The sequence below is a fragment of the Micromys minutus genome, assembly GCF_963924665.1.
Source record: "Micromys minutus genome assembly, chromosome: 7".
Lineage (NCBI taxonomy): Eukaryota > Metazoa > Chordata > Mammalia > Rodentia > Muridae > Micromys > Micromys minutus.
The window spans coordinates 5,171,115-5,242,160 of record NC_137976.1 but is presented as its reverse complement, the minus strand read 5'-3'; the positions used below and the strand labels follow the sequence as shown (position 1 = coordinate 5,242,160).

General features: G+C 48.0%; 2 protein-coding genes across 3 annotated transcripts; one reads left to right on the top strand and one right to left on the bottom strand.

Moving 5' to 3' along the window:
• Positions 1–14,653: 14,653 nt before the first annotated feature.
• IFNGR2 (interferon gamma receptor 2) lies at positions 14,654–31,907 on the top strand. The gene is made up of 7 exons (XM_080918949.1): positions 14,654–14,809; positions 21,805–21,937; positions 25,289–25,482; positions 26,603–26,745; positions 28,311–28,470; positions 29,246–29,403; positions 30,896–31,907. The coding sequence occupies exons 1-7, from the start codon at positions 14,740–14,742 to the stop codon at positions 31,028–31,030; spliced, it is 993 nt and encodes a 330-aa protein (XP_080775075.1). The 5' UTR covers positions 14,654–14,739; the 3' UTR covers positions 31,031–31,907.
• Positions 31,908–33,969: 2,062 nt separating this feature from the next.
• On the bottom strand, positions 33,970–67,673 carry TMEM50B (transmembrane protein 50B). Of its 2 annotated transcripts, none has more exons than XM_080919136.1 (7): positions 67,537–67,673; positions 55,744–55,883; positions 52,841–52,953; positions 51,659–51,726; positions 50,176–50,268; positions 47,974–48,031; positions 33,970–34,114 (listed from the first exon to the last, which is right to left on the bottom strand). In XM_080919136.1, the coding sequence occupies exons 2-7, from the start codon at positions 55,840–55,842 to the stop codon at positions 34,057–34,059; spliced, it is 489 nt and encodes a 162-aa protein (XP_080775262.1). In that variant the 5' UTR covers positions 55,843–55,883; positions 67,537–67,673; the 3' UTR covers positions 33,970–34,056. The 2 variants fall into 2 exon arrangements, with proteins under 2 accessions (XP_080775262.1, XP_080775263.1); XM_080919137.1 differs by lacking the exon at positions 33,970–34,114 and adding an exon at positions 44,047–45,694.
• Between the last annotated feature and the right edge of the window lie 3,373 nt (positions 67,674–71,046).

Genomic DNA, 71,046 nt, shown 5'->3' with positions numbered 1-71,046 from the left:
GGAACTGGGGTTACACATAGCTGTGAGCTGCCACAAATCCAGTGCTGAGGATTGAACCCGGGTTCCCTGGAAGAGCATCGAACTGTTGGTTTGGGGGTTTGCTATAGCCTTTCTTGTCTTTATCTATCTACAGGGGTTTCTACCAGATGCAGGCTGTACAGTTCCCAAATAAAAGACACAAAACCTCTCTTTGTATAACAAGCCTTAAAACACCAGAGCTGGGCAGAGACCAACCCTCTGCTGTTTTGTCTGCTTCCCTGTCAATATCCCTCTCTCTTGCCCAGCCCAGGCTGTAGTCCTCTTTATTAACCAATCAGGGATAACTTGGAAGACAAAGGTCCCACAACAAAAGCTGGTGTATGGGAGGGTCTTCTGGTCCCGGAGGATCTCCTTGTGTGTTGGTGAGGGTGGCACCAGATCTTGGGGGCCAGTACTTAGTATTTGAATACATAGCAGTACCAGACCAGCTCCCTCCACTTACCCACTGAGCTATCTTTCCAGTCTTAATGAGGGACTGCAGACCTGGTTAGCCTTAATTACATCAGTAATGGTGGGAGGGCTGGAAAGCTGACTCAGCAAATTAGAGCACTGGCTTCTTTTGTGGAAGGAAGATCCAGGTTCAGTTTCCAGCACCTGTATGATGACTCATGAGCATCTGGAACTCTCTGGAACCTCACACCCTCTGGGGTGGGCACATGATGCACATCTATACATACAGATAAAACACTTGTATACATAGAATAAAATAAATAAATTTAAACTTATATTTTAAATAATTGATATGGGAAGACCCACCCTAAAGTTGGGTGACACCATTCCTAGATTTGGGTTCCAATGTCTTGTAAGACCCAAATTGAGTCTTATCTATTTGAGGCTCCCATGAATGAAACAAGAGATCTGGGATCGATGCAAAAACAAAAGGTTTATTTGTCCAGTGCACTGGGGTGGTCTACATCCAGAGGAGAGGTGACCCCAAACTGTTATAAACAGTTTTTATACTTTTTAGGGGTACAGGTTACATCAACAAGGTTATAATTTAAATTCATTGGGTAAGCATATTGACCTTTAAACTTATTGGTTAGTGAGCATACATCAGGACCCTAACTGGGACTCTTCAGAGGCAGTCAGATGGCTATCAGTCAGCACATTTTATGATTCTCCTGAGAATTGTTTACTCAAGGAAGTCCCTTAAGCCAAGGCCGGGTGGGCCTAGCTGGGTCATTGATTTCACGAGTAGGGGGTAGAGAACTTCTCACTTCTTTCAGTCTTCCTACTCCTGCCTGTGTGCAGACAGCAGCTTCAAGCTCCTGTCTTGACATCAGCATCACGATGGGCCGTAACCTAGAACTATGAGTAAGTACAAGCTCTCCCTTACAGTTGTATCTCCGTGGTGTACTTTGTCACAGTGATAGAAAGGACACTGAGGTGATCACACTCTTGTGGCTGACATCTGTAGCAAGCTTAAACCCAGAGCCATGCGCACAGCATAGCTTATATCCTCCCCTCCCCCTCCCTGTGGTAAGTTTTTTTTTTTTTTTTTTTTTTTTTTTTGGAGGTTTGATCTGAGCTCCAACTTGCTCTGGGAAGCTGCAGGCATAAGTTTTTTTTCTGGCTGCTGTTTTTAACCTCACAAATATGAACCCTTGGCTTTGTTTTGGCTGCTATGATAAAATGCCCCTCCATACAAAGTACACACAGGAGCCAGGGGTCACTCTCAAGCATGAAGCAAGGAAATGCAACAGGGGAAGAAGAGAAGGGAGGGAGGGCAGAAGATTGGCAGGGAAGAAAGAGGAGAGGCAGGGAGGGGGAGGAGAGGAAGGGAGGGGGGAGGAGAGGCAGGGAGGGGGAGGAGAGACAGGGAGGGGGAGGAGAGGCAGGGAGGGGAAGGAGAGACAGGGAGGGGGAGGAGAGGCAGGGAAGGGGAAGGAGAGGCAGGGAAGGGGGAGGGGAGGAAGGGAGGAGGAGGAGAGGCAGGGAAGAGGGAGGAGAGGCAGGGAAGAGGGAGGAGAGGCAGGGAAGGGGAAGGAGAGGCAGGGAAGAGGGAGGAGAGACAGGGAAGGGGAAGGAGAGGCAGGGAAGGGGGAGGGGAGGAGGAGGAGAGGCAGGGAAGAGGGAGGAGAGGCAGGGAAGAGGGAGGAGAGGCAGGGAAGGGGGAGGGGAGGAAGGGAAGGGGGAGGAGAAGAAGGGAAGGGGGAGGAGAGGCAGGGAAGGGGAGGAGAGGCAGGGAAGGGGGAGGGGAGGAAGGGAAGGGGGAGGAGAAGAAGGGAAGAGGGAGGAGAGACAGGGAAGGGGAAGGAGAGGCAGGGAAGGGGGAGGAGAGGCAGGGAAGGGGAAGGAGAGGCAGGGAAGGGGGAGGGGAGGAGGAGGAGAGGCAGGGAAGAGGGAGGAGAGGCAGGGAAGGGGGAGGGGAGGAAGGGAAGGGGGAGGAGAAGAAGGGAAGGGGGAGGAGAGGCAGGGAGGGAGAGGAGAGGCAGGGAGGGAGAGGAGAGGCAGGGAAGGAGAAGAGAGGCAGGGAGGGAGAGGAGAGGCAGGCTCCTCCCACTTTCTTGACTGAGCCCCAGACTGGAGTAACCTTAAACATTATTTTTAAACCTGGTAAAGAAAAATCAATACTGGAAGGAAGGGTAAGAGAGGAGTGGGGTGGGGAGGAATACAGTTCCTATTGAAAGTACACCCCCAATGACCGAAAGGCCTCCCCAGACTTGTCTTTCAAAGGACACCACCTCCCAACAGTACCACCCTCAGAGCCAAGGCCGAAATATATTGGGGGCCTTTCGGGGACTTGTAAGTTAACACCTGACACCCAGAGAGAGGTTCAAAATCTGAATTCCCTCCTTCAATGGCAACTTTCTTCTGCGGCAAGGATTCTCGGGTCTCCCCAACTTTACACACACAAACACACACACACACTTTTTCCCTCTACCATTCCCTTGGCTCAGCACCACACTTTATTACTACATCTCTCTGCTCTGCACACCCACTCAGTGGATTAGCCTTACTCTGGCTCTCCTAGCAGGTGCTTCAGTAACTAACCTGAGCAGGAGCCACCTACACATTGGTCCAACCTCCTCTACCCTCCCCCTTGTTTGCCTCAGATGTGGCCCCTCCCTCTGATCTCTGCCTCTTTCCTCCTCTGCCTCAGCCTGACATCACTTTGTTTCTTACTTGGTTGGGAGACGGTGGAGGCAGGGTTTACAAGGACCCCTGCCTTACCATCCATCCATCAGTCAGTACTGGCTTCAGAGAACTGTGTGGGGTGCATTTGTTCCAAAACAAGACATCGGCTGTGTGCTGCCCAGACTCTTCACTCTCAGTAAGATACCGATATTCACTTCTTAGGTTCTGGTTTTGTAGCATCCAGAGAGCCTTTGGCACAGGAGAAAGAATACGGCTTCATTCAGCCTTAGACCTGGTGTGATTCTGACGTGGTCCAGGATGTGATCAGAAAGCTTCGAGGAAGGGTTACCAAGCTTCCTTGATGTTCATAGAAGTCACTGTTGCTTTCACGTTTAACTAAGTAACCTTTGATACTGTGTGGTTATAGCGTGCTAACCACATGTCGCTTTGTCTACAGGACTTTCACCACGGATACAAGTGTCTTCTCACATCAACCACAGAGCAGCACCCTGCTGTGATCCAGGTGAGTGCTCTCCCCGAGGGGGCGGTACACACTGTGTGCTGACCACAACCTGCCCTGGGTTGAGTGGAGTGTAGGCTAGCCCACAGAAGTGATGCTTATCCCTACTAGGAATCCATTAGTTCTAAGTAAGTGACCCTCACCAGAACCTGTCATGGCAGAGGTGGTCCGCACCGTGTTCTGGAGAGTACACCGAGGCACCCCCAACTATGACCCTTTCCTTCTTTTGCATCTGGTTTTTCCCTGGCTTAATGGGTCTGCTTCTAGAGAGCAGGCCCTGCCCAGAGGTCTGGCCACCTTCATCAATTGCTCAGGAAGCAGGCTACTTGGGGGAGTTGGGTTGTTCCAGAATCTAGTTCTCTAGAGTGTAAGGAAGTTCACCTCTCCTCTCCAAAAAGGATTCCAGATCTGCCCAGTCTTCAGAGTGTAACATCTCCAAATGACTCTGCAGTCCAGACCAAGTTCCTTCCATCTTAACACCCCTTCTGGATCTGAGGTGTTCTTCAAGACTCCTCTCTTTGACCTAAGTACACCACCAGGTCCTCAGCTACCAGTTTAACCTCCTCCTCGCTTAGGAGTCTGTTCAACTTCCTCCCTCTGCCTCCGGGCCAGGGTTCTATGTCTGTCCTTAACAGGATTCCTGGGCCATTCTTCACATGCTGAATTGTGAAGCTGAATCTTAATTACGCCCTGACAAGAAGCCCCTCCAGGGCTGTGCGTCATCCATTCTAGGGACCCCTCCCCTCCAGGAAATAGGCCTCTTCTGGGTCCTGTGACTCACTCACCACATACCTCAGCAGTGTCACTACAAGTCCCAAGTTAACTAGCTAGTGTCACCTGCTCTAGGATCTTGTCCAGAGCCTAGTTAAGCATCATCAGCTGAATTCCAACCCAGCCCTATGGTATCCATACATCCATTCGGGCATATATACGTACACATATGTAAAGCCAATACATTCTTATGACTATCTCAAAAAACAAAGTGGATGGCATTCCTGTAATTCAACACCCATACTGACCTCTGACCCCCCCAAACACATACAGTCACATGCGTGTGCCCCTACAGAAACATGCACCCACACCAGCACATATCCATGAGGTAGGACCATAATGGCCCAGGATAAATGAGGGAGGAGTTGAGGACCTCAGGAGTTGGCTCCCCACCATCAACTCAGTAAGAACTTACTACCCTCACAGTTACCGAGCTTCACTCCTTGTTTGACCTTATAAGGATTTTTTCCTGCACCCCCTAGCCCCTGAATATCCAGATGAAGAATCTTCCAACACCCCTGTTCTGGTTAATTGTACTCTGGTCACCTCCCCAGGGGCATAAATAACCCCTTCCCCACCCCTAATAAACTGAACTAGTTCTTCAAAGCTGTTTCCCGGTTTCTGGCCCTTTTACCTGAGCGTTCACTGCCAACCAAGATCCTGCATTGTACCCACCAGCCCCAGCTACTAAGCTTCCCTCCCTCCAGAACAGTCCTGTGCACAATGGGCTGGCTACTCTGAAGGGGAAAAGCAGACTTGAAACCGAACACATACACACAAATAAACGGCATTCTTCCTTGTCTATGGAGGGTCACTTCCAAGTCCAGACTGCATACCTAAAACCTTGGACGGCATCAAGCTATATAATAAACTGCCATAACCTATCCGTAAGTACTTACATTCATACAGATAAAAATGTGCATTTAACATACTTCTACGGTATTAGACACAGTGAGGGACTAAGAAGAGTAACTATGGTAAAACAGTATAATTATGACAATATACTAGACCGTTCTCTTAAAACCGTCTTCTGCTCTCAGAATATCCCATCGGATTGTGCCCCCTCTCCTGGTGATGTAACGTTACGCAGTGTATAAAAGGGAAGATGAGGTGAATGGCGCAGCGTGATGATGTCTGTTAGGTCACTGTCATAGTGAGTTTCAGTGCTGTGAATAGGCACCATGACCAAGGCAACTCTTATAAGGACAACAGTTAACTGGGGCTGGCTTACAGGTTCAGAGGTTCAGTCCATTATCACCAAAGCGGGCGCATGGCAGCGTCCAGGCTGACTTGGGGCGGGAAGAGCTGAGGGTTCCACCTCAGTTAGCAGAAGACTGACTTCCAGGAAGCTAAGACAAGGGTATTAAGGCCCACACCCACAGTGACACACCTACTCCAACAAGGCCACCCCTCCTAACAGTGGCACACCCTGGGCCAAACAAATACAAACCATCAGAGTTACTATCTCAGGCTTTCCTGACACAGCACTCTATGACCTATAATGCAACAACCAATTTGATAACCCAAATAAGTGACCAACAAGTAAGTGATCGTCATGGACCTATGCAATCAAGGGATGGAACAATGAGGAGTCCCAGGGTGTTTCTCCCGCTACTCAGAATATCACGCAGGTGGAATTGTTATTTCCAACCGAAAACACAGAAATCCAATCATGAGCAAAGACTGCGGCTCTTGTTCATGCACACAGCACAAAGGGCCCTATTCATTGGGCTAAACAGCTTTCCAATTACCTGTAAATAAGGGAATGAATTGGGTACAGCCTGTGGGGTTTTTTGTTTGTTTTGTTTTTTATCATTATTGTTGGGAAGCAGTGCTCAGCTGATTTCCAGAGGTGGTGACCAAGCTAATCCGGAGGGTCGTAGGGTCGCTCCCTTCAGCCTTCTCAGAGAGCCCCATTCTGCCGTGATCTTATGCAAGCAGAGTATGTCCCTAGATCTTATCCCTAGAGAGGTTAAAAGGATTCAATAAAAAAAGTCGCTCTTCCAGTAAGCCTTCTCCCTACCCAGATCTGAAGACTGGCCAGCTCTGCCCGGTGTCAGTCTCCCCGCTGCCTTCTTGAAGCCAGGAAGCTGCCACCTTCTTCACAGATATATAAGGGAGGATTCATCGGGAACTGCAGCAAATCCTTCTGGCCCTCCCTGTTCTAGCTCTTACCCTTCTATACCGTTTAGATTTTCTGCTGTTTTTGTTTTCATTTCTTCCTTTCAATCCTGGAGATGGAACCCAGGGCCCAGTAGGTAAATTGTCTACCACTGAACTACACTCCTGGGACTTCCCTTTCAGGTTAAGCCAGGGTTTTAGTAAATTACCAAAGACGATTCAGTGCCAGTCCCAGGATGCATATCCTTGCCAGGGCATATCCTTTAGAGCCGAGATAAGGAAGGTGGTATAGTGGCCAGCCAGGGATGCTGTTTGGATGTGAAATACCCACTCGGAAATGAAACACAGACCCAAAGAAGTGCTGAGAATGCCCCCCACCCCGGGGCCTGTCAGTCTGTGCCACCCCTGCAGGGGACGATTAAGGCTCCCACAGTCGTCTGTGATCTAACCGCCAACATGGAAATATTAGCTAGCTTCCTGTACTGCGGCAAAAACACCTGAAAGAAATCAACTTGAAGGAAAGCTCCTGTTGGGTCACAGTTTCCAAGACTGCCACCTGCAGTTTCTTTAGACCTGTGGTGACACAGAACTTAGGACTGAAGTTCCTGGCTGAGACAAAGAGAGGGGAATGGTGGAGTTCACTAGAGCCTTCCACAGTGTGTTTCCAGTGACCTAACTTCCTCCCATAAGGACCTACGTCTTAAATGAAGGTTCTACCACAGGTTGGGACCAACCTTTGGCACATGGGCCTTGGTGTCAGAGCACAAGTTTCCCTGATTGTGGAGGAGAAGGGATCAGAGAATGAGATGGTGAGAGAGAGAGAGCGAAAGCTAGATTGAGTGAGCAAGAAAGAGAGAGAACAAGCTAAATAACTGGACCTATGCTGTTGACTTAAGGAAGAAGGGAGCCAGAGAAGGCAAAGAAATGTGTCTCTCTTCCCCTGGGTCTTCCCCAAAGCCACAGCTGTGCCAACCCTTTTGAGATTCCTGCCATTTATCTCTTAAAATGCTGTTTGTGTTGGCATGTTAGAGCAACAATACGGAACCCACGTCAACCTCAGGACAAAAGTCTCACAGGAGGCACTGCTGAGGAACATGGCTCACCATCTCTGAACTGGGGCTCCCAGAATGAATCCCTGCCATGCTGGGGGCATCCCAGATGGGAGGAACGAAGTCCCCATAGGGTCACAATAGTTCCAAAAGCCCTAAGAAAAGTGCTCACTTTCCTAGGAAAACCTCGGGGCATAGTAAAACAAAAAGTCTTTTTACTTGTGGCCTGGATTACACCGTGACAACCCACTCTGCCTCGAGAAACACCAACCGGTAACTCCCGAGGGGTTGTAGCAGGAAGTGACTTAGGCTCAACTCACACAGTGCGTTTCTGTCGCAGCTACAGGAGCAGCTACTGCCTGTTCCTAGACAAGCTACATGCAATGCAACAGAGGCTGAGACCGGGGGAAAAAACTGTCCCTTCTCAGCAACTCTGCTCTGTGGCCTTTTTACAGGTCAAAGCTCAAGTCTTGTTTAACACATACTCATGTACACACAGCACAGATATACACACGTGTAAGCACAAACATATCTTCACATGCACTCACATACAAGTGCACACGAATGCACGCAGGAGAGGGACTCTCCTCCCATGAGTGAGAAAAGCACAGTAAACAAGATTCATAAGAGCTTCGGGTACATCTTTTCTAAACACAAAGAATCACAGTAATCAAATAAAATAATACATTTTGGGGGAAAAGATTCCTGTTTGTTTTGTTTTGAGACAGGGCTTTTCTGTGTAGCCTTGGCTAATCTGGAACTCAGTCTGTAGTCCAGACTGGTCTTGAACTCAGAGATCTGCCTGATTACAAGTGTACCCCACCACCGACTGGAACTTTTTACGTTTCTTAACACTTCTTGTGGAAGACTGCAAATATAATTTCCCACTACCATAAGAGTATCAGTCAAGTGTCCCTCATTTGGGGAAATCACAGAGACTGATATATCTTGAAGACAGTGCATAAGTCTTGTCCTGGAAAACCACCCCCATGGCCGCTGTCTCTGCCAGACCAGGTTAGTATCAAAGATCTAATCTTAAAACAAAGGGAGTCACCATGGTGAAGGTAAGAGAAATATGGGAAAGGGTATTTGAGTGTATGGTTGCAAAGAGAGAGAGCTGGGCTTAGCCTTGTTTTAGCCAATAGAGTAGATGATGTAAAATTCTTTTGGTTTAATGGGGTGAGAAAGAATTGTTAGAAAGGGCTGAAGAGATAGATGGCTCAGTACCCACTGACTGCAAAGCACCCTGGTTGGATTTCCTCCACCCACGGCAGCTCACAACCATGAGTCTGATGCCCTGTTCCGACTTCAGTGGACATGAGGCACGCACAAAGTTCACAGACACACAGCAGGCAAAACACTCGTAACATAAGATAATTTTTAAAATGTTGAAGAAGCCGGCATTTAGGAGATGTGCCACGTGGGGACTGGGGGTGATTTTTGGTGTGTTTTGGGGCTAGTGGAGACACGCTGTTTAAAGTCACTCCTGTGGAGGTTAAAGCTGACATAAACTGACACAGATGGATGCATGTCGCAAGCAAGGGGGCTCGGGATCTAAATCTTCTTGAGGGACAAGGTAGTCATAAGTCTGAAAAATGGCTCCACAGACAGCAAGGTTCTGGGCAGTCCAAAAGCAAGACCCATGGCCACTACCTTCCGTCACAGGTTTCTGTGAGGCTCAGTACAGAAATCACACATCATAAGACTGAGCAAAGGGGACAGCTTGTCAGTGGAAGGCGGGGACATAACTCCTGGTCTGCTAATAGCACTGCAGTGAACCACACGTGTCCCACTGGTGCCTCAAAACTCTTCCCTGTGACTTAGGGCAATCGTCACAGCACTGAGCCCTGAATCTGGAACAGCTCAGATTTGCCCAACTACCAAGCTTTTCCTGGAAACTTACAGGATCCCAGGGAGTAAATTTTATATCACACACACACACACACACACACACACACACACACACACACACTGATTTTAATCTTTCTAGAAAAAAGATTAATCAAACATTCTCAGAATTAACAAAACACAAGAGATTTCATGACACACATCCTGCCCTGAGTCCAAGCAAACAAAACCTCAGGCCTTCCCTTTCCAGTCCTCACTAGAAACTTCCAGGGGTCCCCCTTATCGAGAGAGTGAGAAGCTGGAAGGTGCTCTCTTCTCTGCAGGACGCCTTTCATGCCTGGTTTGCAGAAGTCTCTGTAGCACACCCTGCTCAGTAATGTGTTCACTGGGGAGGGTCTCTGACAGTAGAGGGTGCTGGAGGAGACATGGAGGTTGAAATGCCTTGACAGTCAACAACGTGGCATTCACAGGACTGAGGGCAGAGGGAGCTGTGACCAGGAATGAACATAGTAAGAAACAGCTTTTCCTGCAGACCTCAGGGAATGTTGCTCTTCCCCGCAGATATCACTGAGTAAACTGCCTCACCATGAACTCGTTTTGAATTTGGGTTACCAGCTAATGGTGCTAATTCAGGGGGGCTGTGGAACCTTCTGGGAGGTGGGGCCCTCGCTGGCAGAAGTAGGTCACCAGGGGCAGGCCTTTGAGGTTACACTTGCCCTGTTCTCTGCTGCTCTGCAATGTGAGCAGCACCCACACTCCTGCTGTTCCACTGTCCCTCCTGGGAAAGAGTGAGAGCCTGAGCCAAAATCAGTGTTCCTTAAGGAAGCAAAGGTCACTGCCGTCTGTGGACCTGCTTCTGAGCCTGAGCCTGAGAGAGGGTGCCCAGCAACAACCCAAAACTTCACTCAGCCAGCATCAGGTTCCTACTTAACTCAAGCAGGAAGCTCAATTATGCCCACAGAGGGCACTCAACTGCAAACACCCGGAGAGCTGGTCTATGGGGGCGCCACCCCCTATAGAGAGCAGTAATTTGAGAAGTGACCCCAAGCAAAGAAATAGAGTAGTGAGGGAGGGCCCCAGTTCTCTGGAGGCAGAAGCTCAGAGGAGAGATTGAGTTTAGAATTTGGACTATAGGCATGGGAACAAGGGATCAGGAGAAGATGGGCAATGTGTTAAGTCCACAGCAGCAAAAGAAACAGAGGCACAGGCACCGGTGGCCTCTGAGAAACACCGCTGCAGGGACTCATGGGCAGGAACGGCAAGGAGTCTGTTCGGAACAGGGCTGGTTACAGGAGAATGAACGGCAGCAGCTGAAGTTAGTTGGATATGAAGCGTTGAAATCAAGCAAGACTGAGGGAGCGCCCAGCGGCGGCCACGGATCACGTGATCTGAGGCAAGCTCCAAGGAACAGAAGCATCATGCAATGTGCATATGTGCCTATGTGTGTATGTAATAGGATATTAAAGGTATTTTATCTGATACAATTATAGGACTTGACTACAGACTGTGTGCCATCGTCTTTCCGATGGCGGAGGATGAAGAGCTTCGGGCAGGAAATTGGGAGAAGGTGAACCGGAAGTAAGGAACCAGGGACCAGCTAGCACCTAAGACTAACTAAAATCCAGACCTCCTCTGGGTCTCTCCATTACCAGTCCTCCAATTTGAATATTCATGCAGCTGTCCTGCAGGAAAAGATGGCACCCTTTGCCACAGAGCAAAACTAAACACACCTGGCCCAGGAGATGAGGCAGCTGTAGTGGAATATTCGATAGGGGCTCATTCCCGCCCTGCGGGATGTCAGCCAACAAGTAAGCCACACTCCTTACTTGAGCAGTGACAAGGTTTTACTTACAACCCAACCTCCCAAGTGTAAAAGCGCGTTCCCTTCTGGGACCTGGAGCCCTGAGGGGCCAGCACACCCTGACTCATCACTAGCTTCTCTCTGTCGTTTGCATCCACCCGCTTTGAGGGAAGGAACGGCATCTTTCCGCACGCAGGCTATTGGCACGAGGAGAAAGTTTCAGATCAACAGCCTGGAAGGCAATGACTTCTGGAAAAGGGTAGGGTGGACTCAGACTTTGTAAAGCCAAAGCTAATATAATATGTATGAGCTCACTTTATATAAAATAATACACAATAAAAATATAACTATAAAATATGTAATATATAACACAATAACATCATATATAATATAGTATATAATATATATAATATAATATATAGCATATAATATATAATAATAAGCATTAACTTAGAATGAGAAAATAAATAACAGTTTGTCATTTTAAGGCTGCCAAATTCACTAGTGTCACAAAAATGGAGAAAAGTAAGGAAAGCTTAGAAAATAAGGAAGCAAAATCTAAAGTAAGAAACATTCCGGCTGCCCACCATGTTTTGTAATTCTCTCCACTTGCTTCTTTACAATATTATCCTTGCCACTGTGGCCACCTGGTGTAGAATCATCTAGAAATGGAAAGGTGCTTCGGCCCCTTAGGCGGCATCATTTATCAAAATCTTCTCTCTAAATTATGCATTAGAAAAGTTGCTTTGGGGGCTGGAGAGATGGCTTAGTGGTTAAGAGCACTGGCTGCTCTTCCAGAGGTCCTGAGTTCAAACCCCAGCAACCACATGGTGGCTCACAACCATCTGTCACGAGACCTTGTGTCCACTTCTGGCCTTCAGACATACATGCAGGAAGAATGCTGTATACATAATAAATAAGTAAATCTTTAAAAAAAAGAAAAGTTGATTTTGACTTCACAATTAGTTGAGCTATGTATGTGTGCATGCTGTGAGATGCCAAGTGTTGATCTTTGTGTGTGAATGCATTCACATGTATGTGCATTAATAATTCAGATAAACTTAGTCTTTCCTCTAGCATGACTACTCAATATTTATTGTATGTGTGTGTGTGTTTTATTTTACAGTATGTGTGTCTGTCTGTGAGTATGTGCAGTGTAAGTACAGCTACCCAGAGCTCAAAAGGGGGTGCTGGATCCCTGGTGTTGGAGTTATAGGAGGTGCTGCCACCTGATATGGGTGCCGAGAACAGCTTGGGTCCTTAGCAAGAACAACCTGTGCTCTTACCGGTGAGCCAACTCCCCAGCCCCTAAAATTTAGTTTTTATTACCAACTGTTGGCTTAGAAAGTTCGTTTGTTTTAACTTCACCACCACTGCTGGTCTGCATATCTGTGAGCTATAAAACACGGCGTTTGTCAAGATGCTCCTAGCTACCCGACACTTTCCTACAGGAGAAGTGTGTCAGAAAGAAGCCTGAAGAGGAAACACGCAGAGGCCTTATCAAAGTAGCTAAAATCTCCTACTCTGAAGATCTCACAGAAGCATATGGCCAGGGATAACCAGCTCAGCAGTTAAGAGGACTTGATGCTCTTGCAGAGGACCAGGGTTCCCAGCACCCACACAGCAGCTCACAACCATATGTAACTTCACTTCCAGGGGATGTGATAACCTCTACCGGGCACCGCATGCAGGCGCACGAGCACACACACAGGCACACACACACATTTAAACTAAACATTTTTGAAAGCGTGCGACTGTCTGCATGCAGTGCTGGGAACAGCTTTTACTCTCGTGGTCTTGGAAGATGCAAATAAAACACCTTAAGGTTTAATCTTCTACTTCGTCCACAACAAACCTACCTCCAAAGGGAAGAAACGGTGGAGACGAAGGAGAGAAAATACAGAAATGGAGGCACATGGTACAATCAATGCTCAGAGGGAAAGACAGAGCCAAGAGTGCTTTGTGCCTTTCACAGGAAATGCCAGGGGAGCTGAGTTCCTGTTATCTTACGTTGCCAGATCTCAGCAGAAGAGCCAGCTATCAAGACATCAGGGCTCCTCTAGACAGGAAGGGCAAGGGAGTAGATGCCAATGCCTCGCTGGTCTTGCCTTGACAAAGGTGCCTTGGGGCAAGGAGAGAACCTGGTGCATTTGAGTTGTTGTATGTTTGAGGCACGGGTGCAGGTCCAACGGAATGCCCTTTAGCACTTGTGTTGAAGGAAGGAGATTCTAGAGAGGCATGTGGTGGGGGTGGGGCGGTAATAGTGCTTCTAAAGACTTACCGTCTGGGGTCAAGACCACAGCTCAGTGATCTCGAGATCATAGCTTTAGCTGAATTCTTTTCCTTAACCTACCTCATAAAAATAAAACATGCTGGGGGCTGGGGGCGGGGCACGGGACACTGAGGGGTACACTTTTCATAATCCACAGCCTGTGGGGGTTAGGTTTTCTCTCCTTTGCCATTTTCAATACGTCCTGCTGAAAAGGATCCTCACGAAACCACCTCTTCTCACTTAACATGCAAGTACATTTTTGTGTCTTGAAATTCTCAAGGCAAAGTTCAAATTCTTGCTAGATATTTCATCACAGATTTTTAAAACAGGCCAACTTTGGGAGCCACATAGGCACAAGGAAGGGTGTCAGGGGCCCACCACTAACCCCTGAGAGGTAGAGGATCTGAAGTTGGAGGCCAGCTTCAACTACAGCTTAAAGTCAACTCTGGCTTCCTGAGGCGAAGGCTTCAGCGGTTAGGAGCAAAAGCTGCGGTTCGATGACCCCTTTCTTTGATTCTGCATCTCCCTCTAACCATTCCTTTCCTTGCCCCTTTTTTGTGGCTGGGGTGTAAAGGTCTCTGCCAACAGGCTTGCCACTGGGGATGGCTCAGGCTGGAAGCCTGCCCCTGCCAGCTCTGCTCTGGGGTCACTTCCTCGTAGCTTCACAGTCACAGAGGGCCAAACCCACAGATGATTAAGCAACCAGTGAAGTTCCTCTAGATTTTCTTCCTTGTTCTCTGTGACAACACGGCCTAGAGGGTCCTCTCTGCTATACCCTTAAGTAACCCTCGGCTTAAAGGGGTTCAAAGCTTAGCTCGAGCTTTCAGGCCATTAAAGAGAATAGAATTCAAAATAAATGGACAGGTCCTTAAACCGAGCGCGGCGGGAGTCGGAGGTGGGATGGGTGGGGTGGGGATGAGTGCCCGCGGGTCTCTCCAGAAGGAGGGTCCTAGAGGTCCCTGGCCATGCCTTGAAGGTCGGCTCTGCGGGGTGCGGCCGGGGTCATCGCGGACGGGTGCTGGCCTGCGGGGGCAGCGGTTCCCGGGAAGAGCCGGGAAAGTCCCCGGGGCCGGGCTCTGTGTGGGCGGGGCCGGGCTCGGCGGGAGCGGGCGGGACTCCGGCGGGGCGGGGCGGGGCGGTTCTGCGGCCAGGCTGGGAAGAGGCGGGCGCTCGGCTCGCCATGGCCGCTGCGGTGCTGATCTGAGCGGCGTCCACCCCGCGGTCCCGGGCCGCCCGGGCCATGCGGCCTCCGCCACTGTGGCTGCCGTCGCTGCTGCTCTGTGGGCTCGGCGCCGCGGTGTCCTCGCCAGGTAAGCGCGGCCCAGGAGACCCCCCACACACACTCCCCGGGCTTCCGCGGGTGTCGCGTCCGTGCGTGGGTGCCGCCCGGGAGCGTGCGTGGGTGCCACCCGGGAGTCTTCAGCGGTTCCCGATCTGCGGGGGACCGCGATCGGGCGGGGGACCGATCGGGAGGGAGCTGCAGGAGGGAGCAGCAGTGAGTGTGGCGTGGAGCACGGGGAATTCCAGGCCTGGAGATGGAGAGCCCAGCTTGTTGGCTGCTTAGTGCCAGGGAGATCAGCTGAAGAGCAGGACCAGTATTTGTCTGGGCGGCGTATAAAATCCTGGTACTCAGTTCCTCAGGGTCTCATAGATGGGGAGCAGGAATGTCGGTGTCCCCTTCAGTGTATGGAGACAGGGGGTCAGCTGAGCCACACTTTGATTCTAGCTCCACCCTATTCCACCCACACCTGGGGTCAACTTCCCTCCTCCGAGGCCTTCTGACTGTATTTATGAGCCAGTTCTCAAAACCAACAAAAGAAAGACATCAGTGACCAAGATCATTTTCCCTGCGTGGTTACGTTTTGCTGGGTTCTTTGCCATGCAGAAATCCTATTAAAGCTTGGGTATCTGGGGTTCACAGTGAGTGCGGAGTGCACCCTTGTGAAAACACAGAACTCAAGATGAGAAAGAAGGGTCCTAAAGTTTCCGGCCAGCTTGGGCTACTCGAAGTCAGTCTCGCTGTTGTTTATTTTGTTTCTTTGTTTTTTAAGTTTGGCCATTCGTTAAATAAGCTCACGAATTGGTAAGTTCCCTGCCATTGGAAGTGGTGTTGAGGGATTGATCCCTGCAGAGGTCCTTACGTTTTTTCTGCCTCCTTATGGGCAGAGGTGCACAGGAGTATGTTCGGGTTACAAGGTTAGCTTACTCTCACGGAGTCAGATCAATGCTTTTTCTCTGATGTTCCCCATTTTGTCTTGAGCAGTCTGTGTCTGACACACCTACACACAGATTAGCTGCCTTTGGAAGAGAGCTTGCAATTGTGAGTTCAGAGGTTGATGTATTTAGAAACCTTATAAATGACATTTTTCTAATGATTAACTTTTATTATATTCCACAAAAGTCGTGGTCTGTGGCTCATCAACAACAAATTGAATCCTTAGATATTTTTCTCTTAGACTCTCACACCACTCATTTAGCAAATAATACAAAAATTTCACACTTTTATGACAAGAAAAACCTTACTAGGGTATGTTTAAAGAAACCCTTTTTAATCGAAATGCAAAGTGAAAATATCAGCAGCGGTCTTGTGGCCAACAGGTAACGAGAAGATTCCCACACTGTTCCGTAGGTTATGAATGGCCCCCAGGAATTATAAGATTGCTTTTTAACAGCGCATGGATGTTTTGCCTGAATGCATGTCTGTGCACCACTTGAGTTCCTGGTGCCTTCGGAGGCCAAAAGAGGCCATCAGATCCGCCAGAGCTGGAGCTATAAATAGTTGTGAGCTTTCATGTGGGTACTAGAACCCTGATAGACCGTCTCTACAGCCCCCGGAAACAAGGCTTTGAAAGGAAGGTTTATAATACTATATCGTTCCAGGGAGTCAAAGATAGCAAAACAATTCTGTATCCCAGCAGTCTGTAGTTACTATTTGTCCCTTTGTCAGGGGACAGCCATTTGATGTAGATCAGAAGAAAAAAAAAAAAGACAACATGAGGCTCTTTAGTTGTTCTGTCACCTGCACAGAAGGATCAAGGCTTCTGCTTGTAGTCATGGCTGCTCATTGTACTGTGGAGTAGCCGTGTGTGTGTGTGTGTGTGTGTGTGTGTGTGTGTGTGTGTGTGTCTGTGTGTCTATGTGTGTATGTCTGTGTCTATGTGTGTGTGTCTCTGCATGTATATCTCTGTGTGTGTACATCTCTCTCTGTGTGTGTCTCCGTGTGTGTGTATGTCTCTCTGTGTCTGTGTGTCTATGTATCTGTGTGTCTATGTGTGTGTGTCTGTGTGTATGTGTGTGTGTCTCTGCATGTATGTCTCTGTGTGTACGTCTCTTTCTGTGTCTCTCTGTGTGTATGTCTCTCTGTGTGTCTGTGTGTTTCTCTATGTGTCTGTGTGTATATGCGTGTATGTGTCTCTGTGTATGTCTCTCACTGTCTGTGTGTGTGTGCTTGCATGCTTGAAGGAATATCCAAACCAATGGGTGTTAGGAGGTTTACTGTTTGGGTGTTGTCTCTTCAGGTGGTCTTGTAGTTGGATAGGTGACAATCCTAGCTCCCATTTATTGAGACAAGCTGCTAAGGGCTAAACGTATACTTTATCTCTTTAATCTTTGTATTTCACTTCCAGGAAGAGACAAATGATCTGGGGTCGGGGGCGGGGGGGGGGCACTTGTTGTTGGGGCTTTACTAACTAGAATAACTTCCTGGTCAGGTCTAAGGGTGAGGTTTATTCCTGTCACATTTAAATTGCTTGAGGTGAGGTCATTGGTGTCAGGCATGATTCATGTGAGGCTGACCAAGAGGCAGAGAGGTTAGAACCAGGAACGGGGTATAACCTTCAGAGACCTGTCTCTGCTAATTTATTCCTTCCACACAGGCCCCACCCTTACAGGTTCCATGGCCCTCAAAATAGCTCCACAGGCTGGAGATCCAGTGGGGACATCTCAATCATGAGTAAAAACAAGACCCCATTAGGGCCGAAGCGTTTGCTGTTAGTGCTGCTGATTCTCGGGAGCAGAATAATGTTTATAGATAAGGCCTGGTCTGGAATCCTGCCTAGAGCCACAGGGTCCGACAGGATCCTACAAGATCCCGGGTCTTGGTTTCCTCGGAAATATTGGAACTCCTGTCTCCTTTCCATAGAGTTGTGAGAGGCAAACCCAAGCTCCGGAAAGGCAGAGCTGAGGAGATGGCTTGCTAGCTGAGAGCACTCACTGCTCCTGCAGAGCTCTGGGGTTTGGTTCCTGGCACCTATGCCTGGAGATTCACCTTCACCAATACCAGTTCAGGGAGGGGGTCAGACACCTTCCACGACACCTGCAAGCACGTGGTACACATGTCACAAGCAGGCACACTCACATACACATACATGAAAATAATGAATACATCTTTTTCAAAAGTGAAAGGCAAAACCAGTAGCATAGTCTGTCTTTTGTTTTAAAAGATGAGATTAATTAGGGGGGGGTTAAGATATCTTTGGTGGGGAAATGGTGGGAAGGGGCTTGCTGCCAGGGCTAGTAACTTGACTCTGATATCTGGGATCCACATGGTAGTAGAAGAGAGGCTACTTTACCTCTCCATCTCCCCCTCTCCCTCCCTCTCACCCTCCCTCTTCCCCTCTCTCTCACCCTTCCTCTTCCCCTTCCCCTCCCCCTCCCTCTTCCCCTCCCCTCTCCCCCTCTCTCCTCCTCTCTCTCTCACCCTCCCTCTTCCCCTCTCTCTCACCCTCCCTCTTCCCCTTCCCCTCTCCCTCCCTCTCACCCTCCCCCTCTCCCTCCCCCTCCCTCTTCCCCTCCCCTCTCCCCCTCTCTCCTCCTCTCTCTCTCCCTCCCTCTCCCTCTCCCTCTCTCCCCCTCCCCATACCCCTCCCTCTCCCTCCCTCTCCCTCCCTCTCCCTCCCTCTCCCTCTCTCTCTTCTCTCTCACACACACACACTAAGATGTCAATGTCACATTTAAGATGTGCTATTTCTTAGCTTCCAGTTCCCTATGGCTTACTCGCAGGTAATGAGGGCTGGTTCCAGAGAGTTTGCCTCAGTCTCCCGCTGCCACAGTATTCGATGGCTCTGCCCTGTCACAGATGAGCATGCCTTCTTCCTCACAATGCCCATGTCCTGTGACTGTTAGGTTACATGAGAAGTGGGGGATTCCTAGTCAGATGATATTAAAACTGGCGGTCTATTTTGGCATACCGGGGTTACATCCAGAATATTCACAGGGGAGATTGTTTCATAGAATCTAGCCAGGATAAGGTTCTTCCACCTGCAGCTCCTAGGACCGTGACCTTTCCCCATGAAACACCTGCCGCTCTCTGGCCCGAGCACTGTAAGATAAAAGTTTGTTTTTCAGCCACTAAGTTTTAAAGGTCATTGCTGCAGCAACAAAGGAAACTAACATGGCCCCCATGGGTGGACACCAGGGCTTTAAAGACACTGCACCTCCTATGGGGCAAAAGCTCCCAAAAGCTCCCAGACCCTAGGGGAGTAAGCAAAGCTCCAGCTTTTTCCGTGCGCCTGTGGTCTCTGAGTCAGGAAGCACCAATGGTAAGAGAAAACTGGGTGTAGCCTGCATGAACGTGCTCCCTGCACCTCAGCCACAGGTCCTTCCATCCTGCCTTCCGGCCTCACCCGTGGGAGCTAGACACTTGAGAGTTGATAGATTCTTAAGACTGGGTTAGGTGTGCAGCCACACACTCCAACTGTCCCACATCCCTTCCTTCCCTGTTAGAGTGGACAGACATCCACTGCAGCCGAGGGCCAAATTCTGTCAGGTCCCAGTGACACAAAAGTCACAGGAGACGGTCAGCACACCTGCCCTGGCCAAACACAAAGAATGCAAGGAAGAGAGAGCCCCTGGGCCTTGCATGGGTTCTGTTTACCCCAGGGCTCAGTCTGAAGAGACCTCGGGGAGGCTCCCTGGGGACGGTCCCAAGCACAGTGAAGGCTGTTTCCCAGGGCGCAGAGAGGCTGCAGTGAAGAGGTGAGCTTCCAGGGCTGTCCAGAGGTGAGGACTGTCTTGGCAAAGTGCTTTTCGGTGTTCGGACAGGCTAGCACTTCCCTGTGGAGTCCCTGGTTCTGAGTTTTCTTCAAGGAATAAGATTAGATAGGGTTCCCGAGAAACTCCCAGTGGAGACAAAGCCTTGCTGTCTGAGACTCTCCGGAGAGCGGGTCTCGCCAGGTCAGCTTTTAGTTGTTTGTTTTTAAGTGTTGGGCATCCAACCCGGGGCTTTGAGCCACTAACTAGGCAAGTATGTGCCACCAAGCTCCACCCCTGCCCCCAGCCCTAGCCTTGACTGAGGGGAAGGAGATCTGAGGGAGAGCATCCGGAGGTGGGAGCCGCGAAGAGAGGGGAGGGAGAGTGAGGAAGGTAAGAAGGGCCCAGGAAAGCACTTAGCCCAGACGTCATTGCCAGCAGTGAGAAGCTGGGGACTGAACTCGGGGAGCTGGAGTTCAGGGTACGGATCAGGTGAGAAGAGCTGAGGGGAGCCACTGGTCCTGAGTGGGCCTGGAGGCCACAGACACTTGGTATGCTAATAGGCACCACAATTAGCCATTTGTCCCGGAGTTCCTTTTGTATCTGAGACCTGATCACTTTCCTCTCCACTTGGGGTTAGAGTGAGGTCCTTTTTCTAACCTGGTTGCTGGGTGTCCCTCTCTGAGACAGATGTTTAGATTTTGAGGATAGCGACCCAGCAGAGGAAGAAAGTATTCCTTCTGGTTCCTCCAGAGGTGTGAGAGACGGTGAGGGGGGAGGGGTGTTAGGCAGGATAATGTCCAGGCGCTAATCTCCGGGATAAGGGGCTATGGGGGTATGACGGAGTTGAAGATCCTGACTGGGGAGATGATCCTGGATTCTGACCCACATGGACTCACAGTCGTTGCCAGGGTCCTTGAAAGATAGAATAAGGAAGTATGAAGGAGAACCAGAGAGAGTGCCGCACAAGACCGGCTGGGCACCGCAACGACAGAGAATGCCCGTAGCTTCCAGAGCCCAGAGAGAGGGAGCCCTGGGTTTTTCTCTTGGTGACCCGGGAAGAAATGGCCCTGCTGCCATCTCTACCCTGTCTCAGGCACCTGACCTCAGAGTGATAATAATTGATAAGTGTGAAATAAATGATATGGTAGGACTCGGCTGGGAAACGCACTTGCGTTTGGGGGCTGCACCACAGTGGGGACAGAAACCCGGCAGGAGGAGCTGTCTCTGAGATTTATTGATGGGTTCCTGGCTTCCCTGGCTTCTGCCAGACCCTCAGTGAGCTGACCTGTCTGTCCTCTGCTTTGCAGACCTGGCTTGGGCCCCTGTCCCCTGAGGCCTGTGTGGTCAGCAGTGTTGAGCAACCGGAGCTCACAGAGGTGGACATGCTGGGCAGTCTGTGGCCGCAGTATGCCATGCCTTGGGGGGCTGAAGGCTCCTCTGCACCCTTCTTCTGGCTTGGAAGGGCTCCCCAAGAATGTATGATTTGGGTTTCCTGCTTTAAATTCTGGAGCATGTCTTTTTTTTTTCCCACCTGCTGAATATTTCTTATTAATCTTTCAATCAGAGAAAAAGTGTTACGATGATTTCTCTTGTGAGGGAAGGTTCCCGTGTTTTCAGTCTCTAGCCCAGCCCGCAGAGTGTCTGCCTGACAGGAGGGTTGGAACTGATCTCTTTGGGGTCTGCTACCTCCAGGGAATACATTCGTCTGTGATTCATGGCTCTCGGGGCTGGGAGCCACGTTAAAGGTGTGCATTTCCTCCGGCTTCGAACCTGCGTTCCAGATCTCAGTGATGGGTGCTGAGTTTTTGAGGGGCAAATACCTCATGTCAAGCATCTTTGGGAGTCGGCTGTCTGATTTGGGGCATCTGCACCAACACATACATGCAGGGCCACCTTGGTACTCTACCTGGGCCTAGTAGATGCTCACTCTATGGTGTTCTGTTATTGGTTGGGGTTACTCCTGGAGAAAGATGGAGTCTTGAGCAGCCCACAGTCAGGCGCCACACATGGTAGATGTGGGAACCCAGTGTAGTCTGACTGTGACTACCATGACCTAGAGGGTGACCTAAAACACGCCTCCCATAGTGCCCTCCTCACAGTCAGGCCCAGGGGATGTGTTGGGGAGAACAGGTGCTCCCATCCCAGCACCAAACTGCAGCAAGAGCTGTGTCCTGAATCCCTCCGCTCTGTACAGAGCAGGGGTTCACCTCCGCTCCGAAAAGGCGAGAGGTAGCTTTCACCAACGGCACTTGAAATGTTTTTGTAATTCGTTGTTTTCTGGATTTTTCTCCTCTCCCACCCCATTCCTCCTCTTGTTCCCTGCTCCTCTCAGACTCTTATTCCCAGCTTGCTGCTCCTCTGAGCCCGAAGCTTCACCTGTACAACGACGAGCAGATTCTAAGCTGGGAGCCATCGCCTCCCAGTAACGACACGAGGCCAGTGGTCTACCAGGTGGAATATAGCTAGTAAGTGGGTGCTCCGTGGGTGTTGTGTGGGTGCTCCGTGGGTGTTGTGTGGGTGCTCCGTGGGTGCTCTGTGGGTATTGTGTGGGTGCTCTGTGGGTATTGTGTGGGTGTTCCATGGATGCTCTGTGGATGCTCTGTGGGTGCTCCATGGGTGCTCTGTGGGTGTTCCGTGGGTGCTCCGTGGGTGCTCCGTGGGTGTTCTGTGTGTGTTCTGTGGGTGCTCCGTGGGTGTTTCGTGGGTGTTCCGTGGGTGCTCTGTGGGTGCTCCGTGGGTGCTCTGTGGGTGTTCCGTGGGTGTTCTGTGTGTGTTCCGTGGGTGCTCTGTGGGTATTGTGTGGGTTCTCTGTGGGTGTTCCATGGATGCTCTGTGGGTGTTCTGTGGGTATTGTGTGGGTGCTCTGTGGGTGTTCCATGGGTGCTCTGTGGGTGTTTCGTGGGTGCTCCATGGGTGTTGTGTGGGTGCTCCATGGGTGTTGTGTGGGTGTTGTGTGGGTGCTCAGTGGGTGTTGTGTGGATGCTCTGTGTGTGTTCCGTGGATGCTCTGTGGGTGTTGTGTGGGTGTTTCGTGGGTGCTCCGTGGGTGTTGTGTGGGTGCTCTGTGGGTGTTCCGTGGGTGTTTCGTGGGTACTCCATGGGTGTTGTGTGGGTGCTCCGTGGGTGTTATGTGGGTGTTGCGTGGATGCTCAGTGGGTGTTGCGTGGGTGTTGAGTGGGTGCTCTGTGGGTGTTGCGTGGGTGTTTCGTGGGTGCTCCATGGGTGTTGTGTGGGTGCTCCGTGTGTGTTGTGTGGATGCCCCTGGGTGTTGCATGGGTGCTCTGTGGGTATCCTTGCTGGGACCTGTTGGGGAAGTTGGCTGGAAGCTGGAGTCAGATCCCGACTCAGACTTTCCGGAATGGGTGTAGTGAGAGCTCCTGAGCATTTAAAAGCTTCAAGGACGGATATTTCATCACCTCCTGCGCCTCAGAGGTGGATTTAAGTCTGGCTGTCAGAGAACTTTTCACCTCCTTCAGCGGTGAAAGTTAATCCCTTTGCTCTGTACAGAGCAAGGGTTTACTTCCGCTCTGGAAAGGCAAGAGGTAGCTTTCAGGTTTAAAAACCTCAAAATCCAAATCAAGCCTACTAGGGGGTGTAATCAGCTGACTACAATGAATTCTCAGTTTCTCACCTGGTTTTCTGTTCTGAATAATGTAGTGTTCACACTCTTTGTTCTGCCTCTCACCTCCGTTCTGTGTTTCTGTCTCTGGCTACCGCTTGATTTGCAGAGAAGTATTCATGAAGGAACTGGGCTCAGTAAAACTGTTTTGTTTTTGGGTTTTGGCTATAAGTCAGATGAAGATTAAGGTGAAGTCCTTGGACACATGGTAGTAAACAAAACCTGTTTGTTTTAAGAGAAGTATTCCTAGTTTTGCTCAGATAACCCTGGAACTACAGATCCTCCTGCCTCAGAGTCTAGGCATGGCTGTGGCCTGTGTCACTGTGCTCTGAGCTGAGCTTTGTATTACAGACTAACTTGTTTGACTCGAGGGTTTTTTGTTTGTTTATTTGTGTGCTGAGTGGGTGTGTACACATGCGTGTGCTAGCCTCTCTCACACTCATACACACATGCAAATTCATGTATGCACACAGGCGTGTGGAAGCCAGAGAGCGTGGCAAAGCGCCTTCCTTAGTCCTGCTCCCCCCCCTTTTTTTTTGAGACAGTCTCTCAGTGAACCCAGAACTCACCAGTTCGGCTAGACTGACAGACCAGGGAGCTTCCTGTGTCTCCTCTCCACGCCTGCCGAGCTGGTCACACTGGGGCTTACAGGTTCGCTTGGATGCTGCAACCAATCTGCTGTGGCTCTGATGAGGGGAGAGGTCTCTGGTTTTGTTTGGCTTTAAAATCCATTTTCTTGTGTGGGGGGTTTTGTTTATTTATTTATTTATTTATTTATTTATTTATTTCTGATTTTGAGACTAAGACTTAAGAACCGCGTTTGTCTGTGGTCAAGAAGGACGACCATTGGAAATGAAGGTGCCCCCTTTGCTTTTTTAAGAAGGCCTTGGTAGCAAAGCCAAATCTACAGGAGAGTCTAGGCTGTGCCAAGTCAGCGGTTAAAGTTCACCACTGCAGATGCCCAACACGCTCCTGCCCAAAGCCTTAGGTGGTTTCTGAGACAGAAGTCCGTGCACAGGTGGAGAGGAATATGTCAGGGTTCCTGTAGGAAAAGGTGGAACTCTGGGAATTCGTCAGAGGCGCTGGAGATAGGAGAGGTAACCAGCCATGTGGCGCTCATAGAATAGAATAAAGGGGTGATATAAGATACGAGCTAGACAGGGATTGACTAAAGCTTGTGGCCTAGGCATTTATTCATATACCATTAAGTCTCCGAGTCTTTATTCTGGGAACAAAGAGGCCAGGTGGAAAAGCTTGTGGTTACAGCATGGAAGCCTGATGACTCTCCTGATTGGTAAACTCAGACCAACTCATTTGGTGGAGCTCAATGAACCATGTGATTGAGCCACGTTCATTTCATTCTTCATTTAAACGCAGCCAAAATTGCTGTATTATTACCCTCTGTGTGCAAGGGGATTCCTTCCCTCAGAACCCCTACTTCACCGTAAGTCTGTCTTCTGAGAAACATTCTTTTTTTTTTTTTTTTAAAGATCATATTTTATGTATGTGAGCACACTGTAGCTGTCCTCAGACACACCAGAAGAGGGCATCAGATCCCATTACAGATGGTTGTGAGCCATCATGTGGTTGCTGGGATTTGAACTCAGGACCTCTGGAAGAGCAGCCAGTGCTCTTAACCACTGAGCCATCTCTCCAGCCCCCTGAGAAACATTCTTAAGATTTGTTCTGAGATGGGAGGTGGCGGCAGCTCACACGTTTAATCCCAGCACATGAATGCACATAAAAATAAAACACAAAGTCTTAAAGCTTTAGAGGAAGGAACCTGATGCAGTCTCCATCTTGAATGGACCTGCCGGAATGCTAGCCACAAGAGACCAGTGGTTCATATCCACGAGGTACAGTTCCGTTCAGGATGAAGGAGCCTGTTGACGGTACCCCAGTCAGCGTCTCTGGGGCTTCAGGTCGAAGAGAAATGGAGAATCTCTGTCAATGGATACCAGATGGGGGGCGAAGGGGGAGGGGCAAGTAACAACACATTCTGAAAATTGGTCCTGCAGGTGGTCTCCTCCCCCTGTGAGCATCCTGAGAGTAGGCAAGGCGTATAAATCAATCTAGTCGAGTTTCTGTACTTGACTTTTGCCAGAAGGATGGATGAGTGCGGCCCCTTTGGAGACCTGGAGATCGGAGTTGTGCGGAGGAGAGGATTCTGTGAATTGAGATCTTGCCTTCTTTCCCAGCATCGATGGCTCCTGGCATAGGTTGCAGGGGCTGAACTGTACAGACATCTCCGAGACGAAGTGTGACTTCACAGGAGGTGGCCGCTTGAAGGGTTTCCCACACTCATTCCTGGTCTTCCTGCGGGTACGAGCCAAGCAAGGAGACCGCACTTCCCACTGGGTGAGCCTGGATCCGTTTCAGCACTATGAGAATGGTAAGAGAACTTGGGAAGAAAGCTGGAGAGGGCTGGAGAGGCGACCCAGCAGCTAAAGCCACTTCTGGCCCCTGCAGAGGACCAGAGTTCGGTTCCCAGCACCCACACTGAGGAGCTCACAACTGCCTGAAACTTCGGTTACAGTATTTTGGCTACTTTTTTTTTTTTTTTAAGAAGTGGAATCCTGGATAGCACGGCAGATTTTCTTGTTACCACTACAACAGCAAAATGCAATAGAAAATTTAAAACAAAGCTAAATAAATAAATAAATAAATAAATACCCCCCCCCCCAAATAATCCAGAACCATTGAAATGCCAGCCTATTTTAAAGGGAGCTGGGGGTTAAGGGTGGCGCACACCTTTAATCGCAGCACTTGAGAGGTAAAGGCAGGTAGATGTCTGTGAGTTCAAAGCCAGCCTGGTCTATGGAGTAAGTTTCAAGCTAGACAGATTCCCACATTGAGAGACCCTGTCTCAAAAATCAACAGTGAAAGAAGACCCAGTGATACAGTAAATGTTATATTACACTTACACTTAGTCCTGTACGCTATCATGTGTCATGTTACACGTGAACACGACAGATTGGGATCCTCGTATGCGGGGAAGCACGCAGTGTCTTTTTCGCTGAGTTCAGTCCCTCGATTTACACTGTGCTCTAAGTTTCTGCTCTGTTTCTCTGGGAGTCTGCCTGCTGTGCTTCTGGAAGCTTTGCTTACAGTCTGATGACTCCCCACTGAGGAACTGGCCTCAGCCAGAACACTCTTAAATGCCTTGTGCAAGGCCAAACCCTACAGTCCTGCTGCATACCTGTCCCTGATGGGGACCGGAAACTACTTCCACGTAGCTTCCATAGATTCCAGCTCAGAGGACCTTTCAGCAGGGAGGATCCTGCACCTGCTGGAGCCCAGTAGGTTCTGCAGGGGCCTTTCCTTCTGCTTGGATGCTGGCTCCCCGTAAACCTCATATTCTGAACGGTCATCTGAGTGTATGCCGTTGCTCATGTAGGTATAAATGTGTGTGCACACAATGTAGGTGTGTATTTTGTTTCATAGACATGCGCGGTGTACACGGGTATCAGAGTGTCACTCATGTGAGGTTCTTGATTGTGATTCTATTTCAGTTACTGTTGGACCTCCAAAAAACATCTCGGTGACCCCGGGAAAAGGCTCCCTCGTTATACACTTCTCCCCTCCCTTTGACGTGGTCCAGGACGCAACTTTCCAGTATCTTGTCCACTACTGGGAAAAGACAGGAACCCAACAGGCAAGAACCCTTTACTTTTTTGATTATGTTTTTTTTTTTTCCTCTTTAGGGTTTCTTTTTGTTTTTTCTTAAGATTTATTTAATGTATGTGAGTCCACTGTAACTATCTTCAGACACACCAGAAGAGGGCATCAGATCCCATTGCAGATGGTCGTGAGCCACCATGTGGTTGCTGGGAATTGAACTCGGGACCTCTGGAAGAGCAGCCGGTGCTCTAACCACTGAACCATCTCTCCAGGCCCCTAGAGTTTCTAATTAGAAGAAGGATGATTTCCCGTGTAAGATGGGAGACTAGGGTCACCAGTGTCTCCTGGAGCTAGAGCTTGAGCCGGTTTTAGTCCCCTTGCTGTCCTGAGCCCTCCTCTGCCTGAAGGATCTGATCCCTCTTTGATGTCATCCATTCCTGCTGTCTGGTTCCATTCACGGCTTTGCTGGTTCCTTGCCTACGATGAGTTTTCTGTATCTGGACCTTGGGGAGGTCTAGGGACCTATTCCTTTTCAAAACATTTAGATAGGTCTGGCAGCTGGCAGTAGATTGTGATGTCATTCCAGTTGCTGTCACCACAGGAGCAATGCCAGGTTAGGGCCCAGGTGTCCTCCCTCTCCTCTCCGATGTCAGCTCCCCCCTCCCCCAGGGGCCACTTCTGGTGTGGACTGTGTGACAGTGATCTGCAGTGTTATGTAAAGGGTTTGACTGGTTTGGAGACGGCCACACAGGACCGGATGGAGGGAGAAAGAAGGGGGGACATCCCGGGATTAATACCTCCAAGTACAGAAAGCAAAGCACACCTGGACACCGCAGGTGCTTTTATCAGTCTAAGCCACGAGACAGGTGTGGCCAACAGAAGAGCTGACACAGCCTGAGAGTGCTCCAGCTACGTCCTGAGGACATAAATACCTGTGTCCCTTTAACCATAAAGGAATCAGCACATTTCACTTCAGATCAGAAGCTGTTTGGGAACTAAAGGGACATTTGCAGGATGCTTTTCCTCTGTTGTCTAACCCAAGGCACAGATGGTTAGTTTAGTGTCTGTGGGTGAAGGGGTGTGTGCACATAGGCTTGTGCACAGCTCCACGCATCCAGGCATGCGGAGGCCAGAGGGTGACATCAGGTGACCTCCTCTGTTGCTCTCCACCTTAGTTTTGTGAGACAGGGTTTCTGAACCTAGAGTTCACCCTTCATCCAGACTGGCTGGCCACTAAGCTCCAAGGATCTGCCTGTTTGTCCCCCCAGTGCCTGTCTCTGCCCCCCAGTAGTAGAGATAAGAGATAGAACATCAACCTGCCGAACTTCAACAGGAACTCAGCTTCTTGTGAGCACACGGCAAATGCTGTGCCCACCGAGCCATCCCCCCACCAAGGCATTAGTTTACAGAACTTGGTATACTAGAAATTAAGATTGGTGATGGTTTGTTTGCCTCACTAGGCTTTAGTGGGTCTTCACGGCCTCAAGATCTTATTAACTCTTGGTTTGGGGGGTCATTGGAAAAGCTAGAAGCTGCATGGCCCTGTCTGTCTGTCTGTCTGTCTGTCTGACCTGTGTGGCTCTGGTGCTGTCTACACAGGTTGAAGGCCCTTTCAAGAGTAACTCCATTGTGCTGGGTAATTTGAAGCCATCCAGAGTCTATTGTTTACAAGCTCAGGCACTACTGGTTCTGAAAAACAAAAACATCCAACCACACGGGCTTCTGAGCAATGTATCTTGTCACAAAACAACAGCAGATGGTAAGACATACCTTCATTTATCCGTTACCTGCTGCGCCGTTCGGGTTTCTCCTGAAATGGTGAACACAGCAGGCGGTGGCGTGGCTGGCGGTGGGAGCAGACCAGGAAGTACTCACCTGGCCGGAGAATTATGTAGCCACAAGGGCTGTGTGACCAGGCTGAGCAGCCCCACAACACCGGGGACCTGGAGTAGGTCAGATTTGCATATACACGATTAGATGTCTTAGGGATGAATCCTAAATCTGAACACAGAATTCCCTTATGTTTCATAGACACCTTACATGCATAACCTGAAGGAGGTTTTATATAGCATTCTTAGTACAATGGTATAGAATTTTTATTGCATTTTTGCTTTGTGTGTATGTGTGTTTGTGTACATGCAAATGTACATATGAGTACACTTGAGTGCCAGTCAGAGGATGTTCACACTGCCCTCTGCTGTCACACATTGGTGTCCAGAATGACACGCAGGCCTGTCAGGCTTAGAGGCAGGTAGCTTTACTTACAGAGCTTCCTCACTGCTCCAAGTGCACTTGGGCTTGCCTGTGGCCTAGCAGATGAGCTTGGATGTGGACCCTTCCATCTGTGGTATTATGACCGGGCAGTTTTGATTCTGGAATAGAAAGTTTCAGGCTTTACATTTTCAAAATTAGTAGTTTAAGCGCATACGGCAAGGGCAGAGAGGAGAAGGGGCCCGCGGGTTTTCCTCCCAGCGGTGGGAGATGAGGCGTGGACTGCTGCTGTGGCTTGCTCATTTCCATGCCATCTCCTTTAGACTCCACCAGACTGCAGCAAGTCATCCTGATCCTTGTGGCCATCTTCACATTGCTGCCGGTGCTCACGGGGGCCTGCTTCATCCTGTTCCTCAAGTACCAAAGCCGGATCAAATACTGGTTCCAAGCTCCACCAAACATCCCAGAACAAATAAAAGAGGTCAGTTCGCAGATGCGTGAGTGACCTGCTGTGACCCCAGCGCCCCCAGGAGGAGAGAACTGACACCCGGTGTTGTCCTCTGTCCCCTCCCCCCACACACGTACCGCTCACACAGAAGAAGTAGTAAAATGAGTGTTGGGTGAGGTCAGAGTCTATAAACACGTGGCACCTGTGGTGATGGGTTAACGGTTCCCCTGTTCACACTGAGAGTAACAGTGATGAGCCCTTGAGGTTTCACTGCCTCTTAGGTGCAGCCCTCAGAGGAACTGAGTCTCGGATACCACAGTTGTTTCTCTGGGGCAGAAATCTAGGGTTTTGGTGCATTCTTGAGAAGTTGTGAAGAGCTGCCCAGAGGCTTCTGATGTTATGTGAGAGTAGAGAGCGCTTTCTCTTCTGTGTCTGGGGTTTTCACGCCACACACACATGACTTCTCTTCCTCTTTCGGGTGGCCTTTGGCACTTCTGAGAGCCGCAGGCAGAGCCTTGGAATCCTGGGGAGCTTACAGCGAAGGGCAAAGGTGAAGAAGGTTTGGGGCTGTGAGACCCCTCTTCACTGTGAGGACCCCAGCCTCAGACGTGTCCAAGGCTGTGTGCAGGTGGAAGGAGGGGCTAGAACTTAGGGACGTTCCTGCTTTTTCCTGCCATAGCAGAGTGAACACTGAAGATTCTTTTATTTTATTGGGCAGGATGTGTGCCGGCACATGTGTGCACATGTGTGTATGTGTGTGTGTGTGTATGTGTGTGTGTGTGTATGTGTGTATGTGTGTGTGTGTGTGTGTGTGTAATTGAGCTCGTGTGGCACTCTTGACATTTTTATCATACAGGTCTTGGGAGGTTTTTATCATACAGGCTTGCCAGCAAGTGCCCTAACCTAAATGTTATAATTCTTAATTTTTTTTTTAAATTTCAAGTATTTATTTAATGTGAGAGCACTGTAGCTGTCTTCAGAAGAGGACATAGGATTCTACTACAGATGGTCGTGAGCCACCATGTGGTTGTTGGGAATTGAACTCAGGACCTCTGGAAGAGCAGGCAATGCTCTAACCACTGAGCCATCTCTCCAGAGCCAAATATTTTAAGGTTCATAGTGCACTAAGTATACTCTGAGGACAGTGGGGATTCCTACTTTTTCTGAGTCCTTCCCTTAACAGCTTTCATCAGATGGAGAGAGGATGGAGCCCAGGCCCGGGTACTTCCTAGATAAACATTCTTCTTGCTCCAAGCTACACCTGGGCCTGCGCCATTACAGAAATGAGGGGTGAAGAGGCAGGCGCGTGCTGGAAATCAGAGCTGAGCATGTGTTAGCAGCAGAGTGTGCCCTTACCATGTGCCAGGCTGGGCTTGACCCCCAGGATCACAACAGTAACGATAATGATTGGTGGTGGTATTACTTTATTGATGGACAAAGTAAAGTTGTACTGATTATCACAACACCAAGTACAAGCAGAGACCCGTGTATGAGTGTAACTGGCTGGCCTTCTACCCTTCTCTAGTATTTAGAGGACCCAGATCAGCTCATCCTGGAGGCCTTGGACAAAGACAGTTCACCAAAGGATGAAGCCTGGGACTCTGTGTCGATCGTTTTGTCCCCAGAAAAGGAACAAGATGATGTGCTCCAAACACCGTGAACCAGGCCACCGTCTCTGCTTGCCCAGGAGGACAGTGATGGGGCAGCTTCGAGAGACTGCCAATGCCCCAGGGACACCCGCCTCAGAGGCCTTGGGGCGCAGGGAGACGGTGGATTATTTATTCCTTATGAGTTTTCGGGATCCTACAAGTATCTAAAAGAATTCCACAGAGAAGTATCTCAGAAAAAAACACTAAAAAGACAGTTACTCAGTACTGTAATGGCGGCAGACCTGTGGAGCTCTCTTCGCTGTCAGAAGACTGGGTCCTTACCTTCACTCTGGAAAGTGAGTTGTCCCAGACATCCCAGCCTGTCACCGAGAGGGGCCCTTCATGTCTCCTTCATGTCCAGCGTGATAGCTTAAATGTGACTACCTTGGGCTCAGTGTTTGCCTAGCATATACAAGGCCCACCCCAACACCTCCCACACACAGAGGTGATTAATCTTGTAAATAATGTCCTGATAATTTAAGTCTTTTTTTAAAAACTTAGAAATAAAAGATTCTATATTAAACTTTTTTTAAAAAAGTCTATCTGCCAGGTGGCACACACCTTTACTCCTGGCACTAGGGAGGCAGAGGCATGAGGTTCTCTGCGAGTTCGAGGCCAGCCTGGTCTAGAGTGAGTTCCAGGATAGCCAAGGCTACACAGTGAAACCCTGTAATAAAAAAGAAAAAGGTATATGTGTTTCTTTTTTACTCCTTCCTTTACCACTTTGCCTTCTGTGCTTTGGCCTGTTTTCCACAAAGTGCTGCTTTGTGAGAAGTCTTAGCTGGGCATGGTGACACATTCCTTTATCCCAGCACTTGAAAAGCAGAGGCCGGTGGATCTCTGTGAGTTTGAGGCTAACCTGGTCTACAAAGTGAGTTCCAGGACAGCCAGGGCTATGTAGAGAGAGAGAGAGAGAGAGAGAGAGAGAGGGATCCTGTCTCTCTAAATCATAAATAAACAAACAAAAATATTTGCATCTAAACTTGTATTTTCTTAAGTTACATTAGTAAGGCTGAGGAGCCCTCAGGAGACTTCAGCAAAGAAGTCCCCACTGTCTCACCCCTTAGTTCTTCAAAGTCACGAGGACACCACAGTCCACAAATGAGTCACACTGTTTGTCCTGGTACTGGGGTGAGGCCACCACCCATGTTACCCAGGAACCCACCTGAGCTGACTGCCACTCTGGCTTGGCTTCCCAAAGGCACCTTTTAAACATATAGGAAATTGGCACAATTTAACATATATGAAAGAATGTACGGCTGGCTCCTCCCACACACAGTGGCCCAGCGCCCCTGTGGTCCTCTGTGAGGAGCCCTGCCCACAGCTGTCCTGACAGTGGGAGAAGACTCACCCTTGTTGGCACAGCCACCTCATCCTCTGTCTGGACCCTGTGCTGCTAGTGGGAAGTGGGGAGCCTCTCTAACTAGACGTGTGTCCGGCCATCTTAGTGGTGGGTTGATTGAGGGTGTTGAGGGTTACAAGGACAGGCCTGGGCCTAGGACTCGGTAGTGATTGCTTGCCTGGCATGCCCAAGGCCTTGACTTCCACTCCTGGCACTACTAAGGAAGAAAACAATAAGGAGGCACCCCCACTCTAGTCCCTCCATTCGGAGTGGGCTTAGTTCCAAGTGTAGTCAGGTTGACAACTAAGAGTAGCCGTCACAAACTGTTTTGGGGGTGAGATTGGTCTGATGTCCTGAGGCAGGAGGTGGTTGTGGTTGAGTCCTAGAGGTCTCAACCATTGGCTGAAGGTGGCAAGAATACCAGTGGGAACATGGAGCCCAGGCTCAGACACTTTCTAGAAGTGGGGGGCGGGGCAGGCTAGCTAAGTTTAGTCTCTGTATGAGGGGCTGACCTGGACACATTCATCTACTGGGAATTTAAACAGCTACAGATGGGCATATTTGCTGTAGTTAATGTCTGAGACAGTCTTACGGTGTAGCTCTGGCTGACATGGAACAGACTGGCTGTGTGGATCAAGCTGGCTTCAACCTCAGGGCATGTGCCACCACGCCCAGAAGAAACAGAGAAGCAGTTTTACAACCCTCTTCACCATTGTAATGAACTACTGGGGTCCTTACCGACAACCTCGTTCAGCTGGTTAAAAGTTTGATGTCCTTTATATTTACGTCCTGAGTGGACCTGCGCTTCTAAAAACTCTCAGCGCCCAAGCGCAGGAGGATACAGAACTGTTTTTTAATTGAGACAATTATTCGTCTACTTATTGATTACTTACTGTTTCCTTTTTGTTGTTGGTTTTTTTTTTCTTTTTTAAAATTAGATACTCTGTATTTACATTTGAGGTGTTATCCCTTTACCCCCACCCTACTCCCATCCCCCTCCCCCTCCAGTTGTCTTCACAAAGCTGCACTCCCTCCTGATCCCCCTCTCCACCCCATTGCCTTGGCATTTCCCTTACATTGGGAAAACATGCCCTCCCTGGGACAAAAGTCTCTTCTCACATTGATGCCAGACACTGCTATCTTCAGCTACATACGCAACTGGATCAATAGGTCTCTCAAAGTGCCTACAAAGGTTGGTGTTTTACTCCATGGGAGTTTTGGAGGGTGTGGTTGGTTGATAATGTTCTTCCAATGAGGTTGCAAACCCTTTCAGCTCCTTAGGTCCTTCCTTTAGCACCTTCATTGGGGTCCCCGAGTTCAGACCGATGGTTAGCTGCAAGCATGCTCAGCTGTATCTATATGACTCTAGCATAGTACCTGAAGGGACATCTCTGTCTGGTTCCTGCCAGTAAGTACTTCTTGGGATCAGCTATAGTGCTTGGATTTGGTAACTCATATGTGGTGGATCCCCAGGTGAGGTGGCTTCTGAGTGATCCTTTCTTCAATCCCAGGATACAGAATTTTTAAAGGCAGAAAGCACAAAGACAGGATGACCTTGAAACTGTCATTCTGGAAGAACATAGTAATTATTGTAGACATAAGTCGGCAATTGTTTCTGAATTGCATCTTTTCTAGTTATTTCAGTTTCATTCTTTTGGTTAATACATCTGGACCATGGTGAAGGTCATGGAAGCCTCAAATGTGTCTCCAAGGCAGATGCCACATTGTAGGGAGGGACAGGGACGGCTGAGAACTGTGCAAGGAAACAGGAGAAAAATGGAGTCAGAACAGGGTGGTGGACCCACCATCCCAACTCAATACATGCAGAACAGGCAACAGACCTGCCTATGGAAAGAACTAGAATATTTGAGCAAGATATCTGTAGGGGCTGAAGAGATGGTTCAGTGGTTAGAGCACCAACTGCTCTTCCGGAGGTCCTGAGTTCAATTCCCAGCAACCACATGGTGGCTCCCAGCCATCTGTGATGGGATCTGATGCCCTCTTGTGGTGTATTTGAAGGCAGCTACGATGTACTTATATACATGAAATAAATAAATAAATAAATCTTTTAAAAGTTTTTAAATAGTTTAAGAAAAAGATACCTCTATATGCTTTTCTCCCAGAGAAATGTCCCGGTCTGCCTTATGAAATAAACTACTCAGTGGGATTGGCGCTTGTGCTAACTTGAAACTTTAGCTTCTGCTCAGACATTGGTCACCTGTGAACCGTCCCGCTGGGCACTCTCTTACCACAGAGCAGCCATAACCTCTCTGTCCACTGCCAGACTCATTCCCTGCTTTTCTCCGGCTCGTGGGTCCACAACCATTATTACAAAAGCTAGGGGCGGAGGACATGGCTCAGCAGGAAGGGAGACCTGGGTTTGGTTTCCAGCACCCACACGGGGCGGCTCACAACCACCTATAACTCCAGTTCTGGGGGGTCTGACACCCTCTTCTAACCTCTGTAGAAACCTACACACACACACACACACACACCAGCACAAACACTGCACAGAAAATATACCAATTAAAAATGTAAAGATAACGAATCAAACCCCATGAAAATGATGTGGCATTCATGTCTGGGAAGTTTTATGGACACTGGTGAGGCACGTAAGGTCTGTGGTCACCTTTGCACTTTGGAGCAGACCTGAGTAGTTACTAAGGAACACCTGGCCCTCTGTGTAAGGTGGCTGGCCTACTTAATGACATGGTCATTATATAGTTGCTAAGAGACCCACTCTTATTATTATTATCAAGGATGGTGATGTAGGAGGTCAGGGGTCATAGATTATGAGAGGGCACTGCATTCTTGTGTGTGTACTATAAAGCATGGGTCAGGAAGGGCTGTGTGCACTGTTTAGGAGAATGCAGGGTTGGTCATCCCAAGCCCATAGGATTAGCTGGACCAAGCACTGACCTGTAAGGAACCTCTCTCTTTAAGTCACCTTACCTCCAAGTGCAACAAATTTTCTTCCTCAATAAGAAGACACATTTTGTGTGCCTGACATTGTCAGGGACACATGCAGAGTTCTGCAGCACTCTGTCAACCTCTTCACACACAAAAACAAGGTCAGGTACGGTTTTGCTGTGGTCATTACTTCTCTGTAAGGCTTTAGTTACTCAAAATGTTCATCTGTAAATCCAGTGTTCCTGGCCAGTGGTAAATACAGCTCAGGGAACATGGGAACATCATGGGGAACTGCCTAAGCCCACTTTCCAGCCAAGCTGGGGCTGGGAAGAAGGGCAGTAAATCTACATCAAAGGGCTTTCAAGTTTCCGGTGCCCCAAGAGGCAAAGCTCCTTCAATCTCTCCCCCAGCATAGCATCCCTACCCCAGCATAACACCCCACAGTCTGCACACTCACTATGAAGATGTAAAGCCCCTGTATGTCACCAGAGCAGCTCCAGAGGCAGGTGCTTCTATCTGAAAGCCCCAGGGAGAACATTGCAACCTCCATGACAGGGCCACAAAAGGAGGGGTGGGGCCAGCAAGCTCAGGACAGAACAGAGTACTACACATTTTTCCAAGCTAGCCAAAACCATAAGTTTAAAAGATTTGTTGTTTTATGTGTTTTATGCATATGCCTGTTTTTACCTGACTACAATGGCTGTTCTAGGTGCGCATGCGGTATACCAGGAGGTCAGAAAAGGGAACAGAGTCCCTTGCACAGGGGTTTTAGAAGATTGTGAGCCACCATGTGGAGAGAGCTTCTTCCCAGTTCCCCAAAGCACAATTTTAAGATATTTTTTAAAATATTCATGGAAAAGTGTGGAAGCACGCCGTGCGAACTGTGAGTCCAAGTGGGGCACATGTATGTGTACTGTGCATGTATGTGCATAGGCCCAGAGGCCCACCTCAGGTGTCATTCCTCAGAAACCATTCGCCATGGTTTTCGGGAGAGGGACGCTCACTGACCCACAACTCACCAATTAGGCTAGGCTGGCCGGGAATCTACCATATCCATGGCCCCAGAGCAAATTCCACAGCAAAAACTTTTTTTTCTCTTTTTTTAAATCTGGGTGCTGAGAGATGGAAGTCAGGTCTTCGTATTTCCAAGACAAGCACATTACCAATGGAGCTAGCCCCTATCCCACACAATACCCATTTTATAGAGCTATAATTCAAAACAAAACCCACAAGGGGAACTAAAAAGATGTTTACCCTAATTCAGTCCAGGGTTCCCCATGCATCTTTGACATTGTGCTTTTCCTGGGTCCCTGAAAGGCCTTGAGTTTTCTGGGAACAGCTTTTGAGTGTGGGCTGAGTGAACAGCAGGCCTTTAGGTCATGGAGAAAGTCTGAGTCACCAATAGGCTTCCTGACCTCTCTGGACCCAATAGGGAGCTTCAGAGGAGAGGATATAGGACACACTGTTCCCAGAGCTATCTACGTGGAACAGAAGAATGACTCAAGCCACCCAGAAGCTGGCAGTGATAAAGGATGGGGGCGGGGTGACCCGTCACAGGAATGCTGAGGGAATTAAGACAGTCAGGGCTCCTCAGACACTACACACCCTAGTCACTCTGAGCCCCCTACACTGGCTAGCCCCGCTACTGGCTGAAGTGTATTTGTAACCCCAGAATCAATATTTGGGGCAATTTCCAGATCCTTGATGGATACTTGCAGAGAGTCGTCTGACAAGGCTGGTGCAAACAAGGGTCTGGGCTGTCTGGTAATGTGTCTTTCTCATGTTTGCTCTTGCTGGTGTTTCGTGTGGCCTCCGAGGGCAGAGGCCTCAAGTTCTGTCTAGTGTTCAGCTGCACGAAGGTTGTGACGTCCGGTCCAGGGTAGCATGTCAGCAGCGTCTACTGAACGAGGCAAGATACAAAGCAGTCCTGACCAATGGGGCCTCACTGACTAGTGGCTCTCGGGGATCTAGTCTTGTCCTTGCTCTAGGGACAAAGATTTGGTGTTCTCTAAACCAGTGTCCAGTGGGACTTAGAACCAACCATGGGAGAAAATCTTGAATCAAGTGTTTCTGAAGCGTCAACTCCAAGGTTTTCCTCTTAAGGGGGAAAAGAAGGTAGAGGACATCTGGGGACAGTTAAGGTGACATGTTGTAGGTGATGGTTATAGTGACATGTTGTTTAGCCTCATTATTTTTTAAAGAATTGTTGATTTATTATATGTGACTACACTGTAGAGTGCACTGTAGCTGTCCTCAGACACACCAGAACAGAGCGTCAGATCTCATTACAGATGGTTGTGAGCCACCATGTGGTTGCTGGGAATTGAACTCAGGTCCTCTGGAAGAGCAGTCAGTGCTCTTAACCACTGAGCCATCTCTCCAGCCCATGTTTAGCCTAATTTAATCATTTCAATGTGTTTTTAAAAACACAACAGCCTGGCACACTGACCCACGCCTTTAATCCCAGCACTTCGGAGGCAGAGGCAGGGAGAACTCTGTGAGATCCACACCAGCCTGGTCTACATGGTGAATTGTAGGACAGCCAAGGTTACATAGAGAAACCCTGTCTTGAAAAATGAAATAAATAAGTAAATAAATAAAAGTACCACTTTGTACCTTCATCCCATTTGATAAGACCTAGAAAGCAGCTGTGAGCGTTGGTGAAATTCAAGTAACGGACACGGGAAATGTGGACTCTTTAAACATTAGTCTGTGCAAATAAATGAGTTCATCTTTACTGACAAAAGCGTCACAGAAAGTAAGCTACTTCTAAGAAAACGGGAATAGGCTGTAAGAAGAGACACTGAGTCGTGATTTCCTCACGGTGAAGAATGACTCTACGGTGACATGACCCTGCCCGGCTTCCCTCAGCAATTCTCAGAAAGGACTTGGGCCTGTCAGCCATGGCGACTGTCAGGTCCTCAGCTTTCCCTTCATAAGAACAGTTCATGGAGCAGTGCAAACGATTCTTAGACCATGGCTGTGGCTCAGTGACCCAGGATGTACTGAGCAAGTTCAACTCCAGCACACACACACCCCAAGACAGTAATTTCTATTTAAAGGAGGATCTACTTTAATGACTGTCCTGGCTGGTTTTGTGTGTCAGGGTGACACAAGCTACAGTCATCAGAGAAGATGAAGGAGCCTCAGTTGAGGAAATGCCTCCATGAGATCCAGCTGGAAGGCATTTTCTCAACTAGTGATCAAGGGGGGAGGGCCCAGCCCACTGTGGGTGGAGCCATCCCTGGCCCAGCCCATTGTGGGTGGAGCCATCCCTGGCCCAGCCCACTGTGGGTGGTTCCATCCCTGGGCTGGTAGACCTGGGTTCTACCCATTGGAAAACAGGATGAGCAAGCGTAGGAAGCAAGCCAGTGAGCAGTACCCTTCCATGGCTTCTGCATCAGCTCCTGCCTCCAGTTTCTTACCCCATTTGAGTTCCTTTCCTGACTTCTTTTGGGGATGAACACCCATGTGGAAGTGTGAGCTGAATAAACCCTCTCCTCCCTGACTTGCTTTTTGGTCATGCTGTTTCGTCAAAGCAATAAAAACTCTTAGACAAAGTGGTAGCGGTGTAGTGAGGTATTCCCGTGACAGCCCTGACCATGTTTTGGGGAGGACTGTGGAAGGATTTTGGAACTTTGGGCTAGAGCTGTTGGGTGTTTATAGCTCTGTGGGATGATCTGGAGGAGCTTGGGGAATAATGTTGAGAGCAGAGCAGCGCAGAGGATGGAGGCCTGGCTTGTGACACTTCAGAGGAAGATGAAAGGTTCCATGAGGAGCGGCTGCTCTTTTGGTTTAAGATTCTGTGGTTTTGGTTAGCTGGGCTGAAGAATCGGCTGTGATTGACGAGATAGCAGGACTATGAAAGTGAAACCTTTGTGTTATGGGAACTATTGATGCCATAGCTGGAGCTAAGAAGTTAGCAGTGATCGAGATCAGCATCACTGAGGTGAAATCTTCTGGGAAGTGTTTTCTGAGAGCACAAAGAACCTGTGTTCCAGAGAGAGCCAAGCTTGTACCTCATGCTGCAGCTGTGCTTGGTAGTGTGTAAGAGTCACCCAGGTGGTGCTGGGTTTGAAGGCATAAAGAGGTCATGCAGAGCAGCTGAGGTTTGACACTGAGAGGCCATTGATGGTGCAGCCTCAGTTGCAGTTGACGGCCCAGGACCAAAGGGGTCATGCAAAAGAACTTAAGTGACCCCAAAAATTCCACCAGAGAACTACAGCTGATAAACAACTTCAGCAAAGTGGCTGGATATAAAATTAACTCAAACAAATCAGTATCCTTCCTCTGCTCAAAGGACAAACACGCTGAGAAAGAAAGTAGGGAAAAGATACCCTTCACATTAGCCACAAATAACATGAAATACTTTGGTGTGACTAACTAAGCAAGTGAAGGACCTGTATGACAAGAACTTCAAATCTCTATAGAAGAAAATTGAAAAATATCTCAGAAGATGGAAAGATCTCCCATGCTCATGGATTGGAAGGATCAACATTGTAAAAATGGCCAACTTACCAAAAGCAATCTACAGATTCAATGCAATCCCCATCAAACTCAATTCTTCATAGAGTTGGAAGGGCAATTTGCAGATTCATCTGGAATAACAAAAAACCTAGAATAATGAAATCTATTCTCAACAAGAAATCTTCTGTGGGACTCACCATAGGGACTGACCTCAAGCTATATTACAAAGCAATTGTGTTATAAACCACATGGTACTGGTACAAAGATAGGCAGGTTGATCAATGGAACAATAGAAGATCCAGAAATGAACTCTCATACATATGGTCACTTGATTTTTGACAAAGGAGCTGAAAACATCCAATGGAAAAAGGACACCTCTTCAAATGGTGTTGGCTCAACTGGCTGTCAGCATGCAGAAGAATGAAAATAGACCCTTTCTTATCTCCTTGTACAAAGCTCAAGTGCAAGTGGATCAAAGATCTCCACATAAAAACAGGTACACTGAAACTATTAGAAGAGAAAGTGGGGAAAACCTTAGAACACATAGGCACAGGGGAAAATTTCCTGAACAGAACACCAATGGCTTGTGCTCTAAGATCAAGAATCAATAAATGGGACTTAATGAGATTGCAAAGTTTCTGTAAGGCTAAGGACACTGTTAAGAAAATAAAACGACAACCAACAGATTGGGAAAAGATCTTTACCAATCCCACATCTGATAGAGGTCTAACATCCAATATATACAAAGAACTCAAGAAGTTAGACTCCAGAGACTCAAACAATCCTATTTTAAAATGGGGTACAGAGCTAAACAAAGAATTCTCAATTGAGGAATATCGCATGGTTGAGAAGCACCTACGGAAATGCTTGACATCCCTAGTCATCAGGAAATGCAAATCAAAACAACTCTGAGATTCCACCTCACACCAGTCAGAATGGCTAAGATAAAAAACTCAGATGACAGCAAATGCTGGCGAGGATGTGGAGAAAGAGGAACACTCCTCCACTGCTGGTGGAGTTGTAAGCTGGTACAACCACTTTGTAAATCAGTCTGGCAGTTCCTCAGAAAACTGGACATAGTACTACCTGAAGATCCAATTATTCCACTCCTGGGCATATACCCAAAAGATGCTCCAACATATAACAAGGACACATGCTCCACCATGTTCATAGCAGTCTTATTTATAATAGCCAGAAGTTGTAAAGAACCCAGATGTCTTTCAACAAAGGAATGGATACAGAAATTGTGTTATATTTACACAATGGAGTACTACTTAGCTATTAGAAACAATGACTTTATGAAATTCCTAGGAAAATGGATGCATCTAGAGAATATCATCCTGAGTGAGGTAACCCAGTCACAAAAGAACAGACACAATATGCAGTCATTGCTAATTGGATACTAGCCCCAGAAAGCTCTGAATACCCGAGAAAACAACTCATAGACTATTGAAGCTCAAAAAAAAAAAAAAAAAAAAAAAAGAAAAGAAAAGAAAAGAGAAAGAAATAGATAAAACACTTGATTTTGGGATTCAGTTTAAGCATCAATGTTTTGAAATAAAGATATCTGAATTAATTATTTTTTAAAATAACAAAAAAAAAAGGGTAGATCATTAGAAATGTTGAGAACCATGGATCTAGATAGAGGAGCAAAGTCAACTGATGGAGCAGGGCGATGTGAGACTGTGGGGGCAGCAGGGTATGGGGGGCAGTTGCTCAAATTACATTGAGTGCATGAAAATTGTCTATGTAACCTCGAATAATAAAGTAACTGGAAAAGCAAAAAAAAAAAAAAATATTGAGGCTCGGCACCATGGAGAGAGCCTGTGAGAGGCTGTTGGTGAAAGTGCAGCCCAGCGGTTTGCAAAGGGGTGGGGAGCCAGCCAGAGCCTAGAGGCCATCCGTGTGCTACAGAAAGAAGAGCTGGAGAAGTGACCCCCACTGCCCTTTGGAGGAGTCCAGAAGATCATGAGTAGATCCCAGACATTGGATGGCTGGAGTTTGATTTTGCTTTGCTTTGACTGTGACTGTGCCCTGATTTCTCCCTCTTGAAGTAAGAAACTATTTTACAGGAGGCCACAGATGAGAAACCTTGAATTTTAAAAGATTTGGATTTTTTAAAAAAAGAAATTGGGGGCTGGAGAGATGGCTCAGTGGTTAAGAGCACTGGCTGCTCTTCCACAGGTCGTGAGTTCAAATCCTGACAACCACATGGTGGCTCACAGCCATCTGTAATGAGATCTGATGCCCTCTTCCGGTGTGTCTGAAGACAGTACAGTGTTTATTATACTCATATATAATAAACAACAACAAAAAAGAAATTGAATATTTTAAAGAGACTAATTTTTTAATTTATTGACTTAATTTATATATATATGATTACACTATAAAAAGGTAGGCTGAGCAAGCCAGTGAAAGCACACTTCCATGGCCTCTGCATCAGCTCCTGCCTCCAGGTTCCTGCCCCATTTGAGTTCCTGTCCTGATTCCCCCCAGTGATGAACAGTGATGTGCAAGTATAAGTAAGCCCTTTCCTCCCCCTTGCTTTTTGGTGGTGATTTCATCACAGCGATAGACACCCCGACTAAGACGGTGTCTAACCTTTGCCCTCATTCGATGCGGGCAGCACTCACTGGGGCAGCACACCTAAGCTGACCACTGCTCAACAACAAAATAGAACTCACCGCTTACGGAATTCGCCTCAGAGATGTCCTTCAGAATTTAACAGGCTGTCACTGGAGATTAAAATGTCCAAAATCAAGCCAGTGAGATGACTTAGTGGGTAAAGGCCCTTGTCCCCAAGCCTGAAGACCTGAATTTGAGCCCTAGGTCACATATGGTAGATAGAAGTGACTCCCACAAGTAATCCTCTGACCTAGACAGACAGACAGACAGACACATACACATACATACAAATAATACTAAAAGCCCAAACCTTCACTTTAGTTTTTGTTTTCTTTTTTGTTTTGTTTTTGTTTTTTTGTTTTTGTTTTTTCAAGACAGGGTTTCTCTGTGTACCTCTCTGGCTGCCCTGGAACTGGTTCTGTACACCAGTCTGGCCTTGAACTTATAATCACCTGCCTCTGCTTCCCAAGTACTGGGATTAAAGGTGTCCCCCACTACTACCCAACAAACCTTGACAATTTTAATCAGAAGAGGACTCAAGAGTGTTTGGGATAGTATAGAACTGGGATAAACTGTGAGCCTGGCAGAGACCATTTCCTTTGAAATGTTTAAATCTAAAATGATTAATAAGAAATGCTGGGCTGGAGAGATGGCTCAGCACCTAAGAGAACTGGCCGCTCTTGCTGAGGACTCAGGTTTGGTTCACAGAAACGTGGCAGCTCACAACTATCTGTAACTCCAGTTCCAGAGACTCTGACACATTCTTCTAGCCTCTTCTTGCACTGGGTACACATGTAGCTCATATATATATATACATGCAAAAAATATACACATAAAATAATAATAAATATATATTACATGATCTTGAATTGATTAGAAATGCAGAGAACATAAATTCTACCTGTCCTTGGCAGACACTCTTGAGTTTCCTATTTAAGAGGTCAAACTATGTGGTTAGATATCATCAATCTTTCAGCCTTGAAAATTCACTTTGTTTTTGCATATCAGTTTATTAGAGGAAGAATAAATCTCATAATAGAAAATTTTTTGCGTGTCTTTATCAGCAGCAAGAGCAAAGTTAATGTAGCAAGGGTGTCTGAGGAGACAGCTCAGTTGGTACAGAGCCTACCAGGCAAGCATTCGTAGCTGAGTGTGATCTACAGAACTCAAGTAAAAATCCAGGCACGATGGCAAATGCCTACAATTCCAGTGCTAGGGAGGCAGAGACAACTGGGCTCCTACAGGTGAACAGTCAGCCTGGTCTAGTTTGTGAACCCCCAGGTCCCGCAGGTCCCAGTGAGGAATTGTCTCAAAAGACAAAGTAAACAGTTCTAAGGAATATCTGAGGCTGATCTCTAGCCTCCATAAATACGCACACATATGGGTACCCACATATCACACACACACACACACACACACACACACACACACACACACACACACACACGTTATGTGTGATGCCCTGTCTTTAATTCCTGCACTTGGGAACCAGAGGCAGACAGATCTCTGTGAGTTCAAGGACAACCTGGTTTAGATTTCAAGTCCTAGGGGAGCCAGGGATACATAGTGAGACCCTGCCTCACAGCAACCAAAAAAAAAGTGAACAGTGAGGATCTGAGAGTGGCCTAGAGAACACTCTGACAATGGTCCATATACAAAAGACTCAGATTCCATGTCTTGAGCAACAGTGAGACCTTTATTAAGAGAACCGTGTACATTTTAGATGATTACCAAGAAGTCTACTGACTCATAACATCTATGAGAGGATGCTAACTTCATCTCTCTTTTTTAATGAAACAACAAAGAGGAAATCAACAGATTTGCTCACGATTAAAACGAAATTCATGAATAGAGAAGAAGCCACCGCCATTTTCAGTCGGTCCTCAGGGCTGCCCTTCCTAACCCTCCGCATCAGCACGTGGTGGTAGAGGACGTCCTCTCCTTGTCTAGGAGTGCTTCTTGGACAGTGGAGGGCAGGCAGCCGGGCTGTATGGTCACTTCCCCCACACACCTAACTGCAGCATGTGTGAGAGGGAACACTCACAGCAGCACTTCTGAGGATGGAAGCGTGTGGTGAGCTTTCGATTTCACTGGAAGCAAGACAGAGCTGGCACTCTGAGGGACTGACGGGGAAGCAGTGAAAGCAAGATGCATCAGAAAGAAGCGCAGCGATCAGCAGTCGCTTCACACGCTGTGCTTGGTGGGGCCTCTTAGAGAGGCCGCTACGAAAGGCCAGGCCTGCGTCAGAAGGTGCGTCACTACCATCCTCACTACTGCTTTACAGAAAAAAAGGTTTATAAAAATCCTCTGGAGTTAAAAGTGCAACACAAAATCTTGACCACAAGGGAGAGGCCCACAGAAATATACACGGGGCAAGCACAGCACGCAGACGCGGGGAAGGAGCGTCTGGAAGGAGTGTGAACTTCCAGTACCCACACTTGTATTCTGCAGTGGTCACCCACAGCCTGAGAGCTACAGCAGGAATCGGGGATGCAGTCAGTGAATAGAGCGTCTGACCTTCCGTAGGCCACAGCGCCCTTCGGGAAGAGGTTTCTAGCTAGTTATTCCACGTGGCTCTGCTGTAGGGTCCCTTGCTGTGTGTAACTCGGGAGAGAGGCGAGCTGTCCATGACAACCCAGGCATCAAAGCTGCTCGGTAAGATGGGAGCTCATGGCTCAGCTTCCTACCATCTCGTTACAAAATGGAGTTTATCTCTATGTTGTCCCTTCTCAGGCAAAAGTCCAGTTAGGAAGTCTTTGTAAAGGGGGCTTTCAAACTAGTCCTTTGGGCATTTAAAAAATCTTCATATAAAAAGTCCAGCTCTTTAAAACATATGCACATTTTTTCCTTAAAAAAAAATCTCATTTCTAAGCCAAAATAAGTTATACCTGGCAAAAATGCCTTCGTTAACAGCTCAGGGCCTCTAGAGACACGGAGCTGTGTATTTTGCACATTTTCAAACATCAGAGATACCGAGACAGAGTATTTACCTCTGAACACCAAGACAGTGTAACCTGGCTCAGGACCATACCCATCTTAGTCTTGGGAATAAAAAGCTGACATTCAGCATCATGTATATGTAGTGATGTATTATATACATATTAACTTGTCTAGTTGATGAAAAACTAGGACAGACATTTGCAAAAGCAACTCAAAACTCAGGGCACAAAACTGTGAAGAAATAACCCCCGAGCACACAATGTGCTCCTTTTGGCTACATGTAAATTATACAGAGAAAAAAGGCATGGAACACAACAAGAGGGAGGTGCAGGGTGCACGGTGATCTCAGGCCCAGAGCTCTTCAGTTCTTCCGAATTTGTAGATCAGAGTGCTGGAAGGGATGATAAAACTGTGAGACGCGAACAGCAGCACAGGTCACTTCCTACATGGCTCGAACACCTAAACCCAGGGCAAGCTCAGAGGCGCTGCTGAGGGAGGGATGTGTTCTTCCTGTAAAGCAGATGTGTGGTGACGTCTGGTGAAGGACACCCATGTAAGCCTAGAGAGACATTGCACAGGGATGTGTGCGACAAAGAGGCTGCCTTGTGTGGTCAGTGGCACAGGCCACTTTACAGCTCTGAGAGCATCTCTAGAGCATCCTAGCTCAGAGCAGATGTAACTCTCTGTTCTTTAGCAACGGCCGAATCTCAATGAACAGATATGCTCCTTGTGAAACAGTCTGAGGGACATGACTGACACTGTAAAAGTCCAACCACAGACATACACTGTGAAGGAGCTGATGCCCACCGCCCCAGCACCTGGAGCACCAGGAGTTCAGGGTCATCCTCAGCTACACGCCAGCCTAGGATACATGAAACTTGTGCACAGAAACACTATCAAACAGAATACCAAAAGCTACAGCCCCCCAAAACTGCACAGAAAGCTGCAAATGGGAAAAAAAACCCAAATAAGAAGTAAATAGAAACAGTCAATAAATTAATATGGCCCAGGCCTTAGATATGGGTATCAAAAAGGTTATAAACAGTCAGGGGTGCTAAGGAGAGACAGAAAACACCAAAGACCTGAGCTGAGCTTCTAGGGCCGAAATTCAGTGTGAGGAGTAAGCACTCCACTGGAACACTGAGGAAGCTCAGCTCAGGTCAGAACACCAGAAACCGTGTACACAGGATGGAGAGAAGACGATGGAAAGCAATGCACAGGGCAAGGAGCCACGGAGCTGTGAGAACTGTGACAAGCATATGTAAGAGTTGGGCACAATGGCTCCTCTGTTCCCAGCTGCTTGGGCTGAGGCAGGAGGATCATGAGAGAGACCACTGGAGTTTAAGTCAGACTAGGTAACACAGAAAGACCCTGTGTTACTTGAGAGGCGGGGGTGGGGGGAGAAGAAAGACGAAGGGAGGCCGAAGGATGGAGGATGGAAGGTGGGCTGGGGGACGGGGAAGAAAAGGAAAGATGGAGCAGAAGGAGAGGAGAGGCAGAGGAGAGGAGGAGAAAGAGAGGAGGAGGAGGAGGGGCAGGGGAGAGGGAGGGGGAGGGGAGGGAAGGAGGGGGAGGGGAGGAGAAGCAACTGTCATCACCTCACCTAGGATTACTATAAATGTACCTGGAACCTAAGAAAGACAAAATGGACAGAAAAGTAGTCAAAGAAACATTAGCTTAGAAACCTCACTTATGATATCTATAAATCCTTATTTTTAGTGCCATAAACCCCTAGCATAAGAAACATGAAGAAAACTGCACCACAATTGCCACATTGCTATGACGTGACCAATAGCAACGGTGTTGAGTGTTGAGCTTCTCTGACTTAGACAAAGATAATCCTTTAAGTGCACAGCTAAACCTCACAGTGCTGGACGCGGTTCCCATGAGAAGTCTGAGAAGTCTCCTCTAAGAGACACTTGCAACTTACTTTAAGTTGTCTAGGAAACTCAGGTCCCAGCAATTTCTGTGAGCAGTGTTTCCCCTTTCCTTATTGGAGGCAGCTCTCACTGTGCAGCCCTGGCTGGCCTGGAACTGTTATGTAGAGCAGGCTGGCCTGAAACTGCTCTGTAGAGCAGGCTGGCCTCCACCTCAGGCCCACCTGTTCCCTTTCCTTTCTTACAAGTGTGCACGGGTTTGTTAAGCACAGCAAGGCTATGGCAGCAAACCCGGACTTAAGCTCCTGCTCTGCATCCCCTTGCTGTGTCTCTGGGAGCTCTGAGCTCGCCTCACCTACAAACAGAAGCATGTGGTACTTTTTTACATCCTAAGGGACTGAAAGGGAAAGATAGAGACTGTTCAGATGAACGAGGTCTTGGCACACATCAGGGCCCTTGGTAAAAGGTTCCCGCTAATGTTCGTGGCCATGACACTCTTAGGATGCTGTTGACATTTCTGTAAATGTTTTAGGTGTGATGAGAAAGAGGTGCCCTGGAGCTGGAAAGATGGCTCAGCAGTGGAGAGCACGTGCTGTTCTTGTAGATAACCCAACACCACATGGTGGCTCAACCACCTGCAACTCCAGTTCCTGGGGATGTGGTATACCTTTAGGCCTCCTCAGGCACCATACCAGCATGCACACAGTACACATGTATACATGCAGTCGCTCATGCATACACATAAAATTCATCTTTTTAAAAATATAACAGAAAAGGAAATTAGACAACTTACCTAAAAAATATAAGAGCATTCTGAAAGAACACAGCTAGTCCAGGGTAAACATCAATATCTGCACACAAAGAGAGAAACAAATTAGAGAGGAGCAGCAGAGGAGGGGAGGAAGGGAGCAGGAGAAGAGGAGGGAAGTGGGAGAGGAGGAGGGGAGGAGCAGGAGGAGGGAAGTGGGAGAGGAGGAGGGGAGGAGCAGGAGGAGGGAAGTGGGAGAGGAGGAGGGGAGGAGCAGGAGGAGGGGAGGAGCAGGAGGAGGGGAGGAGCAGGAGGAGGGGAGGAGCAGGAGGAGAGGAGGAGAAAGAGGAGGAGCAGGAGGAGGGGAGGAGAAAGAGGAGAAGCACAGCCTGTCAGATACCAGGACATTTACAGCAGACTCTCTCATGTCTACAATGAAATAAACAATTTCATTCCCTAGAAGATTACTTTTACTCTAATAAAATGTGAATGAACTCTGTCTAACACATATGGCTCATCTAACACATAGATGCCAGGCTGGACACTACAGTTCCAGCTATGTGGGGGCCACAGAAGCAGGAACACTGCAGCCCAGGAAAGAGTGGAAACTGAAGCCAGCCTGGGAAACAGTGGGGCAACCTGGGAAACAGTGGGATCAGTCTGAAATCAAACAAACAGAACATGTCTGGTAAGGCCAGCATAGAAATAAAAGAAGGGTTGATTATTTAAATCTGCTGACTTATATGTGACATCATGCAAACCCTGAGTGACACAAAGGAGCCATCACGCTCTCTTCCTGACTGAAGCAATCAGCTAAATATCTGCAGAAAGATGGGAATTCTGTTAAACCGTAACCTCCGGAGTAAAACCCACTGGCTATCATAGAGAAACTGGTTTACACTGTAGTCTTTTGAGAGCATAAAAACCAAACAGCAGTTGACTGGAGAGCTCCAAGTCTTAGCAAAGTTCTCAGTGCTGTATCCTAATTCTGTTACTGACTAAATGCATATCCTTGAGCAGGTTACTAAATCTCAGGGTCTTAACTTTCTCATCTGCAGAATGGACATTCTATCAGTGTCCCACAGAAGTGGGAATTAGGGTGACTGTCTAACCGCTGCAACTGTACCATTAGCTGATACCAGATTCATACACCTTATCTAAAATCTTGGGATCAGAGTTTAGTGTTTAGATTCGGGGATGCTTGCATATGCAAATCCTGGGAGTGGACCAAGTGTGGACATGAAGTTCAGCTATGCTGCATATGTACCTTTACACACAGTTTGGAAGTGGTTTTATGCAAGGTTTTAGTACAGCTGTTTGACTACATCCATCACAGGAGGTCAGGAGGTCAGGGGTTGACTTTGAGACTTGTGGTGTCAGATCAGAACTCAGAATATTTCCTATTTTGGAGCAATGTGGATTTCAAACCCGATTAGAGATGATCAATGTATACATAAATGGCAGCTTCTATTATAAGTATTAATAGTTCAAGAAGCTCTGTGATGAGATCTGAAATGTGTCAGAAATGGCCCTGACATGAAAGAAAACTCACTTTCTAAGTATCGAAGCCCACAGACCGGGCACCGCTGCTGAGGTAACATGAGGCCAGAGCTGAGAAGCCTCTTGCTGTGCACTGGCTTTTACAATCAGAGAAACTGACGGGCCGTCACAAAGGTTCCTGACACTGCCCAGGAACGCTGGCTCAGTCCCAGTTTCTCTTCAGCAAGTGTCAACGTTTGTCTGTTTCTCAGGAGAAATGAGCAGACCAGTTACCTAGTGCTGTCTTTCCACAGCCAAACACACTTAACTCAAATCCACTCCTGAATGGAGCACCTTGGATACTCAGAATAAATGCACTAAGGAGACAATGAGCCACATGTCCCTTTAGAGCTGGCTTCACACGCATTTCCAGTGTTCTGAGCCGTGTACAAGGGAACGAGGACAACAGACCTGTGTCCAGTTCTCACTTGCCCCCTGGGGCCAGGGCAGACCTCGAGTTTAAGAACTCAGGAACCACGGGAAGGCATTCGGGAACTCTAGAGGGGGCTAGAGGGCCTGGATTGCTTAGGGGCTGTGGTTTTCTGTGAGCCAACCAACTCACAAAGACAGGTTCTATGAATTAGTGTGTCTTTACCCGGAGGAAGAACTTAACCTAATTCAATAATCACATCATTAGTAACTCCAAATGGACCAGACAGAAGGCAAACGTAAAATCGCCTGCAACATAAAGGAGAAATGTGCACTTACTTTGAGTAACATATGCACCAAAAAGAATCCACATGGAGGCGATAAGTGATCCGAACATCAGCATGAAACCAATGAAGAGCCAGACCCGGGCACCTGTGTGGACAGTGGGCTCGCTTACAAACACGCAGCATCACACAGAGCTCTAGAATGGCTTACAAACACGCAGCATCACACAGAGCTCTAGAATGGCTTACAAACACGCAGCATCACACAGAGCTCTAGAATGGCTTACAAACACGTAGCATTGTAAGTGGCTGACTCACTGTGAATCATGAATATTCCTGCTACAACACTTAACTGCATGAAGATTTAAAATACATACACACATTTAAAATACTCTCTCGAACACACACACACATACATACATACATACATGCATGTGCGCACACACACACACCAAAACAAACAAAACAAAAAAGGTAAAAAGGCAACTTGGAAAAGAGAACAGATAGCTCTTTGCTGCTAGAGAAACTAATTCCTGAGCTAGTTAGGGAATGACACTGCATTACCTCACTAAACTGGCGTACTAACCCCTGACTGAAAGGACAGTAACTGGCACAGCAGCTGGCTATCGACCCCTCGGACTCAGTGGCAAGGCTTCACACAGCAGCTTCTCTGCAGACAGGCAGGCAGATTTCTCTGTGCAAGGAAGCCAACCCACAGCACACGCAGAACAGGTTCAGGGGCAGTGTTTCCAGCCTGCGGTCATGACCTTCAGAACCTCAGTGACACTTATCTGATGCTCAGAAACAACAGAGTCTTAGGAAGTGGGAGTAATGGATATTCTTGACTGTCAGTTTGATGATATTGAAAATCTCCCTGGAACAGCATGTGGGTATGTCTGTAAGGATGTCTCCAGATTCAGGTAGCTGAGATGGAGGCTTCGCTCTGAGTGAGGATGCTACCACTCCACAGGCTTGGAGCCTGTTCCAAATAAAATGGAGAAATCCGGCTGGGAGACGCTGTTAGCAAAGTGCTTGCTGCACAAGCCTGAGGACCAAGTTCATGTCTCCAGCACGTACTTATTTATAACAGCAGCAGAGCAGCTCACATCTGTACCCAGCACCACCTGGGCGGAGACGGGCGGATTCCTGTGTACCCAGCACAGGGTGGGCAGAAATGGGCAGATCCTTGGAGCTTACTGCCAGGCAAATCAATGAACTCCAGAAGAATGAGAGACCCTGTCTTAAAAATTAAGGCTCAGGGCTGGAGAGCAGCTGTCAAGAGCACTGGCTGCTGCTACAGAGGACCCAGGTTCAGTTCCCAGCACCCTGTGGCAGCTCACACTGTCCGTACCTCAGTTCAGGGATCTACCATCTTCTGGCCTCCTTGGCACCGGACACGGCACACAGCAGACTTGCATACATGGGAGCAGAACACTCACTCACATAAAATAAACCGAGAGCCTCCTCGGGAGTCTCTGCCTCCCTGGGGACCTGTCCTTGTCGGTGACTGTGCCTGCATCACCGTCACGCCTTCTTACCTGTTCTTCCTAAGCAGCCGCTTTCATAGCTGTCCCCTCGTACCTGGGCATTGGATACAGCATTTATCCTACAGACACAAAGTCAGCCCATGAGCCTTCACGTCAGCAAAATATACACAGGCATTAGCATATCATTTGAAAGAGAAATAGGCTATTTCCTAGGTAGAGTACTATGTTGATAGCTAAGGAGTTAAAAAGGAATTCATCACAGAAATATTATTCCTTTTGTTTTCCACTAAAGCACACCCAGAAAGCACACCAGAGACTATGAGACAAGCACTAATCTTCTTCCCATCACCCCTTCTTTCTTCCTTTTGAGAAAGGGTCCTACTATCCAGCCCTTTTACATAGACCAAGCTGGCTTCCAATTCACAGAGACCTACCCACCTTCTCTGCCTCCCAAACGCTGGGACCAAAGGGATGAACCACCACATGTATACACAGATGAGTTTGTGTTCTTTATCTCATTTTAAAGTTTTCATTATAATAATTAAACAGGCGGGGCCGGAGACTGCTCAGTAGTTAAGAGCATTGGCTGATCTTCTAAAGGTCCCAGAACCCACACGGCATAGCTAACAACCATCTGTAACTCCAGTTCCGGAGGAGTCAATGCCCTCTTCTGGCCTATACAGGTACTGCACACATTTGGAATACATATATGTAGGCAAAACACCTGAATAAATTAAACAAAATAAAAATTATTCAAAATTTGCTAAGATAAATAGGCACTGGGGTGTGGCTCAGTGTAGCACATTCTCAGTCTGCATAGGCTGGGGCTAAACCGAGAGAGAAATGGGAGGGAGGGGGAAGAAGGGAGGGAGAGAGGGAGAGAAGGAGAGAGGGGAGCAAGGTGTACCAGTAGAAGAGGGTGCTTACTTGTAGTTTGAATGGGTAGTAAGCAGGTTTATCTTTCATAATGTAAACTTTCTGCTTTACATAGCAAGTTCTAGTAGGGCAACATAGAGAGACCCTAGCTCAAAATAAATGACTCAATAAATAAATACATACACAAAACAAAATTGTTAGGCCAGGTGTGGTGGGACACACCTTTAACCCAACCCATGAGGGGCAGAGACAGGTGGATCTCTGAGTTTGAGGAAAGCTTGGTCTACACAGCAAGTTAAAGGTTAAAGAGGTCTATTTTTCGAAAAGGCAAGGCTGAGTTGAGAACATCACACTTACATGAAGAAAGCCAGCGTGGAAAACACGCCGCATGTGTGGAAAGCGTGGTTCAGCTGCTCGGGCTTCGGATACACCACGGCGGCGTCGATCATTATCCACCAGCCTGTAAAGAACTGCCAGAGACGGCAGGATGAGGCGCAGCTCCTCAGCGGCCTGCCTCCCCGCACAAAGACAAGGACTTCCGCTCTTGTGCTTTGGATGCTAGACTAGAAAAACTAGCACCCTTGCTTTCCCCTTTCTATGCAACTGATGACGTTAAACATCTTGTCAAATCTGAGAAAGACTCAAATAAGATGACTTTACTTGTGGCTGGCTCAGCTCCTCCCTCTGCCACCAGGACCTGAGCAGCCTCCCTAGTTACCATGGCTCCCAGGCTCCCCGCAGCCTTCTCTCTGAGCAGCCCCACATACTGTGTCCCACAGACTGATCAATGATCACTTGCCAGCAGCCAGTGTCACGGTTCCCAAACTATAAAGGCCTGCAATTGCTATAGATTACGTAATTTAATTGAATACCCTGCAGCTGCTGGGCACCACTTAAACAGTCAGGTGCTAAAATCTGTCACAGGGAAGTTAAGGACAGGATGTAAGAACCCTTTTCTAAACCGACACAAATAAGAGAACTGTATAATCTTAATGTTTAGAGAGCTCAACATTCATTTTAAATATATATATAAAGCCTCCAAAACTCCTTTATTAAGAAAAATAACAGGGGCTGGAGAGACAGCTCAGCGGTTAAGAGCACTGACTGCTCTTCCACAGGTACTGAGTTCAATTCCCAGCAACCACATGGTGGCTCACAACCACCTGTAATGGGATCTGATGCCCTCTCCTGGTGTGTCTGAAGACAGCTACAGTGTACTCATATAAAATAAATAAGTAAATCTTAAAAAAGAAAGAAAAGAAAAAGAAAAATAACAGATAAACCTGGAAATTGCTTAATAAAAAAGCAAAGTCACAGAACAATCCCTTAGAGGGCTAGCCTGCCCAGGACACAGCCAATAGGCAGAGCTTGTGATTGCATGAAGTCTGTGGTCTACTCCCTGGCACTGTATGAGCCAGGCAAAGTAGCTCAAGGTCATTCTTGGCTACACAGCAAGTTCAATGCTAGCCTAGGATATATAAAATCCTGTGTAAAACAGAAAAAAGTAAAAGGGGCAGCCAGATATCTTGGCAGGTAAACATGCCTCCGGACAACATGAGCTCCTCCCCAGAGATGCACACGGCAGGAGAGAAGCAGTCCCCAAAGTTATCCTCTGTTCTCCATACATGTACCAAAGTGCACCCCCACACACAAAAATAAATACATGTGATAAAGACAAAAGAAGAGGGAGAGATGTCTTGACTGCACTGCTGTCCCCATATGCAGGTGTGTCACAGTTCAAGGCCACACTGGGCTATGGGGAGAGTTCTAGGTAAGCCAGGGCTAGAGTGAGACGGGTTTCAAAGAAGAAAAAAGGAAGGGAGAGAAGAAAAAGAGAAAGCAAGGCCAGGTGCTGTATGCTTGTAATTCCAACACGTAGACAGTAGAGGCAACAGGACCTCATTTCAGACCAGTTGGCTGGGTGGTGGTGCACACCTCTAACCCCAGCACTCAGAGGCAAAGGCAGGTGAATCTCTGTGAGTTTCAGGTCAGCCTGGTCTACAGAGTGAGTTCCAGGACACCCAGGGTGACACAGAGAAACCCTGTCTTGAACCCTAAAAAAAAAAAAGTAACAAAAATTGAGACCAGCCTAGGCTATATATAAAGTAAGGACTTGGGGTTGCACAGTACAAAAGTAGAAAAGATGAAACTCGTTTCTAGAAGTGCAGTGAATGTGTTGCAGGCATCGTTCTGGAAAGAGCACGCCAACACCAAAGGGACGGGAGAGGGGTGTCGAGGGTGGGTGGAAGCCAGGACAACTCCAGAAAGGCCTCAGTCCCGACCAGTCTGAGCTCTCGCTTTATACTCCAAAGCCACAGGTGGGCCGCAGGCGAGCGAGAGTTTAGCAGGAGCACATGTGGCAGCAGCGTTGTTAGGGGCAACGACCCGTTTTCTCAGCTGTTGCTCCAGGTCACTCTGTTCCAGGTAGCAAGTGAAGTCATGCTTGACAAACCAGACAAGCTAGCTTTAAGTAGATCACTGAATAAACCAATAACTCAGTGTAGTGATTGGTCTCTTCTGCCTTAGGAGCAGGACAAATGGTCACAGGACATAAGACTGTCAGGTCATGATTCACAAAACAACAGCAGCAAACGAACGTCATTGGGCTGAGGCGCCATCTGTCATCCAGTGTTCAGGAAGCAGAGGCAGGATCGGGAGCTAAGCAGGTCCCTCAACTACAGAAGACCGTGACACAAAATAATGACGTGAGACAAAAAAAAATCTGTGAAGCTAGGTGACCAGTTTGCAAGTGAGAGGTGTTGGTACAGCTCGTTTCTCTTATAGTCTTAATATTTTCCATAATAAAAAATAATTTAAGTAAATCAAACAGAAAGAAGGGTACACACCTGCAACCCTAGTACTTTCGGCCAACCTCGGGCACTGAGGATAGTGAGCTTGGGCCCAGCCTGTCTACATAACCGAATCCTCAAAGTGTCACCGTGCCTCTGGGTGACATCAGATTCTGAGGCTGGGAGGACCATAAAGAACTTACAGATATTATTTCAGTTACAGAAAAGGCTGGTAAGTGCTGCAACTGAAGGAAAGATCCCAAATTTACGTCATTTTCAAAATCACGTAAACCCATCACGTGGGGCTGGGGCCGCAGCTCAACTGGTCAAGTGCTTGCTTAGACCTCATTAGCTCCCAGCACTGAGCAGACCGACCTGGACTTCACAGTACCGTTCACCATTTAAGGACACTGATGTTCATTCGAAGACGAACGCAAAGTCGGAACAGCAGCAGTCCATCTGTTTCCTTACCAATATTCCTGCAACCACGGAGGCCACAGTGTTCCTGCGCTCGCTCCAGTCAATACACTCACACTCCGGCCATCGGAAGTTATCCAGGAAGCCTGCCATCTCTACTCTCTGTGCATGGGTTTCTCATTAAACGATGTTTCCTAGAAACCGAAAGACAAAAAATAACCTAAACAAATGCTTTCTAAAACTGATTTACTTTTATTTATGTGTTTGTATGTGTATGTGGGGGGGGTGCCCACAGATGCTAGAACACGTATAATCTCTTGGAGCTGGAATCACAATGGTCTGCTGCCTGACGTGGGTGCTGGGCACCAAACTTGGTTCCTTTGGAAGAGCAGTATAATGCCGTGACCACTGAGCCACCTCCCCAGCCCCAGGAAATGTTTTAAATTCCACCACTTGGGAGGTAGAAGCAGGAGTTCCAGGCCAGCAATCTACATTGCAAGTTGTAGACCAGCCAGAGCTCTACTGTGAGACCCTGTCTCAAAATAAAATAAGTAAATAAAACATTTTATTCCTTTCTTAGAGTTTTTATCCTGAATTGACTTAAGTTTTTAATCTACTATAGTTAGGAAAAACTATATTTCAAGAAGTGCCTATAGTCAGGGCTACATGCTGAGACCCTATCTCAAAAACAACAAAACCTATTGCGATGTATGTAGTACTGAGATTGGACACCAGGGGGAGCTGCCACTTTTGAAATCCTTGTTTTGGTTTTAGCATCCGCAGGTGGTAGGCAAAGAGATAGAGAACGGACAAGAAAGGAGGGGAGAGCTTGCTTTGATCATTGGAACCACAAAACAGAAACAAAAATAAAAAGGCCGTCTGCAAATTCTTTGACATGCCTTTCATTTAGAGGAGAACCTTGAATTTGAGTCATCTTGTCAGGACTATACTATAATTTCTTTCCACCTCTGGAATTTGACATTTGACAAAAGGCTTGGTCAGTTGGGAGGAGGAAGGGCCACTCTGAAACTGCTAAGGTTAGGTCTCAGCAAGCACTGCAGCTTCACCTGGTCTTCCAGACACTAGCGCCTGGATGAGCATGAAGCCACCATGCTGTGAGGAAACATGTTGTAGCTGAGTTCCTGCCAACAGCCCCGAGGGCCAGATGTGTGTAAAGATGCCTGTAGGTGACTGCTGTCTTAGATGTATCTCGCCCTGTGTGTTGAGCCTTCCCAGGTAAGGTGCCAGACATGTGGCACAGAAAAGCACTGATGTGGCTGGGCCCTTTCCAAAGGTTAATCTATAGCAATAGCTAATGAAGGAGAGAAACAGTGGGAAGGAAGAATTGTTAAGAATGTAGTCAGGATTGTTGAGCTCAGCCAGGGGTCCACAGTAAGAACATGTGGATGGTCTGCAGCTGACTGTATTTTAATGCTAATTCCACTTCCCCAAGAAGGACTGCCTAGTCACAGACTCAGGACTTCATCAGAACCATCTTCCCATTTTTATTTGTAAAATAAAGGCAAGAGCTGGTGATTGGGCAGGGGAAGGTGGAGAGAGAGGTTCTGGGGAGCAGGAGAAGGAAGAGGTGAAAGAAGATGGAGCTGGCCAGGAGAAACTGCAAGTTCTAAGGGGTCTCATAGCTAGGGAGCAGAGTAGTGTAGTGGTCGATCTGCCCAATCTAGGTGCGCAGCTCGTGTTCATATTCACTGAGTTGTGCTTTCACTGAATGAGCTTATTCAGGTTGAAGAGGTTAGTACAACAAGAACATCTCAAAACAACAAAAAAAAAAAAAAAAAAAATAGATAAATGAAAGAGAATAGCATACTATGCAAAAGTAAAAACAAAAAGACTATGCCCCAACAGAAGATTCAGAACCATTAAAACTTCTAAAAGGGACAACAAAATAAAAAATAAAAATAAAAATAAAAAAACAAAACAGAAGCCCTTATCGTAAAACACTGAAGCTGGGGGACTATGGCCGCCTTCTCAGTTTTGTGATTAAACAAAACTTCAAGAAAAGAAAGATCTTTGCACCAACAGCCTAAGAATAAAAGTTGTGAGTCTGAGACGACCCCCAGTCTGGCTCTACATGGCCCTGGGCAGGCAAGTCACGCCTGAGACCCAGAGACACCCGGAGGCCACTGATACCCCTAAGATGAGCAAATAAGAGGTGGAGAGATGAGACAGAAGGAGAAAGAGAAAGATGTGTGAACAATGAAGAGAGGAGACACTGGAGACTAGGGTAGTGAGGAACGGTCTGACGTCAGTAGCCAGTGATATCACCTAAGACCATGGTGGTCCTGGCCCTTGTGCCAGTGAGAGCCATGTCTGAGTCCGCGGCCCTGTAGCAACGGGTGTATTACCAACAAAGGCCAGACGGACATCCCTGCTGTGGACTGTCACAGGGAGCCATGTTGGTGTCTGAGGGCTGTGTAGAGCTGTCCCTACTACTCCTTGCCAGCTGTAGCACTGCAGAGAGCCTGCCCTGCCTGGGCAGCACAGTACAGCTGACCCTGGTGGTGGAGGCAAGGGTGAACCAGCCAGCTCCACAGGAGTGTGTGGGGGGGAGCTGGCCCCACTATTTGTCTACTGTGTGGTTGTGTGGGTGAGGGAGAGATGCCTCCCTTCCCCATCCCCCTCACTACCTACAGGCAAGAGAGCTGGCCCTGCCCCTCACCAGCCGCAGCACGGGGTGAGCCAGCTGGGACAGTGCTAGAGAGCTCGCCCTGGCAGCCTGGGTGCAGGTGAGCTGCTGGGCTGATCAGCTCAGCTACCAACCAGGCCCAGATCCAAGGCTCTGAGTTGGTCCACCCCAACATCTACCCCAACTGATCTGCTGGAGCATGTGAAGGGGCCTGTAATACAGATCCAAAGCTGCAGGATCTCCATATATCTACTGAGATATATATATAGGAGAGGAGGACTCCTAGGAGGTAATGATAGTGTAACAGAAGCCAGCACCCTGAGCCAGTCCAATGACTCACTGTAAGTAAATGAACATTTACAAGTAAAGTAGTGTGGACCAAAGGGTATTCTGTGGGACAAACTATCACAAGTCACAGTTTCCACAGTGACATTTGTTTTCCTTTAGGGGTGGAGAGTATTCGGAAGGGAGATGAGGAGGATCAGGTGCACGCTGTGAAATTTACAAAGAATCAGTAAAAGTTAAAAGGAAACAGACAGTGCAGCTGGGTGGAAGCGGTGCCTTTAATCCTCACAGTCAGGGGGCAGAGGAACTGAGCTCCTCTGAGGGGTCTCTGAGTTCCAGGCTGGCCAGCCAATGCCAGCCTTCAATTCCAGGACAGCTAGAGCTACCGAGAAACCCCAACTCAAAAACAAACAAAACCCCGAGCACTGGATATTGCTTTTCCAAAGTAGCAAGAACCTGAAGGACACTCAACCTTCTAAGCAGGAAAGGTTGATGACCTGGTCTCGGTTTTATACAGCCCCACCCCCACCTTAAAGCCTTCACTCCCAGTTTAGGAAACACGAGAAAACTATGGGATTTACTAGTTTGAGATTCCAGGTCAGCTGGAAACTCAGGTGGGAAATCTTGGAAAAGAGCAAGTCATGGGACAACCCCAAACACTTCAATGTCAACTGCCTTTCAACACCTTGAGTGACTCCTGAACGTCTAGTGTATGGAGACCCCACGAACACCATCAGGGCAAACAGCTGCTGCTCACTGCATGGGAAACACTGGGGCTCAGTTCCACCAAGTCAGAGGGGAGCAGTAAACCCGCTGGAACTTCCAGGCACACCTAGTACAAAACCTAGTCTCACAACACCAAGGTGAACAAGCAGCCAATGTCGTGGTACCTGGTACAACAGAGGAAACAGCACTTTGACTGTGATATCCTGCAGACGTGTCATCAGATTGTTAGTGAGAGAAAAACCAGATCCCAGGAAGGCCACTACAGTGTGAAACAAGACCTGAAGCTACACGAGGTGAGCTTCATTTCCCACAGAAGTTCATCATCAAACGCATTTCTACAGTGCTGCTGCAAGTCCTTCTAGATGGTGTTATTTCCACGCTGATGTGTGACCCTGCTGAACTTAAACTGCACAGGCCAGGAGGCCTGGGGTAGGACCGAAGGACATGGAAATGTTGACATTAATGGTGTGCAAATGAGGTGTAGCAAAGATAAAGGGAACTGTATCCAAACACGAAGAATTCACTGGTACCACAGACAGCTGACAGGTACTGAAGACAGGCAGCTGAAAGCTCAGTCCCAATATGGGTTAGTACGGACCTCACTAAAGATTCTGGGCTGGAGAGATGGCTCAGTGGTTAAGAGCTCTTCCAGAGGTCCTGAGTTCAAATCCCAGCAACCGCATAGTGGCTCACAAGCATCTGTAGTGGGATCCGATGCCCTCTTCTGGTGTGTCTGAGGACAACGACAGTGCATGCACACACATAAAATAAATAATTCTTTAAAAAAAAAGAAAGAAAGAAAGAAAAAAGATTCTGGGCTTCGCTGGCTGTAAAGGGGAAGCCAACTGCAGCCCTCTCAGGAGAAAGGGTCAGGGACACCAAGGCCCTGGACGTGGCAGGCAGAACTCCCTCTCTCAGCTGGAAGCTCAACTGCATTAGCATCGGCATTTACCACCCGTAAGTCTGTAACAGCAGCTCTAGTACAGTGGGTCTGACTCTCTGCCCCATGCACACATTTGGTGCACAGACGCGTGCCCGAAAGTACGCATATATAACAGAAAATAAATGAACCTTTACCATTGTTAAAACATTATTTTACGTGTGTGTGCCCAAGGTTATGTATGCATGGTGCCCATGCATGAAGAATCCTGCAGAGGTATGAAGGAGCATCGGATGCCCTGGAACTGGGGTTACAGGTAGTTGTGAGCCACTATGTGGGTGCCGGGAACTAAACCCAGGTCTTCTGTAAGAGTACATGTGTTCTTAATCTCTAAGCTAGCTTTCCTGGCACCAAATAAAGCTTAACACAGAAACCCAGGTGAACAGCCTGCATTGCCCATGGTTACAGCTTACAGATCCTTGCTCTAAGCAATGGGAAACTGGAAGAGGTTTGTAAGTGACAGGGTCAGGTCTGTAACTAATGGGGTGGGAGGAGAATCGAAAAGCATCTGCATGATGTTAAACAGAAAGCGAATGAGACAGATACTGAAGTCACATTGGACAAAGGGTGTATAATATATATAAAATATGTTTTTAAGATATCGACAGGGGGCTGGAGAGATGGCTCAGTGGTTAAGAGCACTGAGTGCTCTTCCAGAGGTCCTGAGTTCAATTCCCAGCAACCACATGGTGGCTCACAACCATCTGTAACGGGATCTGATGCTCTCTTCTGGTGTGCATGAAGAGATCAACAGTGTATATGTAACATAAATAAATATATCTTTAAAAAAAAGCAAAGAAACTGGGCTGCCTTGTCTGGCCTCAGTGGGGTACTGCAGGGGGCACATGGTCAGAGGTGAAGGAGGAGGGACAGGGGAAGGATTGTAAGAGGGGGTGACCTAGACGGGGGCAGTGGGAGGGATGTAAAGTGAACAATGTGGGGCTGGGGAGGGCACCATCAGTGAAGTATCTGTCACAGACATGTGAGTTCCTGCAGTCAGATGCCCACAACCCAAGGTGACAGCCAGGGGTGACAGTCTGAGTCTGTAACCCTAACACTGGGAGAGGAGACAGTGGATCCCAAACTCCCAGTTCAGTGAGAGACCATCTGCAAACACAAGGGTGTGAAGTGATAAAGAGGAAGATAGCCAACACGGACCTCCACCACATACACCCCACAGCACATACACAACACACACATGACACGTACACACATACCACATACATACACACACATACACAATACATACCATACACACACCATACATACACACAAACACACATACAATACATACACATACCATATACATACACATATCTACCATACATACACACACACACACACCATACATATACATACTACATACACGCACATACCCACACTAGCACCCAAACTCTCACAGATGTTAGCACACACACCTTACATGTTAAAAATCTGTTACAGGGCTGGGGAATCTAGCTCACTTGCCAAGTATTTGTGAGAATTGTGAGGTAGGTCTTGCAATCTTCAACACACACACACACAAAAGTAAGAAACCAGATTAATAACAACAACAACATCGCAAGGACCACTCAAGATGTGCAGACCCAGAGTAAACAAAGGAACTCAATGAATGGAGGAGAACCTGCCTTCCCGACCCTCTGGTACCACAGCAGCACTGGCTATTCAGTGCAGGTTGCTTACAGCTCCAACTCTTCACAGCCTGGTCCTTTCTTTTTTAAAAAGATTTATTTATTCATTATATATAAGTACACTGTAGTTGTCTTCAGACACACCAGAAGAGGCATCAGATCCCATTACAGATGGTTGTGAGCCACCATATGGTTGCTGGGAATTGAACTCAGGACCTCTGGAAGAGCAGTCAGTGCTCTTAACCACTGAGCTGTCTCTCCAAAACTCCTAATTATTTCAGTTTGGTTTGGTATTTTTTAATACAAGGTTTCACTGTGAATTCAGGATGATCTAGAGCCCCACACGCATCCCAGACTGGCCTGGAACTCAAATCCCCCTTCGCTGGCTTCCCAGTTGCTAGGATGTTTACCATGAGCTATGCCTGGCTCTCATGAGAATGCTTTACTATCAATCAATCCTCGAATACTAACTTTTGACGAACAGTTCATTTGTTAAGGCTATATAATAAGGAACAAATCCAGGATTTTCCCTGAAGTTCACATCTGATTCCAAAGCCTGTGCTTGGGACTGACACTACCCTGTTCCCTTCGTGATACATGACAGAGACCTTGGCAGGCTTCATCTCAGATACCATGGGAGACCGTCATTTGCTTGCCATGGTGAAGACAAGAAGAAAACGCAGAAAACCAGCTCCAGTTTAGAGGACACTGTTGTTAATCTAGTTTCATACTAACTTGTGTATGCGTGTATGTGTTTGGGGGGAGGAGCATGCATGTGTGTATGTGCATGCGTATGTATGTTGAAGATTGCAGGGCCTCACAAATCTCACAAATGCACCACACAGATGGTCCTCAGCTCACTGAATTGCCAGTCTAGCCAGTTGGCAAGCTCCAATCCAATGAGAGGCCATGACTCAAAAAGATAAAGTGGGCAGCACATGCACACATGCAACTGCTTCGGGGTGGACCATCCCTGACTCAAGACCAGGACTCTCAGGGTAAGAAAAACCATGACTGTTTCTGCGTAAAAACGGAAGCTGGAAGACTGAACATAAGTACCTCCCTGCACCTGTTCCTGCAGCCTCTCAATCAATCAATCAATCAATGTTTCACTAAGCATGGTGGTGCACACCTTTAATCAGAGCACTAGCGAGGCAGATGCAGGTGAGCCAGCCAGGGCTACACAGTAAGAGTGGTCTCAAAACAAACAAACCGGTGAATTAACAATCACTCTGGCTGACAGGAAGGATGGAAGAGGAGACAGGCACAACAGGGCAGAGGCTGGACAGCACCAGGGTAGTAACTACAGAAAGGCACATGCCAAGGCCAAGCTGGTGGGAAAGCTGAGGCAGCAGTGAAGAGCAGGGCACATTAGAAACGTGGCAGCATGTGGTCCCTCCACTCTGCCCGCTGCCAGAAAGTGTGACTTCTGTGCTGGGAAAGTCTGTGGGTTGCTGGCTTTGTTTCTGATTTCTTGTGTCCAAACTAATGGTGCCTACAGAAGAGATGGTGTAGGCATCCCAAGAAAACAACACAAGAAACTGCAGGCAGATGCAAAGCCTCGGCCTCTGTGTGGCTCCGGACACTGCAGCCAGGCGCACTTCCAAATGAGACAACTCTTCCCTGGGGAACCAGCCAGAAAAGAGGCAACATAAAAAATCATAGGTATGGGGGTTTCACTAACCTAATGGCCTGAAGCAATAAAACAGTTCAGAGGTCTTGTCCACACCTCAGAGACTGCAATCATTTTTTTAGCCCCTAGTTTTATTCTAACCACAAAGATTACTATGTGTATCAAGAACCTTTGAACGTGAAAGACATACAGAAAGTTTTGTGTTTGTTTGTTTGTTTGATTGTTTTAAGTAGCTTGGTACAAGAAATCCCAACACCCGGAAAGCCTGGTCTACAGAGCTAGTTCCAGGGCAAGCAGGGTTCCACAGAGAAACCCTGTCTTGAAAAACAAACAAGAGCCACATCTAATCTCAGCCTTGCAGAGGTCACGGCAGGAGAAGCAGAGGCTTGAGGACAGCCTAGGCTATCTTACAACTAAGGGTTAAGAAAATAAGAGAGGCTGGGGAGACAGCTCAGGGGTTAAAGGCATCAGCCGCTGTATAGATGACCAGGGCTTGATTCCCAGCACACACAGAGCCACTCACAGCCATCTGTAACTGCGACTGCAGATCTAAACACCTCTTCTGACCTTCCTGGGCACCACGAGAACATTTGACACATATATATGCGAGCAGACAATTAAGGCGCCCATCTGTAATCCTCAGCACTGTGAAGACTGCAGCAGGTGAGTTCTAACTCCGAAGTAAGTGCAGCCTGGACTTTAGGGCAAGTTTTAGGCTAACCTGGATTACAAAGCAAGATCGGGCAACAAAACAAAACCAAAGCCAGGCATGGTACTCCTGCTTGTAAAGTCAGCACTGGGGAGGATCAGGCAGAAAGGCAGCTCTGGGTTTGGGGCAAGCCTGAGCTACATGAGTACTTGGCAAGCCTGGGCTACAATGCAAGAAACTATCTCAAACAAACAATAGTTTTGTGTGTGAAGGGTGCATGTCAGGAAGCAAAAGGAATTAGAAAACCAGAATTAAAAGTTCACATACAAATGACAAGAGAGTACAGAGAAAATAACAACAAAACACTCCCAGGGTTCCTGGAGACCATGCTTCTGTGCTGTTTGTATTCAAGGGGTTCAAATACCCAACCTCAGGGATGAAAACAGAGCCACATGCCATTAAACTCACAGAGAAGTGGAGACATGGGGACAAAGGCCTAAGGAGTGCTCAGCAGCAGCACAGAAGCAGGTCAGGGGAGAGCGAAGCTGCAGAACCTCAGGAAAAATCTATCAGCCAAAAATATCAACCAGTGTGAGGAAGAGAACCCAAGCAGGACCTCACAGGCTCCCAAATGGTCACCTCTCAGCTAAACCCAACAGCCTTTGAGCATCACTAGAGAGGATGAAGCCCTCGACCTAATGCACGCTACAGGAGAGGCCAGCATAGGGACACTAAGGAAGCCACTGTGCCCTGAAGCAGAGGACACTTGGAAGCAGCGCACAGTCCCAGCTGCTCTGGCAGCCTCCAACCTGTGCTGAGGGCCTGGAGCCTGGCCCAGATTCCTCGCTCCGGTTGGCAGGGCTGGCTTCATCTTGAGCGTACGCTGATGCCTTTCTCCTGCAAGCCCTGAGGCCCACTAGGTCCTTGCCTCCCAGAGAGGTTTGACTCTGATGGACCCTGGAGATTGCAGAGAAGCTTAGGGTGAACAAAAACAGAGATGACTGTATCTGCTGTCCTTCCAGCCCTTGGGATGGGGCCCTCCAGATGCCCCAACTAAGCTCAGCTTTGGTTCTTAGGGTTCTCTCCTACATGGTGCAACCCCTGACTTCCTCACTAAGGGCCCTACAGAAGCCAGGCAAACCCAAGCCATTCTGTTCAGCTCACCTCTTCCCGGAAGCTACAGTGACCATACTGTTTTCTGTCCAGTCAGGTTTGAACTTAAGATCCACAACAGCGAAAACAAGCCCAGTCAAGTTCTATATTCTCCAGTAGTAAGCTATTTAGACCTCATGTGGGTTCTGGAGAACTTGACCTTGTTCTAACAGTTTACTTAACAGTTCCCCTTTGATAAAGATATAGCTTGTAATCTCCAAAGGTTTGGGCTGAACTGCAGAAATTAATAAAGTAGGATTAGGATTTGTATAGCTTAGTAGAGAAAGTTCATTCCCAATACTGTGATTTTTTTCTTGCCCTATAAATAAAGAATGTGGTTTTTTTTTTTTTTTTTTTTTTTTTATTATGAGTCAAGTACCAACAAAACAACCAAAATATCAGTAAGGGATCAAAACCACATTATAGCACATCCAAATAACGACATACTTACTACACAGCTTTTAAACTTGTATATATGTGTTTCTGTGTGGGGTGCATCTGAGTGTCGATGGTGCCCACAACGTCATGGGTTCCCTCGGTCATGAGTTTCAGGTGAACTGAGGCTGATGTGGGTTCAGTTAGGAACTGAACCTGGGTCCTGTCAGAGCAGGAAGCACTGAACCTCTGAGTCATCTTTCCAGTCTCTTAGCAACTTTTTTTTTAATTAAAAAAAATAATCCACATATATCAATGTAGAAATGTGTCTTCATTATCTGTTGCCAAGTAACATCTATCATAAGTGTTATGATAGAATTGAGGACAAAAAGAGTGGAGAATTTTTTAAAATTTTTTTTAAATTTTGGTTTCTCAAGACAGGGTTTCTCTGTGTAGTCCTGCCTGTCCTGGAACTCGATCTTCAGACTGGTCTCTAGACCAGGCCGGCCTCACCTGCCCATGCTGAGATTAAAGGTGTCCTGGAGGGTTTCACTTTTTATTTGATTCTGTATTGTCTGAATGCTTTACTTGATATTCTTCCGTGTTTAAACTGTTTTACACATCATGTTAGTTTCATTATATTAAAAGACAAATAAAGACTAAGCAAGATTGATTCTTTGCTTCTGGACCCCAGAGGTGAATTCAGAAAACCAAAACCAAAACCAAACAAAAGCAGCGAAGGCTGCATCTAGCTGATTGATACAGGAAGAAAGGGGCGGTCAAAGGGTGTGTCTCCTGAAGAGGAAAAACTACATCCTCACCCCGCTCCAATTAAACTTGCTTTTCTAGTAGCATCGCTATGCAAATCAACCTCTGGGTTTCATTTTTAGGGTCAGGAAGTCCTTGAAGACTATGCTCACTGAAGAGTTAAACTGCTTGGCTCTGTGCTCTTTGGAAGCCGTACATAGGTAGAAAAGATAAACGAGAAAGGTTGACAGCCTGGAAATAAGCGCCCTTGGAATGATCTAGAAATGAGATTTGTGGTACAAATAGGGTGAAGAGCTGGAGAGCGAAGGATGCACGGGGCGCGGGGGGAGGGGGGTTGTTGTTGAGAATGAGCATATCCACTCCAGAGAGAGGTTTGAATTCCCACGCCCCTCCTCCCATCGCGGCAGCAAGGTGGAAGCGAGCCCAGCCCTCCGCCGCTACGGCTGGAAAGGTCGAATATCTATCCACCTCTCAGGTTCAAGTACCTTCCTGGGGTGAACTCGAAAAACCAACTTACTGGATAAAAACCAAAATGGCCTAGCGTACAACGACCACGCTCTGCACTACATCTCTGAAAAGGCCACTCGGCACTTAGGATGAATTCCCAGACTTCCCTCCCTCCTTCCTGCGCTTGAAGGATAGAGGGGGAAAGTCAAGGCAAGTCAAGGCAACTCGGACAGTTCCGGGTAACGGCTCCGAGCAAACGGGTGGGTCACTCGTCCCCAGACGCTCGTGGGGCCTCGGTGGTGGCTGCGGCAGCGCCCCGCAGAACCTTCATCCCCTACCGGTCGCCTTGGGGACCTTCCCAGCCTCCGGACGAGATGCGCGGCGGAGCGGCCTGCCCCGGCGGAGCGCGGGTCACGGCTGCGTCAGGACCACGGGCCGACAAGAGGACGCGAGCGCAGGCCGGGCCCCGCGGGTCGCCCTCGCGCTCCTCGGCACCGACACGGGCGGCGCCACAGCACCTCAGGCCGCGCCCGGCCGGCGCCCCGCGCTCGATCGGCGGATCGCGGAAGCCCGAGACCTGCCAAGCGCACTCACCCGGCTACCTGCGACGTCCACGCCGAGCCCAGGCGGGAGCAGGGACGTCGAGGGCGCGCGTCAGCCCGGGCAGCTGCGGCCCGCTCAACCTCAGCCCGGGAGCCGGGAACCGGCGGCGGGCGCGAGGCCAGGGCGCCGGTGGGGCGGGGGCGAGGCGCCGTGCGCACCGTAGGGACCAATGGGATTACAGCAAGTGGCCTGCGTGGGCGGGGCATAACCCCTAGAGGCGGGACGGGGACCTCAGAGGCGGGACGGGGCTGGACCTGTGCGCCCCGAGGAGACCAATCAGAGTGCGGCCAATGAGATAGAGGGCGTGGCTTACTTTTTGAGGGCGGGGCTGGCGCGGTACGCTCCTGGCGTCTTGGAGCTGAGGACTTGTCTGGCTGCGGTTTGTGGTAGTACAAACCAAGCACCTCAGCAACGGTGAGAGCACATGCATGGGGAACCCAAGCCTATTACGCAAGATCCTCTTGCATACCAGCAGTTGAGCATTGTTCACCAGCTGCCAAGAGTCGAGAACCACTCCAAGACGTTCAGAAACCAAGACCTAAGAAGACGAAATTACAGGTCCAGGGATCCCAGTCAGTACTGGGTACCCTCAAAAACAAAGCTACAGAGCTATTTCTGCCTGATGATTCTTTTTCCAGCTATCCAAACATTTTTGGATTGTTTTGGGAGCAAATCTTTACTTAACTCCTTTAAAGATACCGCCTCTGGATTTTCCGCGTAACTTCAAAAAACACATTTCCTACAGGATATAAAGGCAGTTGAAGAAAGATGCAAAGTCCAACTTACTACTAAACTGAATGTAAAACACACTTTACCTAGTGTAGAATAAAGCAAACGATTTTTGCGTCGTGTCACAAATGACATCTTGGATCCTGTTACTCCTGTAATTCTTGTATATAATCTAGGACTTAGGTGCTAAATAAATATTCACTGCATAAATTCCTTTTGGAGTGTGGGATTACGCATGCACCCTAATAAGCAAGAGGGGAGCAGACGGGAACATCTTTAGGCATCTGCCCAGAGCTAGGGAACACAGTTCAGTTAGTACAGTATTTAGCCTGAATACTGAAGGCTCTGGCTTGTATCCCCAGCATCATACAAACAGGTGTGGTGATACAAGCCTGTAATCCCTGCATTCCAAAATGTCCCAGCTTTGCTTTGGGTATGATCATGGTCCCAAGTGTATTCCTATTTCCGGTCATAACACAGCAAATTTCCACCCAGGCTGAAGTGAGATCCTGTCTCAAAAATCACCGAGGATCTGTAATGCGGTGCAGTAGGGCATTGCCTGTCCAGAATGTGCTGACTGCTTTCACTCTCTAGCAGGGAAAATAAAAATGGGACCGACCACAGGGGTAGGGATAGTGCTTACAACCACCTGCAACTCCAGGTCCAGGGGATCTGCCTTTGTCTTCCGGCTTCCCTGTATGTATTCACACCAAGTATGCAAATGGTTCACATACATAAATGAAGTCAAAACAGCCATACACATAAAATAAGTTTGAATATTGAAGAAAAAGTCCAAACCTCCATATATGCATTTCTTGAATTGGAACGCCACCCCCATGCTGTGTAATCGTATACTTTGGTGGTTTGGTTTGGTTTTGTTTCTGTTGGGTTTTTTAATTGTTTGTCTGTTTGTGAGACAGGATTTTCCTGCGTAACAGAGCCCGGTTGTTCCGGAACTGGCTTTGTAGACCAGACTGACTTGGAACCATAGAGATCCACCTGCCTCTGCTACCTAGTGTTGGGACCAAAGGTGTGAGCCAGCAGGTCCTGCTGCTCAAATACTTTGTTTCATTCTGGTTGCCTGAGCAACTGTCCTGGCTCCCCAAACTGGGGAGATTTTGTAACTTTAAGATCTTTTTCTGCCTTGGACCAGGACCAAAGGTCCACTTCACCCAAAGCAGCAAGTGGTCTGCAGTCCAGAAAGAAACCTACCACCTACCAAGAAGGGAGAGCAATTCAGGATGTGTGGGCTGTTCTGATTCGTCCTTAACCATCCGCTAAGGACTACTGCTAACACTGCAATTCACAGCCCTTCTTCTAAGAGTACAAAGCAAACACCCCTCCACGGAACTGAAAGACAGGAGAGGAGCTGTGTAAACGCAGATGTGTAAACACCCTCAAAGACCGAGTCTGCTGTTCAGTAGGTTCACTGTGTGGAGTAACAGAGCGGCTTCATGCTTCTGTTCCATTCTAGTCTCAGAAGGCCGCCTTGAAAGGAAGGACAGACTCCTGACCACAGTGCTGTCTTCCGAAATAAGGTCTATACCGTGTCAACCATTTGGTGAAAATACCGAACCAAGGGCCAATCTAAGTACACCACAGCTCTCGGTTTCCGCTTTTAGTTGGCTTGAGCTTGTTCTTTGGAAGCTGTGTTGCTGATCAATAGTCACCCACTAGCTTTACTTTAGAAACACCTCTGGCGCGTGGGCTGTGGTGACAATTGCTGAGGTTACTCTTCAGAAGTCTCGTGGCCACTTTTGTTGAAACCACCTGCCCCTTCATTTAGGCCTGCACGTGAGGTGACACTTCATGGTAGTTGTGCTGAACGCTCCGGTCACGCCAATGTTACCATGTCCTTAATGTGTTTCACGAAGCATCACGAAGGTTTACTGCACATGTGCAGATATGGCTGGGGGGAGATTGTCCTGACTGCTTTAATTGATGTGGGAAGACTTGGCCTGAAAAGGGGGGCACCATTCCCTGGTTTGGGGCCCTGGACAGTGGGTGTAAGAGAGTGTGTGAGATGACTCGGTGGTTAAGAGCTCTGCTCTTCCAGAGGTCCTGAGTTCAATTCCCAGCAACCACATGGTGGCTCACAACCATCTGTAATGGGATCCGATGCCCTCTTCTGGTCATGAAATAAATAAATAGATCTTGGGGGTGGGGGAATGTGTACTGAGCAGGGACAAGTGTACACTGTCTGCTCTTGGCTGTGGGTCTGATGTGACTGGCTGCTTTAAATTCCTGCAGCCCTGACTTCTCTGATGAACTGTAGCCTGATATTTTAAGCCAAAACGAACCTTCTCTCTAGGTTGTCTTTTGCCTGGTATGTTATCACGGTGGCAGACACCTCCAATGCCTGACATAATTTGCTTCTGGCAGAAGAGGAAACAAGCCTTTCTGTGGTGGAGTCTGACACAGTGGACATAGTCATTTAGTTTGTTTCTTTTCATGACAAGGAACAGGAAAACATCTCCTCAAATTGGCTTAAATAATAAAATTAATGGGACTTGTAAAGTTGGGGGCAGGAAGCATGGTAAAGGGTGTGATATAAGAGTTATGTCTCCTCAAAATTCATATATTGAAATCCTATGGCTGATCTCAAGGGTGGTATTCTCAGGAACAGGGCTAAAGCCCTTGTAAGCAGAGCTCTCTGTACCTGGGTGCTGGCTCTGGCGGGAGAGGATGACAGGGCTGGAGAACTAGGGCAATTACTGCAATTCAGGAGGTAGAAGGAGAGAACCAGTTCCTTCAAATTGTCCTCTGGCTTCC

Bases quoted from the DNA above. Each gene is read 5' to 3' on its own strand.
- IFNGR2 (XM_080918949.1), top strand. From the start codon at position 14,740: ATGCGGCCTCCGCCACTGTGGCTGCCGTCGCTGCTGCTCTGTGGGCTC. The intron at 26,746-28,310 runs GCAAGAACCCTT...CTGTCTACACAG, and splicing joins AAAAGACAGGAACCCAACAG to GTTGAAGGCCCTTTCAAGAG. The intron at 29,404-30,895 runs GTCAGTTCGCAG...ACCCTTCTCTAG, and splicing joins TCCCAGAACAAATAAAAGAG to TATTTAGAGGACCCAGATCA.
- TMEM50B (XM_080919136.1), bottom strand. From the start codon at position 55,842: ATGGCAGGCTTCCTGGATAACTTCCGATGGCCGGAGTGTGAGTGTATT. The intron at 51,727-52,840 runs GTAAGTGTGATG...TTGTGTCTGTAG, and splicing joins TCCACGCTGGCTTTCTTCAT to GATAAATGCTGTATCCAATG. The intron at 48,032-50,175 runs GTAAGTGCACAT...CTTTGTGTGCAG, and splicing joins TGGTGCATATGTTACTCAAA to ATATTGATGTTTACCCTGGA.